Source organism: Ailuropoda melanoleuca, chromosome 14 (genome assembly GCF_002007445.2).
Source record: "Ailuropoda melanoleuca isolate Jingjing chromosome 14, ASM200744v2, whole genome shotgun sequence".
Taxonomy (NCBI): domain Eukaryota; kingdom Metazoa; phylum Chordata; class Mammalia; order Carnivora; family Ursidae; genus Ailuropoda; species Ailuropoda melanoleuca.
The window spans coordinates 73,308,900-73,380,988 of NC_048231.1; the positions used below are offsets into that span (position 1 = coordinate 73,308,900).

The following is a 72,089-nucleotide window of genomic DNA, read 5'->3' on the forward strand; positions in this document are numbered from 1 at the left end:
GTATCTACCTTGGTCAAAGAATTTGATTTAATCTTCATGTGGGAAACAAAGGCAGAAGTAAACACAGATAAAATTAAATGGCCTTATAACCTGCAGCCCATTGATAGGTACTTGAGGCAGGCAGAGTATAAAGTTCCTCTGGGAAGCTCCCAACTGTCTTAATGTTAATGCCTTGCAAGAGGTAAAAACAACCTTCAAGTTTGACAGTAGCAAGACCTCTGGTATCCTGTGAGTCTTCTTTAGCATATGAAAATCCTTTTGGAACTTCCTTTATCTTTACTTCCCCCAACCCCAAAGTATAGAATCAGTTGCTCCTCACAGCCCTGGGGCAGCAGCTCTTTCTGCCCTCTGGTCCTGTCCCTGTGTTTTAATAAAACCACTGTTTTGCACCAAAGACAGCTCAGGAATTCTTTCTTGGATGTTGGCTCCAGAGCCCGCCAACACACCAACCTCACCAAGACATTCAAAAACTATATCATTCTAAGTCTACATTTGCCCTAAAAGAATGAAGATACATTAATTAATGAAGTTTATTTTATCTATATAAGTTGACTTTTTTAAAAAAAGATATATTTATTGGGGCACCTGGGTGGCGCAGTTGTTAAGCGTCTGCCTTCAGCTCAGGGCGTGATCCCAGAGTTCTGGGATCGAGCCCCACATCAGGCTCCTCCGCTGGAAGCCTGCTTCTTCCTCTCCCACTCCCCCTGCTTGTGTTCCCTCTCTTGCTGGCTGTTTCTCTCTGTCAAATTAATAAATAAAACCTTAAAAAAAAGATATATTTATTTTGAGAGAGACAGAGTCTCAAGTACTCAGAGTCCAATGTAGGGCTTGATTTCAGGACTCTGAGATCACCACTTAAGTGGAAACCAAGAGTCGGACACAACTGGATGCTCAACCCACTGTGCCTCCCAGGCGCCCCTATAGGTTGACATTTGACAGATTAACCTTTCTTCTTGTCCTTAACCTCAGTCAAAGTTGTTGTTTTTTTGTTTTTGTTTTTGTTTTTTTTAGGTGTGTCACTGATTTTAGGATGTGAGTCAATGAGTTTAAGTGCCTTCCAGGCTCCCCTTCCAGCTCCCCCAGTGTCCTTGAGCAGGATCTTGTTAGCACCTGAAAAGTTTGGCACAGGCTCAGACAATTAGCTTTCTTTCACACCTAAATTTACCTTCACCCCATGCAAACTTGCAGCTGTTCTCTTGCACTTGTTACTCAAATGATCTCCCTGGTAAACAGTGAATCATGAGGCTGAGGCAACATAACCTTATTGGCCTCCTAGGGACTTGGTCCTATCTCCTTAAAATATTCTCTTCACTACTTTTACTTGGGGAGTCATTTTCCACAGTTAGCATTGAAAACTTTGAGCATTTTCAATAATGCTTTTCAGTGTAATAATTGTGGAAAATGAAAACTCCTTTAAATTGTTTACTTCTAAGTGTTAGATTTTCCACTGATTTTTCACTGGTAATTAGCAAGTATTTATTTCATCAAATACTTATGTATTTAATAGTCAATGTATTAAATACTATGTAAAAAATGGTATATTTTCTTATTATACGGAATAAAAAGTAATTGAAACCTTATTTTTTGCCTGTTAGATACGTAGGTATATACAAACTATGCCTATACACAATATAAATAGAACAATAGCCTTTATTGTGATGCTTGACAACTTTTATAAAGTTCTCAAGTGGATCCCAAAAGTTTTAAATTAGATAATATTTTTAAGGAATGAATCATCAACTTTGGTCAAAGAAGAAACTGAAGTAGAAAGGTCTGGGCCAGACCTTGAATATGAGGGTATTTGCTCATTCTTTTGAGGTTCTAATTCAGCATCCTTTGGTCACGTGCCTACATAACATGAGTGAAATGTAGAGAAGCGGAAGGTTGGTTTGAGTGGATTCATTGAGGTGGAAATCTAGACTGCTATAATGGTAAGAGAACTAGACATGACAGCACGCATCAACTAATAGTATGAGGAAGGCTTTCCTGCTGGTTAATGGTCAAGGGTGAGAAAGTATAAGAGTCAGAACATTTTTAAGGTATAATAATGTACAAGGAAAACCAAAATTAGAAACATTGGTTATCTAAGAATGGCATGAGGGCCCCTGAATGTCTGAGAAGGGATTCACAGGGTATAGGCCTTCCATAGGATCTGAACAAGAATAGAAAGTTACAGAATCAGTGACTGAATGCTACTCTTTCTGAGAAATCACTGCCTAAACCCTGTCAAAAGTTTTTGATTCTATCCCTGAGGGTCTTAAAGATTTGACCTAGTGTAGTGTGTCAGAGTCTATAAATGGATCCCTCTTGTGTAATTTTCTATATTAAGTGAGCAGAGTTAATCATAGCCAATTAAAAAGCTTATAGGTACCAGTGTTGAGGGTATCTAGAGTTATAAAATTTATAAAATATAGGAGTTATAAGGATATGGCCGTCTGTAGATACTGAATCTAAAAGGCAGCATTCAAAAAAGGGTGGCTGATAATACCAACTCTAGGAACAGTTGAAGATAAGCTGAAACTTTGAACTTAAGAAGGATCCAGAAGTTGTGAACACTGTGTTCAAAACTGTGTGAGTGTCATTAATTTTTAGTATCATAAAGAAATTTATGATTACTTGTGTAATATTGTCCTTCACATAAAATAAGGCATTCCCGTATCTTTTTAACACTTGTTTCATATGAGTCATTCTATAGTCACATAAATTTAAAGTAACTAATTTGCTATAGAGGTTTATAAACAATACATTTAAAAATGCATTTTATATATTCTCAGAAAAGGGTTTTTATTACCTTGTGTCAATCTTTTTCTCCTTCCTTTCTCCTTGTTCCTTCTCTTTCTTCCTCTCCCCTCCTTTTCTTTCTTTTTTCTTTCTTCCTTTCCTCTTTCCTTTCTTCTGTCCTTTCTTTCTTTTTTGTTTCTTTCTTATTTTTCTCATGTATGAAGTATAAATAACTCACGTTTTCATTTCCTTATTTTAAGGAAACACCTATCTGAAAAGCAGGTTAATATGCATGGTAGGAATTCGAAGTTTCTTTAAGACTTGTAATAAAACCAAGCTTCTTTGCAATGCTGAAAATTATATCAGCATTTCTGTGTCATCCTCAGACTCTCTTCCTACATTTATAGCTGTCCAGAGTATCTCCTGGAAGAGTATAAAGGCAAAGAGAATAAAACTCCAAGTCTGCAGAATCTAACCTTAAGTCTGATCTTTGTGTCATATCCTTTTACATTTGAGATATCATTAGGTTAATGCTTAAACAAAAAATCCTTATCATCCTCACAGTTCTGAGTTATGGTCCCTTTATTAAGCTTATTGGGGAATTTCTTCATCATAATCAACATCCTCGCTTTTCTCATCTGTGAAGACGCTGTGTAAAAAATTACCACACATTTAGGAGCTTAAAATAACACACACTTATTATCTCAGTCTTTGTGTCTCCAGAAGTCTGCCCATGGCTTAGCTGGGTCTTTTACTTTCGTTTCACAAAGTTGCAATCAAGGTGTCTTTTGGCCAGATCGCATTATCATCTGGCAGCTCAACTGGGGAAAAATCTAATTCCAAGCTCACTCTGTTGTTGGCAGAATTCATTGCCTTGTAGTTACATAGGACTGAGAACCCCATCTTCTTGCTAGCTGTCACCTGGAAGCCATCCTTGATTCCCCAGCTCCTGCCATGTGGCCTTCTCCATAGACAGTTCACAACATATCAATGTGCTTCTTTAGGCTAGTAGGGGAGCATGAGCAAGTCCACTAGCAAGGCAGAGTATATATAACATAATATAGTTATGGGAGTAAAAATTATATCCATCACCTTTGCATATTCAGCTGGTTAGAAGAAAGTCAACATGCTGCATCCACACTCAAGAAGAGAAGATTATACAAGAGCTTGCACACCAAGAGGTGGGGGTCATGGGGCCATCTTAAAGTCTGTCCACCACAGAGTGGGTATGGTTTAATACTCAGAGAGTCTTCAATCTTGGAAAACAAGCAATCAGCATGGCTTCATCCATCACAGCCCAGCTGATCATCCCATCCATTTCACAAAGATCCCCAGAGGTAAGAAATATAGTGTTATAAAATAAAGATGATATTGGAGGACAACCTGTTAGGTGACTGGTGAGTGATGAAGTTGCTGTTCATCTTGCCATTATTTGTGGTGTGAGCTTCTGATTTCTAATCCTAGCCATGATTCAGGGTCTATTAATGATGACAGGCCTAATTCCTCTTTAACTTCTTCCCAACTTTCAAAATGTAGATGATGATATACATCAATCTTAGAAGGGCAGTATGAGCTTTAGCATGTAAAGAATTCAGCCCAATTTTGTATAGAAATACTTTTGAGTAAGAATTCAGCAGAAAGCAGCATAAATCTTTAAAGAGCTCGCACAAAACAGTGTTGGGGAGGAAATAGAGTTCTAATTTAATATAGAGAAGTGAAGGCTAAGGGGTGATTTAATTGCAATCTACAAATATAGGAGAAATCTTCATAAGAAAAAAACTATTTTGCATATTCAAAGAAGCCCAAATTAGATTAAATTAAGGAAATCAGGGATTTTGTTTAGCCAACACATTTTTTTAAGGCTTTGAAGGGATTCTATAATCTTCTTCCCTAGGTGGGCTTTAAAGCTAAACTTGGCATGTGTTTCAGGATGAATTGGAAATGTCCTTGACATTTTTTTGTCTTTTCTTGGATCCTATTTATTAATATACATCACCAAAAGTGTAAACTTCCTTCTAAAATAAAGAATTAAGCAATTTTTAGTTCTTTATTCAAGAAAAAAAAGAGGTGAACTGTTCTGGATTTTGATAATATGAGCCAGTTAGTTTGAAGAGTGGCATCATACTACCCAGTGGAAATAGCTGAACATAGAAAGGTATAAAGGTACTCCTTGGTACTCAAATTAGGTACCTGAATTTTTTTTGTTTGCATCAGTGGAGCATTTGAATCTATGACTATGCTTTTATATAAAATAGATAACTGTAATGAAATGGCTTAAGTTGAGCTAAAACAATTTAGCAAACACAAATAGAAAGAAAGAAAGAGGTGGGAAAAAACAAGCAAACAGGTCATTACACCAGACTGGTTAGTAAGTGATAAGACTGCCAAATGTCAAATAATGCTTAACATCGTGGACTCTAACAAAGAAGGTCACCATGTCCAATCTCACAATATATGCATGATTCATTTCAATACTCGACAAAACTTCACCAACTTTTTTGGAATCATTTCATTGGCTAAAATCTCAACTTTTCCTCAGTTAATTTGTTTCATTGTTGCCTGCTGAGAAAGTTCTTTCTTATGTTGATCCTTATTCTTTTTCATAGCCTTACTGCTTGTTCTCTGGAGCAGTACTTAGGGACTTTATTTTTTACTTTAACATATATACCCCTTGCGTATTCGTGAAGATGGCCACAAGGATATTTCCTTGATATTCTCTGTTTTTACTCATCATTTAGAGTTCTTCAACTGCTTAATTTATTAAGCAGCCTTAAGTTCTTTCAGGAGCTTCCCCCCAGCCCCAACACCTCTATTCTAGAGAATAGATGAGATCATAATGGCCAAAATCCTTAGCTAGGTATGGATGGAGTGTTGACTTGCCTATGAATTTAACTTCAAAATCAGTTGCTTAATCAGTTCATCACAAAGACACAGACTGGCTCATAAAACAACAGATGAGTGAGCACACAATAAAATCAAAGCTGCAAACAGCCATTAAACACCAAAGATATATTGTAGAGTAGAACTTGCTTAGGTAAGAACTTCCTGCCCAGTGCCATGCCATAATGATTAATGTGTGCATATGTGAACTTTATGAAAAAGATAATGAATTGATTGTGTTCTTAAATGATGCCATTTTAGACCTGTTTGGCTTCCTCTCCTCCCTCGGGAATCAACTGACCACACTCTGTTAGTTTAAACAAATGAACATTTAATGTTGGCCATTCTGCCAACCAAGTTGGGGGAAAATGAAATCATTTATCAAGGGAAAAATAAAGAAAAATAATGAAATGGCTTCTGGGGAAAAGGTGAAGACCAGTAGTTATCAAGAAAGGGACAGTGCCACAGATGCTGATTAAAGATATAATAGAGGAAGGGCCTTAGGCTTACTTTCATACTGTGGTTTCTGCCTATTTTGGTATCAGGGAGCCAATTTTATTCATATCATAAGTCTTGTTCCTTAAAGACAACCTTCTTTGGCAACTCTGATTTTGATACTAGCTCCTGTGAACACATCATCTTCTTCTTGGTGGTAATCCAATGGATTATGAACGATAGCAAAATAAATAGGGAATCTATAAGTGGAAAATGCAATTCGAGGGCCATTTGCAATAATAGACCAAAGGCTACCTTGGTCATGTATCTAACATTTAACATCAATCCATCAATCAACTAATATTTATTGTACTTAGTACTAGTCTAATAACTGAGGGAAGTACAAGGAAAATACAAGTCATGACCTCCATCTTCAGGAGCTTTTATAAAGCTTTAAGAGAGAAAACATGTGCCTAATATATATATATGTAATTTTGTTAATATTTGCATAATTAATGTTAATATATATGTATAATACATTTAATATACACACGTTTATACATATATACACAAAATGACCTGAGTGTTATGATAATGAGAGCTATAGATTAAGAGAAAGGAGGGAGCCATCATTGTTGGATAAAGTATACTGAAAAGTGGTCTTAAGAGGCTGAGAAGGAAACCAGTCCTGTTTTTTCTGTATGATTTTATTATTTATGTTATTGTCTCTTAAACCCATCATGAATTACATATATATAATATATTCATGTATTTGTAAATATACTATACACACATAATTGATCAAGAGTAACAGATCTCTTCAGGCACAAAGTTATACTGTCAGATAGAGGCTTCCGTTCTAGCACAGTCATTGTACTCATGCTGTGAGGATGACAAGGAGGACCAGGTGAATGGAGGGGGAAGGGAATATTGAAAGATGAGTGCAACTTGAAGGACTTTTTTGGTGGCAGGTGACGATGTATCACCCTCAGCTGGTAAAAATGTTAGGTATAGAAATTCCCTTGCAAAGTTTTCTGAGGTTTATCATGTACTGAACTCTCATGTGCCAGTCACACATTTCCTGGGAATAAGGCAGCTTGGATGCCAACTCTAAAGCCAGATTTAGTTCCTCTAACTATTGGACATACCCACAGTCTTGCCTTTATGAGCTGTTGGCTATGGGAGGGAGGGAATAAGGTCTGGACTAAGCTGGGAGAAGATGTTTTGCTATTTACCATATATAGAAAGAGCAGAGGAAGCTTTCAGTATTGTTCAGAGGGAGACTTTAGTAATGCACTAGTGGGAAGGCATTAACATTAACTAAATTAGTAAAGCCAAGAGAAGCTAGAACTTGGAAAGGATAAAGGACAAAATAACAAGAGAAAACCAGCAAAACCAAGACTGAGGGTATCCAAACACATAAAATAAATCTGACTTGGTGACGCTGTTAACTCTCTGTCAAAGCTGCCCCAGATTGTTCTCCTGTGTTTCCCTTATGAGCAACCCGCTAGTTCTTACAAGGGTGTGGCACATTTTTAGAGGAGCTAAAGAAACCCAAATGAATTTTAAAGGATCTATATTTGTTTCTCCATAAGAAAAAAAAAATGTATTAACATCTGCTTGTTTATCTTTTAACAAACTAATCACTCTCATGTAAATTGAGCGTAAAGACAATACAAGAGAAAATAATATATTAAAATTATGTATTACAACTATATTTATAAGAAAATATTGAAAACATCTTTATATTCAACAAAAAGGAAAATATTTAAGAAAATGATGGTATAGGCCTATAATGCAAATCTCAAGATTAACATATTTAAAGTCCATGTTACAGTATAAAAAATATAAAAAATATTCATACCAGAATTTTTTAAAATATACACTTGTTTTCTTTCTTAGACTGTTTTTTTAAATAAATAGAGTAACACTTAATACATCATGGTTGTTATAGATTAATATTTTCCTCCCATATAAAATTTGAAATTTCTTGTTGGCAGGGATAATGTCTTACTCATTCTGTCTATCCTTCTTATGGGGCCAACTCTATGTCTGATACACTGGACTAATTTGAAGAGTTGAGAAAGCAGGAAATGAAGTTATGTTACAATAGTAGGAATCTTACTTTTACTTCTAGATTTTATTATATTTTTTATCATATTCTGCTAAAAGCTATCTGGTTATATCTCTTTACTGCTATCTTTACTTGTGTTCACAGCGGAAGTCAGAGGGATAAGTTTTTTCTAGAGATATAAATGATCCTTTATTGATTTTTGGATATGGAAATCACTCAAGGACTGATCAGTTTTCTTGCCTTGGAAGACCCATTTGGCTATTATTTTTATAGCTGTGCATCTGAGATGGAGTGTGAGAGAAGGAGAGGTGGGTGATAACCAAAGTACTAGAAAGGTTTAATGGGCAGGAGGAAAATTGAAGAAAGACGAAACTGCTTATATTTCTAATCTGAGATGGGTGCATTCGAGCAACACTTACAGACCTGGTGATCCTTCCAGGCTTTCTCGGGACCAGTTTGTCAAGCTTATCTCCAGCCCTGTTGCCCGATCCAGCTCTGTCATATCTCCCTGATCCAAGATGGCTGCTCCATAGCTACTGTGGTCTCCCAGTGGTCACTCCTCCCTTTTGAGGACTGTCTTGGCTGTCAATGCAAGACTTTTTACTTCCTCGGTTTCCACTTCTTTGTTTTTCAAATGACTAGAAAGAAATCCAGAGTTCTGTCATTTACTTTTACAGCCCAGTATGCCAGGGATATATATTACCAATACTTATTCCTCTATTCTCCAGAGAAAGAAAATGGTTGTTCCCACACAAAAGGTATAGAGGAAATTCCCACCACAGTGTACTGTCATATCAGATAATCATTTAATCACTGACTAAATCTAAGACACTGAGATCAGAGGATTCAAGAACTCTGGGAGACTTTAAAAACCTTTCCAAATTAAGCATTTATTGTTACTTCAATGCTTTCTTGCTACTTAATTTTCCTGAGTCTCATTTTAGGAGAAATTTGCTCCTTTAGCCTTGCACACTTCATCTCAATCAATACGCTATTCTCCCTAGAGGTCCCAAATTATTCTTTTCAAATGTCTTTTTTATCTACCCTTGGAAACAACACAAGCAAATGGAGTCTGACTTCCAGCTGTCAAATCAAGTGTTGAGGCAAACCCTGTGAGCGCAAATCACTCCATCTTGCCTTGTTCAATCTGGGTAATGTGGCACAGTCCCAAAACTCCCCCTACCACCAAGAGACAGAAAGGAATAAAAGGCAGACTGAATAATTTTCAGAAGTTGGAAAAATTGTTTCTTTTAATTTTACATTATTTGTTCACATAGCTAGTTCCTACATAGTGAATCCTCTCTTATGTTCCTTGGACTTCTTTGGTAAGTCCGGGTTCAGATTTGGAAATAGGATATTTTAAGTGGGCTACCTTGTTTTTGTTAAGAATTGAACTCGAACTTCCCTATAATTCCATTTCTGGGAATCCATGCCCTGGAAAATGTGGTAACACGTTTTCTGTGATTCTTTAATGGACTAAAACTTCACGGTTGAGACAGGCTAATAAATGTAAGCTATTGATCACATTGTTGACTGCTATAAAGAAAGGTCTGTTTTCAAAGCAGCATTATTTGGAAATCATCGGGATCATTATAAACGTGTTACTTATATGTTGGCTTATATGTTGCCTCTGTTCAAAACCAAATCGTTTCCTTTGGGGCCTAATTTCAAGGCAGTTTAATGAATTTTTCACACACACACATACATGAACACACAAGTGTTACTATTTTATAGTAGAACCTAATAGATCATATTTCCCTGCTTGTTTGAGGGTCCAATTTCTCCCCTTTCCTTGTAGCTTCCAGAGGATCCTATACTTTGCAAGATGCAAAACAAACAAAAGCCCTTCATTTTTGCCCGATGATAATTGTAGAGTGGCAGTGATGATGTTGTTGGAAGTTTTAAAATGAAAATACCTAACCAGATTCAGAGACATTACCCAGATACGTTTTGTGTGCTTTCCATAGTACATTCAAATTTTTTAAAACAATCTTGTAAAGCAAAGACAGCAACTTTTTATTTTCCATCCTCCACTGTCCCAAATCCTCAGACTCCATCAAAGTGCACCTTAAGCTCCACCTCCCACATTGTGTTCCCCACTGGTGCCAATCTTCCAGCTAACTCCATTTCCCCTTTGTAAACGTTCGATGTGCTGACCTATTTAAAAATATAACTCAGGTGCCTGGCGAACCATGATGCCTGCCACCTCTTCAGATAAAGAGGAGCCACTTATTAATCTGCTCTGTCTCCATCTGCCTGCTCAATTGGGATTGACTGCTTGCTGTCCAGACTGATACCAGGGAAATCTGATTGAGGACAAGAATCTCTTTGTACGTTTCCCCCACTGATATGGCACAACAGGTCTGCTGCAGCCAGGGAGTTAAGCTGATGTGACATGATGTCAGATGGCCTGCCATTGTACGTCAGAAATTAAAAAGAAAATATTCTTTCAAACTGGAATTCCTTATGTGATTTTTATTTCTTTGGGCTTTGAGCAGATTGAGTATTGAATTGCTTGACTGGAGCCCATGGATAATTTAATACCTGCAACATTCGTCCCTGGGTGAATTTCAGCCACATTTGACTTGTTCAGCATGGCATCTCAGTTCTAACCATTTCATGGAACTCTTGTAAATATTGATGGATGAAATCCCAAAGAAATACTTTTTCTAGCTCTGATTCTGAAATGCTCCGGAAGGAAAGACTTGATCTCTGTTTTCGTCCTCCCCACTCCACATCTAGTGGCATAAGAAGTAAATAAAAATTGGGGACCTTCTTTTACCCTTCTCAAGTTAGAACAGTCAATTCTTACAACTTGAAGAAAAAAAAAAGTGTTGTGATTTGATCCACCAAAGTAGGACTGAATAAAAATAGTAAGTAAGCCAGTAAGCAAGAATAGCAAACAAATAAACTCAAACTATATCAGTGAAACCAAATTTTATTGATTATTTTTGGGGAACATTTTGAGTCCCCCAGTTTGACATATTGGCTACATAAAGTTAACTATTCAGAAGAATGTAAGCATAATATATGTTTATATGGTTCTTAAGCACTAAATGGTTAGCATCTCCTGCATGTAGTACTCAGATTTTAGTATGTGGTTCTGCTTTTGTTGAAAAGATCAGGTAGAACTAGCCTTAGGTCACATCTAGAATCAAAACTGAATGGCTTATAGAATTCCTAAAAATCAAGAGAGAAAAGAGACACAGAGGTAAGAGTTAAAGACCTTACAGGAATTCACATTCAATAACAAGGAACAAAATATTATCACTTTCTTAATATTCAGCTCTTACTCTTTAGTCAAGGCTAATCATTTGTTAATTTGTGTAAGCTCCAGTGCTTAAAAATTCACAAGTGAATGAAATATGTGGCTGATCCTTATTCTTTATTATAAATTAAACAGTATGAAATGTAAATACTATTGGAGAAATAAAATCGCATTCGTTCAATGTAAATAACACTGAATAAATTAATAAATTGACTGGCTTCTCTTTGATATTCACGTGATGAGAGTGTACGTGTGTATTTATGTGTGTATGTGAACACATAAAATATTTGAAGCACTGGAGAGAAAAAGAACTTGGTTAAACAGATAAAAGAGAGTAGCTTGCTACAACAAAAGTTGTTTTGTTTTGTTTTTTAAGATTTTATTTATTTGAGAGAGTGCAAGTAGGGGGAGCAGCAGGCAGAAGGAGAGGGAGAAGCAGGCTTCCCCCTGAGCAGGGAGCCTGACATGGGACTTGATCCCAGGACCCTGAGATCATGACCTGAGCTGAAGGCGAACGCCTAACTGACTGAGCCACACAGGCACCCCCAAAAGGTTTTTTTTTTTAATCAAGAAATTCTCTTAAGAGTAAGAAGCCTATTATAGATTATTTCCTTAAGTTAACGTAGTGAAATTTCTTTGCCATAATTATTTTAGACAAAAATGTAAGAGAAAAAACAAATCCACAAAAAGATTAGTGAGAAAATAATGCTGTTTTTCTGTTTTGTTTTGTTTTGTTTTTTTTACTAAGATATAATTGACATAACATTATATTAGTTTCAGGTGTACAAATAATAATTTGATATTTGTATATATATTCGATCATTTGCAAAATGATCACCACTAAGTCCAATTAACATCCATCACCATACATAGTTACAAAATTTTTTTCTTAGGTTGAGAACTTTTAAGATCCACTCTTATAGCTACTTTCAAATATACAGGAGAGTATTATTAACTGTAGTCACCATGTTCCCCCATGACTTATTCATATTATAACTGGATATTTGTACTTTTTAACCCTCTTTACCTACTTCCCCCCACCCCCACCCTGGACAACCAGCAATCTGTATTCTACATCCATAAACTCGTTTTTTTTTTTGTTTTGTTTTGTTTTGTTTTCTTTCATTTTCATTTTGTTTTTTTTAGATTTCACATAGGAAATTATGTAGTATTTGTCTTTTTCTCTCTGACTTACTTCATACTTAGCCTGATGCCCTTGAGTTCCCTCCATGTTGTTGTAAATGGCAAGATATTTTTATGGCTGAATAATATTCCATTGTGTGTATGTAAAATTTCTTCATTCATTTAGCAGTGAAAACTCAGGGTGTTTCACTTAGCAGTGAAAACTCAGGATGTTTCTATATCTTGGTTATTGTGAACAATGCTGCAATGAACATGGGGGTGCAGATATCTTTTTGAATTAGTGTTTTCATTGTGTTCAAATAAATACCCCAGAAGCAGGATTGCTGGATCATATGGTAGTTCTATTTTTAATTTTCTATTTTTAATTTTTTTTAAGGAAACTCCCTACTGTTTTCCGTAGTGGCTGCTCCAATTTATATTCCCACCAACAGTACACAAAGCTTTCTTTTATTCTGTATCCTTGCCAACACTTGTATTTTGTCTTTTTGATAATAGCCATTTTAACAGGTATGAGATGCTATCTCATGTGGTTTTGACTTGCATTTCCCTGTTTTAATCTCACCATACTGACTGAAAATTTACTTGGGTATTGAGTTTTCCTTATCTCCATGGATCCATTTCCATTTTTCTCTAATCTAGAGTAGAAAAGAGAGTCCATTCAAATGCATATTCTTTATAGTAAGCAAGAGTTAGGTCATGCATTCTTGGACCTTCCCTGGATGAATAAGCTGAACAGAGAAAACATGGAAGAAAATTATCCTTTAGAGTGATACCTAAAGTCATGTACCCAAAGTCCATTCCAAGTATGCGGCTTTTCGTTTGGTTTTCTCTGGGACTTGTGTCAACAGAGAATCCCCAGTGAAAACCATATCATCCCCCAGCTGAGAAAAAAAAAAAATCACAAAAACAAGGACAGGGAGAAGTCACATCACTGGAATCATGGAATTCTATAAGTTCTTCAGGAAAGCAAAGAGATCTATGGCCAAGAAAGAGCATTCAGAATGTTCTAGAACAAAAGTATTCATATTACAAACCATGAAAATGCACAAAAATCTGTAGGACACAAAAAAATCTACTTGTGTTTGTAGGCTGAAGTTAAAATGTTATATGATGTTGGGGCACTTGGGTGGCTTAGTCGGTTGAGCATCCAACTCTTGATTTCAGCTCGCGTCATGATCTCAGGGTCTTGAGATCTGAGATGAAACCCCAAATGGGCTCCGCGCTTAGTGGGAAGTCTGCTCAAGATTCTCTCCCTCTCCCTCCGTCCCTCCCCACCACACACTCTCTCTATAAAAACTAAATAAATAAATCTTAAAAAGATATATGATATATTAATTATAGCACCCAAAAGTAAAAAAAAACTTCATCTGTTTCATCTTGTATGCCACACAAAATTATGCAACTTGATACTCAATAAGAATCAAAGACTGGCATGAAGGACTTGACATGGCAAGTTTCTTTTTGAAGGCAGGAACATATCAATTTAAGCCAGGTAAATGAAACATAATTTTTAAAATAGATCTAGAGAAAAGTTTATTTCCCAGACTCCCAAGAAATGGAGCCACTGAAAACAAGTAAATGTTATTTCCTAGAGAGGGAGTGGGAGAGAGAAAAATGAGAAAATAAAGGTTGTTCATTATTAATTTGCCATTTGCTTCAAGGAAAATGTTTGCAGACAAAGTTGCTTGTAGCTTAAACTGAGTTTTTTTCTCATTCATATAGTAATAGTCTTTTTTTTTTCAGATTATGTTTCCTTCTTATCAAAAAGCTTTCTTGAACCCAATCAAGGTGGCAGGCCAGAAAGTTGATAAGGAGGTCATTGTAACATCTCATGGAAGATATAAAACAATCCATTTTAAAGAATGAGGACTATTTCCCATCAACATTTGCAATATGAGTGATTATTTAGCAATTCCTCTTCCCCTTTTCCTCTATTCTTATCCCCCACATGCTCTGTAGTAGAAAACTTTGACCTTGCTAAGAGAAATAATAACATCACATATCTGCACCATCCTTGTGATTAATACCGCCCTCTGAAAGGAGCACCTCAACTGGCAAAATACAACGAAAATGCATGAACACACTGAGGAACTCTTTGCCTTGTTCACCTTCTTTCTAAATAATTCATCAGTTTAATGATAATGACATTCAAATATCATAATTACAGCCGACTCTTTAAAAAACATCAATTCCAGGGCCAAAAATGGAGTAACCAGCCCCCGCTTCTTTTCTCACCATTAGCTGTTAATGCCAAAATATGATCTTTATTCATTTCACTGACATAATATAAAACCAATGTAGATTTCCCATTTTTCATAAAATTTTCATCTGCACTATTAGTTTCACTGATAGCAGACTGCAAAATGTTGTTAAGCTACAAGATGGAAGACACTGCGAAAACCTCAGCATGTTAAGAAGCCATAAAATTTTATTCAGTTCATTTACTGCTACAGTCCAGTAACCCTATAGGAAGAGTGTGCTATTTTTATTGTGTATTTATTTAAAGGTTGAATATTTTGTTCCCCGGACCAGACATCTAACTGAGTTAATCTGGACTCCTAATACACTACATTGTATTCTTCTTTGGGGTTTATCATCTTGAAAGTGTTTTTGTGTTTTGGTTGTTGGGGAAGAGATGATAACAGAATATTGCAAACAACAGCTTAGCTGTGGATAAGGGGTCATTTGTGCTTGGAATTCAACCCACAGTGAATGGGTCTCACGTGACGCCGAGGAGGAAGATTTGTTTGTCCTCCTCTTCTTCCATCTTCCATCTTCTTTCGCCTGTCTCTTCCAAAGCAAATCTCAGGGCAGAGTGCAGTGAAGCACAATGTAATAGACCTTGTATTGGTTGGTCTGGCAGTTGGCCAGAGGTGCTTAACTGCTCACACAATCCTGCAGAAGTCAGCCGCATTTTGCATTTATTGTTTTGCTAGTATGTCTCAGCAGTTTGACATAAATAGGTAAGATCTTTTTCGAACAGTGTGATGCAAAACCTGTTAGGTCTACTCATGAAACCATAGCCATCTAAAGGTAGCTTGTCTGTTTTCATACCAGGTTATATCATATCATATCATATCACATCATATCATATCATATCATTATATGAAAGCTGCAGCATGAAGACACAGGATGCTATTCTTATCAGTTTTGCCAATATATGATGTATCTCAATATCCTGGACTTCTCTAACCACAGAGCAGTGACAGTTACACCAGTGGTAACTCCACTGTGAAAAAAAAAATCATCAAATAAAGCACAAAGGAGAGTAGAAGGGGCAGTTGTTCCTACGGGTCTCTCACTTAGGACCAGAGTGTTGGTTGCACCAGGCTTAGCAAATTCCCAGGAAACCCAAGACTGTGCATCTTCACTTAGGCCCCAGGAGTAACTGTTTCCTACTCAGTCCCAATTAAATGCCACATGGAAACTCCAGGTGCAGTAAACAGATAAACTAGCAACAAAAACTACAATGGCAAGCAGACCAGACAAATGATCTACAACACCCATAATATATTCTTGCTGTGTCTGTGACTTGTTAGGAACCTCGAAGACAAGCCTGTCCTTACTTGGTCCCCTCATCTATAATACAGGCTGATAAGAGAACCTATGCCAGTTGCAGTGTTGTCTCTTGAAAGTGCAAAATATGGGGTTGATAAAAGCAAAGTGTGCATTTTTAAAGGCACATGAGAGAGAGGTTTAAATCACCTGAGATAGTCTGTATTTATTCATTCCAAAGAGGTACAAAGGCTCTGTCTGGGTAGCGTTAAAGAGTAAAGGTTCAAAAGGAATATGTGAGAGTCCCCAGGAGACTGGAAACATAAGAATGCATTAAAATGAGATGGAGAAAGTGTCCCAAAATAGCCAAATAATGACTATTCCTAGTTCCTATCTTGTTAGCATCGATTGTGGAATATTTGAGGGCCTGGGAGAATCAATGTATATGGTAAACAATCACCTCCTAAACTGAAATGTCAGAGATACGATACAGAATAATGAATATAAAATCTAGACAAAACTAATGACCAAACAAGATAAACAAATTAAAGCAGATAAGCCCCCAAAGGTGAGTGACTCACGATTCAGTTAAGCATAATCCCAGTGAAAATCTGTCCATTTGAACAGACTTTGCTACGTGGTCTCAACACAGGCTGACAGCTGAGCCCCGCACGCCTCCCTTTAGCTTTGGAGAGATGAAATCTGGATTGTGGGTGGGAGATGCTGGAGCCAGGTATTTGGGCAGTGGTGGGAAAAGCCATTTCCAGGTTTTAAGACTTCAGGATCATCCATCTATCATTCCCAGAGACAAAAGGTTGTGTTTTTCACTTACTCTGCGCCTGAGCTTACACTTAGACTTCCCCCAAAATGATTTCCAAACAGGTTTTTTTCTTTTTCTTTACTCTTTTTTGTTTGTTGTTTTGCTTTTGGCTTCCTTTACATTTTTTTTTAAAAGGAAGCTAGCTCTCCCTTCTCTGTAACTTTGTGCACCTTGCCGTTTTTCTATTTTGAATTGATCTGTGAACCTCTTTCTGCAGCTAAATGAGTCAGCAGAGATGGGGTGTTGATGGATCTCATTGGACGTGGGTCAACATTGTTCTGAAATAAAAGGAGCCAGCATGTTTTTTTGGGTATAGTCCATTACAGAAAAAACTGGGCTTCCAGACGTCAGTCATTTAGCACCTCCTTATGTCCCCAAAGTGCGTTATTAGACAAAACTGAGATGTTGACACAGTCTGGTCTTTACAGTGTCTTCCCACCTCCCATCCCTTCCCCTGCAGGTGTCTTGGTGCCTTGTGTCCTTAACCTGTAATTTCCACTGTCCTCCTCCTCCCCACCCCATGCCTTCCTCCACTGTCATCACCACTCCTCTTGACCTTTCTCTCTTTATTCTGCTGTCTTCAAAACTGACCTGTTGAGGGTCTCATTTCATAAGAAATTTCTTTTAAATAGGTGTTGCCATAGTGGAAAAGATCTCATATTAATTGAAAACGTGTGGATAACAATGTGAAAGCATTTCTCTTCTTAAGGATATTTGCTTTAAGAAGATTCTCTCCCTTATACAGATATAGATATAAGCAAATTACAATATATATACATATATATCTTAGATTTAGATATAAACAAATTCATATCTAAGGGTGGAAATTCCAGACACAATGGTATGTAAGTGGCAGGAATGTACTGAGATCAGAGATCCTTATCTGCACACCACGTGGGGAAGTTTCTATTCTGCATACAAATAGGGCTTGCCCAATGAGATGTTCTGTGAATTTTACTCTCACTTTTTTTTAAAATAAAGGAGCCTAGGGGTTACAAAAGAGTAAGACTTTTACTTAGTAGCCTCGGCAGCAGAAAGCTTTAAACTATAGCATTTAGACAGCAAATAAAATATATCGTTTATCATATTCTAGGTTGGCATTGTTCCAGCAATTTCATAATCGGATGCGATTTTGAAATCTTTCATATTTGGTTATGAAATTGCCCCTAATAGCTAGAGAGAGAACTACCTTCTATCTTGTTATTTATGTGCATCTGCTGGGTGTCATATATATATTTGGGGGGGTGGGGAATCATCTAATTAGAAAGGGGGTGCAAATTTTGTGCCTCACTTTACTTGACGTGAACAATAACACCACCTTTGCTCTGGGAGGCCTTCAGGTCACCCTCAACTCATCAGCCATTGCTATGGATAATAGAATTCCTCCTCACAGGTCAGAGCAACCTCTGTGCAATCTCTGATAAAGTCTGGTGTACCTACATTAACACCTTGGGCCCAGTAGAAAGGTCAATACATAAACCTAAGGAGAAAGCCACCCTGCTTTCTAAGGTAGACTCTAATGGTTTGATCTTTGTTTGACTGGTTGGGAACAAGAACTTGGAGATATGGTTGAGGGTCAGATATTGCAGATTGACACCATCCTCCTGCTTGGGATCCTGTTGGATTCCTTAAGTGAATGCTTTATGACACAAACGGAACAGATTTGTTAGAATATTCGAAGTGGTTGATGGAGTGGCCTTCTGATGGAAACATTTTCCAGAAGCAAGATGGTATAAAAATAAGGGGTACCTTATCCAGGGGAGATTTATTTTCTCTCTGGGTCTCACATATTTCTGCATGTTTAATGAGCAAGCACACTGATTACCTCTGTTCTGGATTATCTTTTTGAGGATGTCTGCACAGTGAACTGTTTTGGAAGACAGAGCTGGTATCTCCCTCCAGAACAAAGAACAAGTTTCCTATTGCTTTGGAAGACAGAGATAATGTCTCCCTCACTCATGCTTCCTGCCCAGTATACTAAAGATAATGTCTCCCTCTGGGGCTAAGGGCAGACTTGCTTAATGTCCATTATAAAAGACTTGGCTTCCCTAAGCTAAGGCTTTTCCTCCAAAAATGTGACCCACTGCATGTGTAGAGGCACTTGGTCCTCTTTGCATCACCCTGTGGGAATTGAGACTTAAGGAACCATCATGAGAATTGTTGATATTTTCACTGCTGCTATTTCTGTAAGCAATAACATCTTTTGTCTCTGATGAAGGAGTGACATGTCTTCTGCCCATATCCTTAAAGGTATGGGAGGCTACCTTGTTAGCTTGCAAATCTGATAAAATCACATCTCTTTTATGGTGCTTGACAGCCCCTGATGGGATAGAACAGGACCGTCTTCTTCCTGCAAAACTGAGTCATTTTGAGGATCAATTATTAGTATTTCTTATAAGCTGTGGCTTCTATACATACAGTCAAGGGATATTCAATCTGGATACAGTTGTAGACACCATCTCTCATTCTACAAATAGGAACAATTGAGGCTATGGTGTGTTTACCTAAAATATTCATTTAGTGGCAGAATTTGAGCAGGTGTTCACTTTTTCTTATCTCCTGTTTGATACTCTTCCCAGTGTTCTTCATTAACTATAATAAAACTGAAACTCTAAAGTCTACTTTAGTCTCAAACAGGTATCTGATAATTTTTTAATGAAAAGTTTGCACTTGAGTGTAAAAACAGTGAACGAATATTGCCTATCCCATATCATGAGAAAGTAATAAGTTCTCTTACATCTTAGGTTGGCATGGGCCTTGGGCTGGATCTAGCAGCGATTTTCAGATCTTGGATGAAAACACTTTTGACAAGGCACATTTTCCTCTTGGCTAGCTGCAGCAACATTTGCAAATGCTCTGAAGTATTTGTTGGGCCTTAAATATGTCATGTGCATGGACAACAGGAATTAGCACTTTCTGTATTCATCCAAAATATAGGATTAGTTTCAGCCATCCTTTATACTCTTGGGGAAATCTTCCTTGAAGTGACAATAATTTAACTTCATTTTTCATTTTCTTTTGAGCCTCTACACTCTTATCTCTGAAAGCCAATAGCTTATTTTATGTTTTTTTCTCTTGGTTACTGTACTCTTCAGAATAGGCCATCTTATGTATGTATGTGTAAAAAACAACCTCCAGATCTCAGAGTCTTAAAACAAATTTTATTTCTTGCTCATTTTACATTTCTACCACAAAGTCTTCTGGAGGTTTTGTCCTGTTTTATCCTCACTCTGGGACCCATGCTGACTGAGCCTCCATCACCCCAAACATTGTAAATTGTCCTGCCATCAGCTCTTGAAACATTTGTCTTGAAGTCCTGGGGCCACAGCTCACATTTTACCTGCCAAAGTGTTCCACAGTCACACCAAACTCAAGAGGAAAAGGAAGCACCATACTGTCCAGTCCCAGGGAGAAACAGAACCCTGTGGCCAGCAGCCCTAATGATGACCACACTTACATGGACTTTGACACCCACGATGTTTGCTTAGGGCTTTGACCGAATGCCCTCTCTCCTTCCAGAGCTTCAAGTCCTGTGTGTGCTATTTGCATTACTTATGTTAATGACCTTTTTCCTTGCTCCAAAATGCTTCTGTGTAATTGCAGTGAAGAATTATTGTGTGATGCTGTTATGTAAGAGAAGTTTGGATAAAGATTTTTAAAACAGTGAAGTCAGAGGTGAATGGAAAGTTAGAAAGAGGACTGCAGAAAAGCCCAGGAAAAGGGTGATAGTAAAGAAGATACAGAGAAAAAAGGAATTAAAAAGAGGAAAGGGAATGAAAAGAAGGAAAAGGAAAGAAAGAGAAAAGGCTTTGAGAAGAGGAGATGTTGAAAGGAAAGAAAGCCAGTGGGAAATGAATACTGAGAGCAAAACTTGCACATTTCAACATGCTTAGAACTCCCTGGGAAAAAAAAGGTATGAAAACCTATAAGACATTATTTAAATCTTATGATGTTGTGCCCCAGGGCTGAAACCAAGTCCTGGGCTCATCATCTCCAGTTCCCTGCTGACTTAAAGAGAAAAAAATATTTTTTAAAGTGGCAATAGAACAAAAGTTCTGAATCTCAAAGCAACTAATGAAAACACACACATAAACTCTTCAGATTTCTCCTCTTCCCTAGGGCTCATTTTTTCTTAGAAGGAAAAAAATGTGAGAACCCAGCTGAGATCTGAATTTTCTCCCCAACTCTACTGAAAAAGAGGTAGAACATTGCTGGCCCCAAACTTCAAATACCAGGAGACCAAAATGACACATCAATAAGTAGAAGAATTCTTAAATATATTTTTTGGTTGCAGGGTTTTCTTTTCTATTCATCCTCTGTATCCCTCTGATAGGTAGCTTTTTGGGTGTGTGTGCCTCTGTGTGTGTGTGTGTGTGAGAGAGAGAGACAGACAGACAGACAGACAGAGAGAGACACACACAGACAGAGACAGAAATTGAGGGTATTAGAGAAGTCTGGAGCCTGCTCAGACAAACCCATGCCAAATTAGCCATAGTGGGGGTATTCACACCATGGAAATCAACAATGACACAAACACAAATCAGGATGATTGTTTGTTTTCCAGAGAGTTGGTTGCTGTATTACCAGCACATCCCTGGAAGAGATAGACTATTAGATAAAAAGAAAGGGGGGGGGGGAAGAGCATATCTGAAGAAAGAGAAAAGAGAGAGGGGAAATCTAAAAAGGAGAAAGAAAAAGGAGTGGATCTAAATTTGGAAGGAGAATTTAAAAAGTTGAGCTGTCCTAAATTTATCCCATTAAAGTCTTCCTTTTTAAAGTAAAGGGTTTTTGTTTGTTTGTTCTGAAAGTTGTATATTCTTCACTTTTTTTTTAAATCAGTAATAAGCAAGGGACCATGGAAAAAATAAAAAATGCCTTCAGGAGAAGCAGAGCCAGTCCTCTGGAAGTACAGTGAGTCTGGAAGGGTGAAAATCAGGCAGATCCTCTCTGCTCTGGATACACATTCCTGGTCTGACCAAGTTTTAAAAGCATTCCTTTTTCAACCTGAAGATAAACAGGCTGCCCACTCAGTCTGCTTTCAGAAACATTGGAGCATTAAGTTCAGTGATGTTCTTAAAGCCCCATGGAAGCTTCTATTCTTTAAGGATTTGATCTCTGTATTTAAAATGCAAAATCTCTGGTCATTAACACTTTAAACATTTACACCTAAGTTTGAATCACTAGCTGATTTTTTTTTTTTTTTTTTTAGATAGGGGAAAAAAGAGGATGGAAACATCTAAATGCCAAATCTGCTCATTTTATTTTCTTTCCCCTAAGTCATTCAGATCCCCCTCATTTTTAAATATCAAGGGATAACAAAAGGAATGGAAATACATGTAAACCCATAGAAAGCTGTTGATTTTAGTATCCAAATTACATGAGCAAAAAAGAAAGAAATTGTAGGTTCTTGGTTTGTTTCATTCTATTTTGTTTTTCTTCAAAGAGGCTGAGGAATTTTATCAAGGCAAGCATCAGGGATGGGGAGTGGGATAGCCCTCTCAAGTATTGTGCCTGTTTTCCAAAATCTCTCCTGACCTGGGCTCATTGAGGTTCCAGTCTGCAGGTAGAGACACCCCCTCCCTCTCCCCCCACCCCCCCAGTGAGGAATTAGCAAAGAAAAGAAGCCTGAAAATTCCTATGGCTGGAGCCAGAAGACTTTGAGAGTTTCCAAACGCCAAGGTTCTGTCTCCACTTTGGAAAACAAGGAGTCATATGCTCCAGGAGCCAGCTCTTGAATTGGGCTGTGTTCCCAGACTGAGAGGGGAGCACAAAAGAGGCCAGAACACTGTAGCTGACCATTTGGATTAGAACAAAAGCATCAGCACCCATGGCCATGGATTCAAAGGAGAGGATATCAAATCTTCAAACCAAAGAAAGCTCCTACCTCACGAAAGAAAGCTACACCAAATCTTATTTTCACCCTGGTATTTTGGGCTCTTGCAGGATAAGAAGTCAGAGAAACTTGTGTATTACTACCAAAAAGTCTGGAGTAAGAGCTACAGCTTTTGGTTTGCAGTGATTTAGAATCATATGAAGATCCGATTTCTTTGCTTCTAGGCTGGGCAGGTAAGCTTCAAACCAAACCAAAACAAAACAAAAAAGGATAGATTTTATATCTTCCTCTGCTAACCCATATCAATGTTGAATGACTTCTATATACTTTTTTTACCTTTTCTTTCTTGTTTTCTTTTTATTGTGGAAGCATAGTGCTCATGTTTACTTTGTTATTGTTTGGAGAGGTGCAGGGAATTCGCCATGTACATTGTTTCGTTTCGTTTTGTTTTGTTTTTTCAGTGAGTGTGTTTGGAGGAGGTGGTAACTCATACAAAGCCTGGTTTCACAGTGGACTGTAATAATACTAAACAATCGAACCTGAACCTTTGCTCCTGGCAAGCTATTTGGATTGTTTTGATGGTCTTTTGCCCATTCTGAGCTTGGCTGCTGCCCCGTACATCTCCAAGCACCCATCCCCCACCCCACCCTTGACTCCCACCCCATCCCCGCAGTCCAGCCTCCCTGTGTATCACCTCCTTCCATTTAGGTGCATGCACACGAACATGTTTTCCTCTCTCAGGCATCTACAAAGGCCTCCTTGGACCCCCATTCCACAATCCAAGCCCTTGTTCCCACCTATTCTGTCTTCTTCTGAACCCTCCTGGAGTACGTTCTCTCCTTTAACTCATTGGCCACCTATATTCTGCCTTGAGCTGCAATTTAATTCTGTCTCTATGTAGGTCTTATCATCTTATTTCCTTATTTATTTCTATTATGAGAACCTCAGTAACCATACACCACAGCTTGTGCATCTTTGGTACCTAGCATAGCACTATGTACATAGTGGGTCCGTAATGGACATTTGGTGAAAGAATGAAGGAAAGAATCAATTCATCACTCAGATAATCAAGTCTTTAACAAGTGGAGGAGGGTGACTATTTCAAAGATATAATTATTGTCTTTCACACAGTCTTTTGTGGAGAGAGTTTACCATCTCCGTGTGATTAGGGAAGTATTTCTCCCACTTGATTACTTATTTTGGGTGAATTTTACATCATTTCTTCACGTCTTCTCAGATTAGAGCAAATTCAATTGGCACCTTGATTTACACACCAATCAGGCTCTGCCTTAGTGCTGGATATTATGTATACAAAGAAAAGTGGGAAAGTCTTTGCCCTTAACAAATTCATGTTGTACTGTGGAAGATGGGAAATAAATTATTGCAGTCCTACAAAAAGACATGTAAAACGCACTGTTGGGAACAGAGAAAGGGACACTCTTCAGGGTATGCCTTACAAAGGGCAAGTGGGAGACTCTGAGAGAAAGGGTTAGTCATTTATTTTACATTCTTTCCTTAGGTGTAAATGACATAAATACATAATAAATGTATTATTTAATGAAAGAGGTCTTGACTGGTGGTTATACAATTTTAATTTTTCAAATATGTACCCAATATGTAAAAAGTGAGAGCACCCTGATTAGATTAGGAGAAAGGGACTTACTCCCCCTTCCTTCCTCTTTTTAGCCTTGACCCTGCAAAGGGATCTAGAAGAACACTTTAAAAACTATTACTCAAAGACTTGAGAGTGGACATCTAAAAATTCTATTACATCATGAAGACTGTGTTTAAAATTAGAGCATGTCCATGAAATATATCACTTGGAAAATAAAATCCTCCCCTCAGTTATTATGAGACTAAAATAACGTTTAAAAATTAATAAAATATATGGAGAAAATCCCTGTGATCATTAGGAAATAGAGGAATGAATCTCATAATCCCAAGAGGTGATATAAAGTAAAGAGTGAGTATATAATTACTTTGAATAAGATATTTGCAGATAATAACACTAAAATGGATCATCAAGGAATAGCTCCATAAGAATAGCCCTCCAAACATTGAATTTGATGCCAAGAATAACAATCATTTCTCGAAACGGGGGTATGACAGAGTCATAGTCCATGACTCAATGAACCATGTAGCCAACTTGGACACATTTTCTATGTTTCTGATTGCTCAGAAATTGAGAAATTAATATTACCTTGGGTAGAAACATGGCCACAGTTTTTTACCCCAAGCTGATACTTTCCTTCCTGCATGACGTGAATATTAAATGAAGTTGCTGTTTCCTGTTAAATGGAGTCAATCAGAAGACAGGCATGTATCAGTCACACAATAGTTTCAGTTTTTGTCCTCCCAAATCCCTCTCTGGGTCCCTTTCAAAGTTTTAGATGAAGAGTTGGATTGGGTTTGTACACAGTTTATGAGGTTCTAAAGGAATGAGAGTTGGCTGTGTTCTTTCTTCAAACTGAAATTAATGATATTCATCGGAAGGTGGTGTGTGTTTGAGATTTTGTGCCATTATCTTGTAATTAATAACTCAGGGAAAAAGGCATCAAGATGTCAGTCTGAAACTGAAAATTACTAGGAACAACTGCCTGTTTTATATTTTCCTGTTGTGTGGGGTTAAAAACAATAACAGCCTATATGGACTCTAGAGAAAAAGAAACAGAGTAACAGAGAAGACCATTGTTCTCTGTAGTACAAAGTGCCCAAAGGCTTGAGGAAGTGAAAGAAGTTGGGCTTTTTTTCTGTTTTGTTTGTTTTTGTGTTTTCCCTTTGGGCCATCTGCAAGTGAACCAGTCTAAATTGGTTTAATCAATCAATAGGAATTTGCAATTCTATACTAAGTGCAATGAGAGATAGTAAAAGACTATAAAATACAAAGAGGTATTCTGTGAAATTGAAGCATACATGAGGCAGGCTCCAACTGATCCTTTGATTCAGCTCTTAGGCATGTCCTCAAGGGCTGGGTTCCAGACATGTCACCAATTCCAATACTCCTCCAACACTAACTACCCGAGAGCAAAACTTATACCCCTGGTTAGAAATTATAATATGGATCTTTCGAATTATAGACTAAGTGATAAATGTCCACAGGTCATCTATAATAAGAAAAAAAAATCCTTTTTCAGGTAACTAGAAAAAGCTGCTCAAATGTCATGTTTCTTTGCCTTGTGTAAAATAACATCAACTCAATGGTGCAGGAGAGGAAGGTGTTTTCTCTACCTTTCTAGATTCTTTTGACTGTCCCATTAATTAAATTGACATAAGCCACATTAACAGGAGAAAAACAAATTTGATTACAAATATACAGAGTCCAATAAAAAATATAAGACCTGAAGACAAGCTGGTTCCATTGAGGCTGAGCTAAGGAATGGAATATTGGCCTAGGGCTTCAAAGGGGAAGGTGGCAATCCAATACAGGGCAAGTCGCAGGGCAGCCAGAAGAGCAGATGTTTGATAGTTAGATGTTTGCCTTGCCAGACAGATAGGTCACTTAGAGATAGCATTTATCTCTGACAATAGCTCTTATTCTGGGAAAGACCTCCACTGTAGATTCTTCAGGTAGTTAAGGGCAGGCAAAAGTCTCTCCTGAGCCCACACAGTCTTCATTGCCTTCAGCTCAAACTAACCCACATGCCAAGTCATCTTATCCCAGCAAGTATGGGAACTCCACTAGAGGCAGGACAATATCTTCCACTTTGGATTTCCCACTGTCCTAGGCACAGTGTGGTTTTGGGTTTTTTTTGTTTTGTTTTGTATTGTTTTTGTTTTTTATAAAAAGAAAGTTAATGTCTTGGAATGCCTGTGAGAGTTTTACAGAGAAAAACTGAAAGCGTGAAATAGGGTCTGGAAATCCCAATAACATATCCAACCAAGCCCACACCTATTGTGTGCTTTTATTATCAACAATTGCTTTAGATTCTGAGGCCCACTTTTATCTGAAAAAGAGGTGGTAAAAGCAGTGTTTTTATATCTCATCCAGTACATGTTTACTTGAAAAAATCTTTAAAAAATTGAACTGAAATAAAAATATACCTTTTGAAATTTTAAGACTTTTGGTAATCAGTTCGTTTCTATTTGGACTTTCAGACCAAAAATCTCTGAAGAGCTACCATAGTACAATGTGTATTGTAGACGTTGATTTTGTTAATTACTTCCTTTAGAGAAGATTTGGTTAATTTATCGTTGTTATCTTTTTATTTTATTATTCTATTATTGGCTAAATCATCAGAAAATCTGCGAGTGCACGAGAGAACTGGAGATGTATTTATTTTAATCAAAGTCTAAATAAGTTGTAAGTCTAGGAAAATAATACATACACACATGCACACACTTAAGATTTTACATAGAATTACTCATACATACAGGATGCCATATATTGTATCTTTGAGTAGTGAAAAGAGGAACCGACCTTTGGAAGTTCTATTGTCTCATTCCAGCGCTTGTACTCACTAGTCTTGTGACCTTGGACAACATCTCTCTCTGATCCTCACCGGTATGATAGGACAGATAAGAGACCATTTGGCTAGCTAACCATGCCCACATCCGTATTCAGTTTAAGTGTATATATATCTGTGTGAATCATCCTGGTTTCTGAAATCACACTTATGGAGAACAGATTTTGACTGAATATACTTTCGTTACCTGACTTTACTGCAAAATCCTAGGCTGTATCACTTCCTTCAAAACTAGAAAAATAACCTTTTTTTCCCTTTGACTCTTGGCATGACTGCTGGCGACAACCCATTGCTGAAGTGCTTGAGTAAATAGAGAATAAGAGATTTCTTAAACAAGTGAATTATTTAAAGCTGCATATGCAATGAGACTTGTTAGGCAAAATTTCTGCTCAGTAAGACCCCCCAGGCTCTTAAGAAGATATTTGATATGTAATTTCCTGAACTGCTTACTGTAGTTTTTGCATCTTATTGTTTATTTTGCACGAAATCGTATTGTCAGTAGGAAGGTTCCCAGAGAGAGTTTTGATTGAAATATGCTTGGATGAGCATTAGGCTTTATTTTTGTGTGTGTGCATGTAATAATATTAAATCTTCAAGTTATTGCAAGTTGGATATTTGCCAAGATTTGAATCAAAATGGTTCCTTTTCTTTTTGTGTGTTTTCATTATGTTTGGTTCCTATAAATAATGCACATTTTCTCCTTAGTTAAGCAAAAAAGATGTAAAAGTAAATGAAATGTATTTAATTAGTAAGCACAAGCATTTCTAACATATACCTGCTCTACATCTGAGGTAAGGAAGGGTCCTCTCATTTCCTTTGTCCCTATAGCTTCAGCCTCATTTGTCTATGGGTTTACCGTATTTCTAGGCAATGGCTCCTGGCCTCAAAGTCAACTCATTTCCAGCCAAAGGAGATCTTATACAGACCCTGTGTGTTCAAGTCAGTAGGTAAGCAGGTACCAAGCACAGGCGAGGGGTCCAGAATTGTCTTTGTCCCTATAGTGCAGCCAAAAGACATATGACCCTGCTCTTCCTGTTATAGTGAGTAGAAAAGGTTTTCACTTTATAAGACAAGTTTTCAAATACAACTGGCCGATAACAGTTGTAAAACCAAACATACAGAAGGTGAGAGATCAACTAGAGAACTTCCAAAACACACACACACACACACACACACACTCACAAACACAGAGAACGTGTTTCTAAAACATAAAACTTCATTCACAGAAAAATGAAATATTCCAAATATCCTTTTTCTGCTCCTCAACTTTTTTTTTTCTCTTTGCCTATCCTTTGATTTCCCTCCTTTTTCTCTCTGTATCTCCGTCTCTGTTTCTCTGTACTTTTCCTCTGTCGCTTTTTTCTTCACTTAGGAAATTTTTCAAAAGCCACAGTTTCTTAAGAATACAACTAGTCTGGTGCCTTTTTCTACCCAGTTTCTTGAAAAGAACTGAATTTTAGGTGATGTCCTGTGTATCCTACAAAAAGCTAATATGATAAAATACATTTCCTGGTGAGATTATGCTCCAGATGGTCTTAAACTGGCCTGAAAACTTAGAGCCCATTTTTGCAAGTGTGCAGAGAAGGTACAAGAAAGAAGGTGGAGAAAAGAAACTGTTGTCTTGTAAAGAGTTTAATTTCAAGTCAAGCTCAATTCCAGTATTTTCAGTTTCTCTGTTCCGTGGTAATCTATTTGCCTCCCTTTGATTTGGTAATACCCAGCTCATGATAAAAAGTATAGGCACTCACCTCGTCTATGGTGTGTCAGGTGTCTTAGTCTTGACCCAACCCACCTGTAGAATAGATAATACATTCTCTGGGAAAAGGAAAGATAGTGTGACCTGTTTGGGTCATGACTAAGCCACATTTAGGAACCTGCTAAAAACTCATAAATATTTTCTGAGTGATTGAGTTGTTAATTCACTAATGTCCTAATTATGAAGGTTTTTGTAATATGAGTAATGTAGGAATACATATACTAAGCCAAAGATCCTTCATCCTCTTCTATAGCATCCTAGGTAGACAATTAATTTCTAAGGAAACAAGAAACTCCCATCTCTCTGCTCTTTTTCCATAGTTTACAATACAATGGCTCTTTGCTCCTCCACCAGGAGGAGATAAAAAGTAATAACATCTTCACTTTAGCAGGGACCTCCAGCCCCTCACAGTGGCATTTCCTCTCTGGGAGTAGGTCAGTTTCCTAGATGACTTTCAGCAGGAAAGATACTTAAACAACAACCTGCTTCTGCTCTGGAAGGAGTGGAGAGTTTTAAAAATCATTTGAAGCAAAGTACACACTCAGTTTGTTGCTGGAATGAAAATACTAAGAAACAGAATGAATTGTGACCTGATTTGAATATTGGGCTGATTAGCTTTCAGGTGGGTTGTTCTTGATAAGGCTCTTCTCCATTACCCTGGTAATTGAACACCGCTCCAGTAATAAAGGCGCAAGGTTGTTGTCATCCAGCAACAAGCCAGGAAGAAATTAAGCACTTGGCAACAATGATGTACCTTGGAAAGTCCGAGTCTTCTATTTTGGGGGTCGGCCTGATTTCTCCTGGGATAAGATTCCATGGTAATTTTTTATTACGTGCTTTTCTTTCACTGTGAGTTTTAAGACTGTCTGAGTGAGCCATTCCAATGTTCTCATCTCCCGATCCCTCATTACTTAGAGCCAAAGATTTATTGTTCCCTACTTTGGAGGGTGTTGCTTGTATGCAATTATGCTGGCTTAATTGTAGTTCATTCTTCCCCATATATTGTTGTGTGACCTTGTGCTCACTTTATTGTGGGCTGTCCCTGTCAGGCCTAATCCCTGGAAAGATGTAAGTACATCAGAATTCATTACAAAAAGAAAGAAAAACACAAGTTGGGGTGGAAGAAAGCTCACAAAGGGGAGGCAGCTTAACCTGCTGCTACTGCCTTTAGAGACAGAAAAACAAAAACCCGTAATAAAATGGTCCCCAGCACAACCCTAATCCAGGTCTGCGACCCAGTCATCACCAGTGTCAAGTTCGATCATGGAAGAGACTGAAGTTAAGCTAGGACTAAGCTAGAAAAAACGGTAAAGCATGTGTCTTCCTGCAGTCTCTCATCCTTTTCTGTGCTTTTGTTTCTGGACTTCCTCTCACACCATCCATGTCTGCCCTTTGTCTCATTACACCCCACCCTCAGCCTCTGCCAGCTCCAGCACTGAGGCTTTTTTTCCAGCTATTTCTCCGTGACATCAAAATCGGATTTCAGGAAAGCGTCAGAAACGCATTCACTCTTAGGTGATTACCTGAATCTACAATGTAGGGTGGGCTCTCAGTGGAATTGCCAGGAGGGTCAGCGTTTCTTAAGCTTGAACATGAATTAGAGTCACCTAGAGGGCTTGTTGAAACTGTATTGTTGGGCTCACACGCCAGGGTTTCTCATTCAGCATTCGTGAGATGGGGACCGAGGATTTGCATTTCTACCAAATTCTGAAGTCATTCTGACACCACTGGTCTGGGGGCCACACTCTGAGAACTGCTGAACTAGTGATCTACTTGCTGTCTTCAAAGGTTAGCCTAATGCACACATGAAGCCCAGTGGGAGCACAGTGACCTCACAGCAGGCCCTCAGTCAAGCCTGGTCTTTCCTGGCTCCCTGGCTTATAATAAAGTTGTAAGCTTGCCATGCAGGAGGATGGCTCTCTGATAACCTCATTCACAACCTTGAAGTGACTTCTAATAGCTTGCTGCTCCTCCTAGAAATATCTGTGTTTCCAAAGGAAGTGACAGTGTTGGGTCTTGATATAGGAAAATAATGAATGTCTTGGGGTACGATTTAGTGACAGAAGAAGATAGGAGATATTTCTGGTCAGAGAAGACCTGACAAGTGACCTTCCTGTCCTGAGCCTGAGTTGTCACAGAGCAACATCTGGACTCTTTTACTCTCCTGTCCCATCACAGAGGAGATTAGATACACACCTCTCTGCTTCAGGAAAGGATTGGGGTCTCTCTTGGATTTTGTGCTGTTTAAAATGCTACATGATTGTCTCTCATTTAGATAGATAAATAGATAACACTTTTAAAAATATAGACTGATGTTCTGAATTTTTTACCCTTGCATAAAACTGGATTTCATGGTCTGTTTATTCTAGTGGACCTCTCTTGTAGTTTTGAAGCTTAGATTTACTCTTCTAATCTGTGTGGATGTGTTCTCCTTGAGTTTGCACGAGCAAGTTGCTGCACCGACTCCTCAAGTCTTTTGTGTGTCTCTGCTCTTATCTTCTTCCTTCCGAGTTTGTGTTTGTGCTGTTTTCCCCATCATTTCAGGTATAGTTAGCCTACATTGGTCCATTGGACTTGTCCATTTTGTTATTAAACTACTGGTGTTCCTGGACATGTAATCAAGGGGAAATTAAGGACATAGGGCATTGTGAGCTGATTTTTAGAGGACACTGAAGGCCTTGGTGTCTCCATCCTTCCAACTTATGTTTCTTAACTAATATCTAGAATTCCATGTGCCATTTATAGCTTCTATTGACGGGTAACAAGAAAGCCTAGCCGAGTGTTTGGCATGTAGAAGGTATTCAATACATGACTAAATAATGCATAAATGAATGGGTTTATTTATCCCAAGGCTTCCATTCGAAAGAAATTGCTTGGCCTTCTTAGACTGCTGGCACCTAAAGGGGGTTTCACTCACATGCCAATGTGATGAAGGCTCTAGGAGCCACTTTTTGATATGCAATGGTTCCTTGAGGGGTATCCAAGGTAGGAGGAGTGGGAAAAGATAGGGACTCGAAAGACACACTTTCAGATCTCAGAATTCACTTGCAGGCCAACATCTCCTGCAGTCCCCAGCTGTCATGATCTTGCTCTGGTTTCTGCCTCCCCTGACTTGAACCTCAAACTATGCCAGTTAGCCCCTCCAGCACTTGTTATGGTTGCTGAGTATATGATCTCCAAAACACTGATTAAATGCTAAATAGGAATTATATATGTGAAATTTCATAGCATAGCATCTGATCCATAAGGAGGCATTCAATACACACACTGTCTTCCCAGGATTGTTGCAAATCCAGTTTTTCCCTGGCTTTATGTTTGTTAATTGTCCTATTTCCAGTTTAATTTGTGGTCTACCCAGGGGAAAGTCCCAGGATTGAGCCTGAAGATGGGATTGGGGTAAGGCAGGAGGGGATAGAAGGTAGAGGCATAATGCGATGAAGACCAGCTAATTTAACCACCCAGAAGGCTACCAGACCCCACTGATGGACAAATGAAAAGCAGATGCAGATGCTATGCTAGGTTTATAAACAGGATGTGGGCTGTGGGAGCTCCTGCTTCAACTTCAGGAAGCTTCAGTGCAGAAATGATGCTTACCCTGTGTCATTCTCAAACACTAAAGAAAAGATCTTTTATGTACCTTCTGAGGTCATTCTTCTGTCTCCTTCCCACCCAATACATCATCAAATGAGCTCAAGTCCCACCCAGACTCATTACTTTAAACATCAAGCAAGTAACTCTACTCTCCCCTTTTCATCCTGCTCTAAGCTGTCTGGCCCCAATACTTCTATACCACAACCAACTTCTTCTCTCAGATGGACCACGCTCCCTTTCTCCTCTGCAGTTTACCAATAACAGCTCAGGTATTCCCCATCAGACAGCCTTTCATGATATAACATCTCCACTTCCATTTTATTGTTTTCTCCTTCATCTGTTAAAACCCTTTCCCACTGAGCATAGTATATTTTCTCACTCTCTTTATTTTCTTCCTCATTACTTTTTTATTCTCACTTTCATTCTTGCAATCATGATTCGAACAATAGCATAATCATTGTTTGAGATTTTAAAGTGTGGTTAGTGACATACCCGTTTTAAGGCAAGGACATCATATGATTTGAAGTGGCAATTAGGAGTAATCAAGAACCCCTGCCAATAGCATATAAACCCTTGAAAAGACTCCTAAGTCCCCTTCAAAAGATCTGTAAAATCATTACCTATTTTTTCATTCTCCTCTAATTAAAAAGACTTGCCTTAGTATTAGCTTAAAATATAGATAAAAAACATTTATTAGTATAAATTGTTTGAATTTTAGCTTTTTTTTTTTTTTTTGGTTCTACTGATTTACTAGCATTGTAAAGGTGTGGTATTTTATATTATATAATTTTATTTTACATTGTTTCATTTTGAACATACAGCCTAATGAGTTAACTAGGCATTGGAATACTCTCCCGGAAATCTCAATCACTATAATATTGTCCCAATGGAGGAACAGAAAAGATTTCCAAGCAACTAATCTATAAAGAAAATTGCAGAAAATAATCTATTAATAGTTGTATTCTGCTGAGCAGATAGAGCCAATTTTCGTGATATCCCTTTTGCCCTGATTTGATTGCTGAAAGATTTTTTTCTTAAAAATAAGGTTATATTTTATGGTATAGATATATTAATGATTTTGGACAAGTTGAGTATTAAAAAATACAATAAAAGCAAATAAATTATTGAACAAGAAACATCTTTGACGTCTTAGTTGCCAAAGATAAACTTACAGTTAGAATTCCTCATGTGCCTAGAAACAGGGAAGACAAATTCAGCATGAGCAATGGGTATTCAAATGTACTGAAGAAAACTGAAAACGGATTTTGAAATTTAATGGACAACATAGCTCAGAATAAATAATATGGTACTCGTGTCTCAAATGAAGTCTTCAGAATAGCTGTATAAATAACATCCACCAAACAGTTCCCTATCGTCTTGAGGTTAGATGTTCCACAAACCTTGTGGGAAAAGTAAAAACACTTCTGAGTGGAAGTTTTAAGGGCTAGTAAGCACAGTTCAACACATTCTCTTTTCCTCAGTTGAGGTGAATGGTAACATTTCTGTCTTGGCTCTGGAGAAGAGTCTCTAACTGACCTATGTTGTATATTTTATCGAATAGAAAATCAGCTTTGATTGTGGGTTTGCTTGTTATTGCAGCAGAAACTAGCATAGCTTGACTAACAAAAATGCTCATTTGAAATATAGATTTTGGGGATGCCTGGGTGGCTCATTCAGTTCAGCAGCTGCTTTCAGCTCAGGTCATGACCCTGGGGTCCTGGGATTGAGCCCCGCATCAGGCTCCCCACTCAGCAGGGAGTCTGCTTCTCCCTCTGCTTGCTACTCCCCCTGCGCATGCTCTCTCTCTCTGACAAATAAATAAATAAAATCTTAAAAAAAATAAAATAAGATACAGATTTAGGGAGGTGAATAAATAAATAAAATATGGATTTGGGGTCCTATACCCAACCTCTTGAATCAGAATGTGGAGCTGGTAAAGCCTAGAATTCTAAAATTTTTAGCAAAATCCTCAAATGTTAGCCTTCCTAAATTTTTAGAACTATTGGTGCATGGAGCTCTTAGCTTTTTAAGAAAAATCTATATAAAATATACGTCAGGTTCAAATGGTGAAAGGTCTTACATGCTAGACTCTGGACTTTGACTTCCATCTTAAGGACAGTAGAAAGACTGTATATAATTGAGTGTTCATGAGGTATGGCAGGAGAAAGTTTAAGTGTGAAAATAAAACAAAACAAAAACCATAATTTGAAGCTATTGCCAGAATTCAGGGTAGAATGTCACCGGGGCAGTTTTTCTAACTCGTTCCTTAATAATGAGGCTTTGAACACAGAAGAATAGCCTGTCATGTACACATACATGTTAGAGATAGATATGTCATGTTGGGGAGAATAGCCTACCTGGGAATTAGATTAAAAAGTTAAGGTATAAACTGAAAAACAAAATCTCATACAGTGAAATCTATTGGAAATTGCTTAAATAACCAATCCCTAAAACCCGAAATCTTGGATACTCAGAAGTATTGGATGACCCTTCATTTTTGGCTTTGTTTTTAGGCTGGAGGACTGTATTTCCTTGGGATAGTAGAAGCCATGTTACTGGGATAGATAAAGGGATAAATATATGAGAAAGAGACTGAGAGAGAGAGAGGGAGGGAGGGGGATAAAGGTATCTTGGTTTATATGTTTTTATACCTTGGGTTTTCCAAATATGTAGAGGGAAATTAAAGTATATTAATTATAAAATTAGTCATTCCACTGTATCCACAATGCACACTAAGCATAATTATGTGCAGCTTATAATAAATCTCTTCCTTCTTTCTAAACTCTCTTCTCTGAAATTCTATTCAGTTTGAGTGAAGCTAACCCACTCTCTATCTCATCCCTACTACCTCTATCACATTAACATTTGACTCGGGCTTGGCCAATTAGGGTGCTCCATTTCCTTTCCACAGTGATGGGTTCAAAATGGACGTAGAACCCACATGGGATCACCATGAGTCATGCTCCTGACTTTACTAAAGCCGTTAAGAGAGACGAATCTTCTTCACAACAGTGTTGATGACGTATTTTCCTAATGTGTTTTCTTTCTTTGCTGCATTTACATATTATATTCCCTGGAAAGGAGAGCATATGACATAGAAGAAATTCATCTCAGAAAGAAAGGGGAAGGAAAAAAGCCTTAGATTCTGGGAAGAGGACAGGAAATAAGAAGTGCATTGTCCTTGCTTTCTACCCCTCAAATGAGATTTGAAGGAGGGAGGAAATCCTTTTAAAAATATCATGAAATTTGAGGGCACAATCCAAAATAGGGAAGGCTTGCATCCTGCTTCCCATTTACAACTGATTCACACAGTGCTTAGAAGCAGCACGAGTACAATGGAAGAACATCTCGGGTACAAGGGAGCTGGCCCAGGACTGTGCATGTTCATACCCTCAGCCTATGCATAATGTAGAGTAAACCTTGGTGAATGCAACAGAAGGGAACTGGGAATTCAGAGCCAATAGCCTTGGTCATGCAGACAAGGGACATCCCTGCCAAGGCCAATGAAGATAGCATGCAAACCAGCCACCTCTATCCATCTCCATAAGGATTCGTGAGTTTGCCCTACACCCAGTCACCATTTAGGGTAAGAGAAAATAGATGGGCCAATTTCTGAGTTGAGAGAAATGTTTGAATCTCAAATTTGATTGAATGCTTTCTGAAACGTCTTGAAATACTCTAAAATAGACTGGTGTAAAGTGGCAGAGACTGTGGGGTTTTTTTTTTTACTCTTTTTTTACTTGAGTATAGTTGACACACAATGTTACATTAGTTTCAGCTGTACAACGTAGTGATTCAACAGCTCTATAAGTTATGCTGTGCTCACCACAAGTGTAGCTACTGTCTGTCACCATAAAACACTATCATAGTATTGTTGACTAGAGACTGTATTATTTTTAATGGGTGTGTGTAGGGTGGGAGAAAGTGCCACCTTCAGCATTAACAGAAACTCCAGAACAAAATGAGAGTAGTTATACGTGCAACATACTTTCATTTCTTTGCACCTCTGAGAGTATGTCATGTCTACCCTCTACAGCTATAACCTAGGATGCTGTGACTTTCTTTCTCTCATGTAGGAATATTGCCTGAGAACAAAGACCACAGAGAAGAAAAGTGATCAAGGGATGGAGAAAACAGACTGAATCCCAGTGACATCTTTACGAAACTGAGGGCACATCTGCCATTGGACTGCTCACGTTTGTGAAATAACACATTCATTGTTTCCGTCCAAGCTGGTTTGAAATATATTGCAATTTATTATAAAAGCAGTAGAACTCTCCACTAGCTGGGTTACCTCAGCCAATTACTTATCTTCTTTTTTTTTAAAGATCTTATTTATTTATTTAACAGAGACAGCCAGTGAGAGAGGAAACACAAGCAGGGGGAGTGGGAGAGGAAGAAGCAGGCCCCTAGCAGAGGAGCCTGGTGTGGGGCTCAATCCCAGAACGCTGGGGTCACGCCCTGAGCCAAAGGCAGACGCTTAAGGACTGCACCACCCAGGTGCCCCAAATTACTTATCTTCTTGAGACTCAGTTTTCTCAACTGCAGAAACACCTCCCAGTATTTTTAATGTGATAATTTAAACAAGATAATTGATGCAAATAATTTAGCATATAACCTCAATTGATTGAGTAGTTTTATCATTATTAATGATGTTCTTAGTCATTTACCAAGACATGTTTTCTAAAAGATATAACATTCCTTGCATTCTTCTGCCAAATACACATAACTTTTAGAAATATCTGTTGTTTCCTTTCTACTCTAAGTAACTATTTGGTTGATAAAGATCTGACTAAAATGCTGTTTTTTTTTTTCTTTCTATCTTTTAGGTCAATAAAACTTTCTGGTTACCATTCCTAGGTTGTTCCTCTTGGCTAAAAGACATTCTTGTTTTCTTGAGAGTTCAGTGTTTTTCCATATCACTGAAATCTGAAGTGCAGAAAAAAACAATTTAAAATCTTTTTTTTTTTTTTTTGGCTTCTCACTGCAGTAAAACATAATTTGGCTGAAATAATGAGATTCAATTGCTCATAAGTAAACTATAGCTTAAACAATGACAGTTGGGCAGTATTTGTTGTCAAGTCTCCTGTTTCAGAGGCAAGCTTTGTTATTGACTCATTTTTTATATATTTTCTACAGATTAAGAATTTGGGCAAGGGGGCCAAGAAAAAACTGCCGAAGTGCTAAACTGAATTCTTATGAAGTGCAAACTCTTGTACATTAAATTCTGATTTCCTTTTCAAGTACTTCTCAACCTTAATTTACTGACACGATCAAATATTTTTTGTATCATTTATTTTCCAGTTATACAGGTCCTAGGCTCAAACATTTTGATCGGCATAAATTCCAATTAAGTCTGATTATGTTTCTCTGGAAGAGTTAATTAAATTATTCCTTTTAGTGTTCTGGAAGGCAAATGCCAAGCCATGTGGATTGCAAATGACCTTTAGAACACTTAGAGATTTGCATGCGTGTGACATACTGGTTTACTGACATTCCCCATCCCTGCTCTCTTTGAGACATAGAAAGAGCAAGTAGGTTTCACTCAAGTGACACTTCTAAGTGAGGAGAGATTGTTTTCATCACCTCCAGTCTCCTTTTGTGAACCCATTTCTATATTTTTAAATGTCCTGATAATCTTGTCACTTGCTAGCCATTTTCTGGAGTGGTTGTGAAAGTCAGAATTGAGAATCTTTTCTGTAACATCTTTCTAGGAAAAAAAACCACTGTAAATTTGGGTAGGTAAACAGGGATTAAGAAACAAAAAGCTATTTATGGTAGATGAACGTGCGTCTGGGTCTTTGGAGTCCTTTCTTGCCTCCCTGAAAGGGCAACTAGACCTTGCTTTGGTTTCTTATTGACGTTTTTGGGCAGCCTCAGGGGTGGTGATTAGTGGGGGGGTGAGATTTTACTTTAGGAAGATACTGGCCTTCATAGGCAAAAGAACTGGACATGTCTGCAGGGAGGTGGAGAGAGTGCGGACATCCCTTTGGTACTCGACCCACTTCCACTGGCGCTGTGACCCCTGCCGTTGGTCCTTGCAGACCTCTACCAAGGCAAAGATTAACCGTCTTTTCCTCTAGTCTCTCAGAATTCAACTCTTCTCTGAGTGAAAGCTAACTAGTGTTGCCAATTAATTCCTTCTGCTAAAGTAAAATATATTTTTTTATTCAGATAATAATAGATGCTAATAATCTGTCTACTCTTCAAAGTAGAACACATTTTATCTTTCCGACATAACGTAACCCTCTTGACTATTCGGTGCAGTGATCACCCTCCCTGTCTGAGCCTCTCTAAGGCTTATTTTGTCCCATCTCGCTTAGGTGCTGCTTCGTATTATTACTCAGTATTGTTGTGAAGGAAATAGGCTACGTCGCATTTTTTTTTTTTTTTTTTTTTTACCAAATCCGGACTTACACTTTCAAATGATTATTGTCCCTTGGGCAATTATACAATTATTTTAATAATGCTGCTCTAGCTCAGAGGCTGTCTGAATTCTCCTTTTGGAATTGTCTTCAAAGCCTGTAGCACTTTTTAAAAAGATTTCGATAGTGGTAAATCTTCATCTCTTACAGATGGATTCAATTTTTGGAAATAACTAAAAGTCATTCAGAGCCAAGTTTAGTGAATAAGATGCGTGATCAAGCTGGGTAATGCAGTTTTTGGTTAAAAACAAGATCTGATTATAACCTAATGAGACATATGTACTTGTTTGTTCATATGCTGACACTCAGAGGGATTCCTAAACGGACGTCTGAATGACCTGTGGCAGTTTTCTTTAAACAGTTGGCCAGCCTTTGATGGTGACTAGATTCACATTGGAAACTCAGACACTGTAACCTAAAACCTCATTTATAGATGAAGTTACTGAGGCTGAGGAAAGTAGACTCGCTTGCCCAAATTCATAAAAGGAAGAAAAACAATGGCAATTGCAATAATCCAATAACGGAATAAGGTATCTTTGGAGGTGTGAATGATCACTCCTGAGTGTATTGATCAAATCAGAAGGATGGATTATTTATGTTGCAATACATCAGGTTTTTTATATTTTATAACTAGTGGAAATGTTAAGACTGGTTAGGATGGAATTCAAGGCACTCCCAAACTATTCTCTACATAAAATCGTGGAGGTGACATCTAGCTCCAAGAGTTGTCTTGAGTGGAGAAAAATCTCATTCAAAGTCATCAAACATCAACTTTAGAAGGAACCATGGAGATTATTTGGCTCAACTACTCACCTGGGGGTTGATCTGCTGCCGTATTGATCACATTCATATTCGTCTATTTTAAGCAGTCTAGGGATGAACAAGAGAACATATTGAGACATCCACCTGCAGCTCCATTTATTAAAATTTCCTTTCTTCCATTAAGCTCAACATTGTTCCTATTTCTGACCACTCTCTGACCACCAGATACATTCAGAATAAATCTAATCACTCTTCTATATATTTGAAGAAAATCATCAAAAACTCCCTAAATCTTCTTAAAGTTGAATTCTCTATTATCCTCAAACATCCTTCATATTAAGTAATTTCAAAACCTTATTTCCATATAAGAGACTTTTATAACTTGAAATTCTTTTAGGAATTTGATACATTAAAATTGTTATGGCATACCTTGGGGCAAAAAATAATTTCTCCATTTGTCTCAGGAAATATGCAGACTGACTGTGAAATTGGATAAGATTTTCCTTAAATGGGTATCATATCCTCTGTCAATGCAGAACATTCCAAAATGACCTAAAGAATTGGAGTCTTTTGAGAATTTTGCCTTGTCTTTCAGGGCTTTGTGTTCAGTAATATTGAAGGCCAGCCAAATCCTGACTCTGGCCTCTATTTCATAATATTTTCTTGGATTCATAGTGCCTCCTTTCCCAAACACTATGTTATTTTCAAAAGGCTTCATACTTCTGAAAATCTTTCACTTACAATTTCATTTGATTCCATTGCCTAAGAAAGTCAAGTGATATTACTTTTTTTTTTTTTTTCTTTATGGGTAAACTTAGAGTTGAGAAAGTGGAAGCCAGCTATCAGGGGTTGAATAAATTTTGTATTATTATACATGTTGTTTAGTAGACACTACTTGAAAAAAGGAAGGCAAAAGATATAGTAGGTGTAAACTGAAGAGGTTTTTATATTTTAATATTCTTGTTCTCAGAACTTTGTTTTGATACGGCATCAGGAATCTGAGAACGGGATACTGTTATGCAGAACCTGGTTTGAAAAAGCTATTCTAAAAAATGTTTGCATGTTCCAGATACTATTGCAGACCCTGAATGTGTATCAGTGAAGGAGACACACAAAACGTGCCTACTGTCCTCATGGAGCTAACATTTCTACAGGTGAAATTGTGGGATGCCTGCATGAATCAGTGATATTTACTATGATGTAAGCAAAACAGCATCATGTGCACCTTTTTATTGGGGAGCAAAGAGATTTCTCTGAAGAATGACATTTAATCTGAGACAGGAAAGATACAAAAGAGACAGCAATGTAAAGGTCTGGGAGAAGTACAGATAAATATGGAACATTTTATTTAGTTTTTTGGATTTTTTTAAATTAACACACAATATACTATTTGTTTCAGGGGTACAGGTCTGTTGTTCATCAGTCTTATATAATACCCAGTGCTCATTATAACACATACCCTCCCCAATGTCCATCACCCAGTTACTCCACATTTTAAAAATGCAAAAGGATAAAGGGAGAAGTTGTTTAACTTATTTTATTTATTGTCTTATTGCCATTCATCTACCTATTAGCTTCCTATGTACTCATTTCTAAGAACACACTGACTAGGAAGAGAAGGAAGGTTGCAACCACATCTGGTCATGCATGCTAAAATGTCATATTCAGCTATTGAAAAGTGCTTTATTTCTGATGGTACTGGTATCGTCTCTCTCAAGAGAAACAGATCCACATAATTTTTGGCTAAATTTTTTTTTCATATTCTATCTCTATTCTTGTAGAGACCCTATTTCCATGAATATCCCTGGCATTTAACAAAACCTCAAAGTATGTATTGCCCATGCTATCTCTTGACAATTCCATTATTGATGATTTCAAAAATTCTGCAATTGTGTCCTGTTATTTGGGCCTGTGATGGTTAATCGTATGTGTCAATTGGGTGATGGTGCCCAGATATCTGGTCAAATATTATTCTGAGGGCATTTTTATTATTTATTTATTTATGTATTTATTTATTGATGTAGTGTTCCATGATTCATTGTTTGCGTATAACTCCCAGTGCTCCATGCAATATGTGAGGGCATTTTTATATTAGATTTATATTTAAATCCATGGACTTAGAGTAAAGTAAATTGCCCTCCATAATGTGGTTGGGCCTCAACTAATCAGTTGAAGGCCTGCTCAACCCTGAGCAGGTGGAAATTCTGCAGCAGACGACTTTGGTACTTCATCTGCAACACTGACTCTTCCTTGTTCTACAGAAACTGCCTTTGGACTCAAACTGCAACTTTCTTGACTATTCGGCCAGACAGCCTCCTCCAGCAGATTTTAGATTCCCTGGGCCTCCACAATTACACAAGCCAATTCCTCAAAATGAGCCAATCCTATTGATTCTGTTTCTCTAGAAAACCCTGACTAATTCAGGACCATCCAAGTTGGAGCGCCCAACCCAGGTCTTCTCTCAGAAAAAGAGGCTTTTATCCTCATTTGTTCCTTCTGCTGACTCAAGGTAATCCATACTTGGACAGATTATAATAAAAGTTAACTCTTGATATGACTGTTAACATGTTACCATTTTCAATAGTATTTTTATTATGAAGTCCTTGGTGGGGAGGGCAAAGTCATACAGCAATGACAGGGCTGATGGGACCCAGGCTCCAGGGTCTGTTTTTGTTTATTTGTTAGTTTGTTTTAAATATACTTAATATTTTTATTATTATTTTTATTATTTATTTATTTGACAGAGAGAGAGACAGACAGTGAGAGAGGGCATACAAGCAAGGGGAGTGGGAGAGGAAGAAGCAGGCTCCCAGCGGAGGAGCCTGATGCGTGGCTCAATCCCAGAATGCCAGCATCACGTCCTGAGCCGAAGGCAGACACTTAATGACTGAGCCACCCAGGTGCCCCTAAATATACTTAATATTTTTAGAGCAGTTGTAGGTTCACAGCAATATTGAGCAGAAAGATACAGAGATTTCCCATATACTCCCTGCCCCGACACATGCATATGTTCTCCCATGATCAACATCTCTCGCCAGGGTGGGATATTTGTTACAGTTGATGTATTGGCACGTCACACAAAGACCATAGTTTACATTAGGGTTTATCTTGCTGTTGTACTTTGTACAGGCTTGGATAAATGTATGATGACATATATCCACCATTATAGTATCACACAGGGTAGTTTCACTGCCCTAAAATAACTCTGTGCTCTATTTATTCATTTCTACCTCTGCGACAACCTCTGTCAGACATTGATCTTCTCACTGTCTCAATGGTTTTGCCTTTCCAGGATGTCATATAGCTGGATTCACACAGTATGTAGCCTTTTCAGATCAGCTTCTTTTACTTAGCAGTATGCACTTGAGGTTTCTCTGTGCTTTTTCATGGCTGATAGCTCATTTCCTTTCAGCACCAAATAATATTCCATTGTCTGAGTGTACCACAGCTTATTTTTATTTATGCATTTGTCTTACTGAGGGACATCTTGGTAGCCTCCAAATTTTGGCTATTAGGACTAAAGGTGCTAAAAACAACCCTGTGCAGGTTTTATGTGAACATATGTTTTCAACTTTTGGAGGTAAATACTAAGGAGCACGACTGCTAGATCATATGGTAAGAGTATGCTTAGTTCTGTAAGCTGTCAGACTGGGGGCGCCTGAGTGGCTCAATTGGTTAAGCGTCTGCCTTCAGCTCAGGCCATGATCTCAGTGTCCTGGGATCAAGCCTGGAGTCGGGCTCCTTGCTGAGCGGTTAGTCTGCTTCTCCCTCTCCCTCTGCCCCTCCCACCCGCTTATGCTCCCGCGTGTGCGCGCTCTCTCTCTGTCAAATAAATAAATAAAACCTTGAAGAAGAAGAAGAAAAAGAAGATGAAGAAGAAACTGCCAAAGTGACTGTCCATTTTGCATTCCCAAAGGACAAAAAATGAGAAGTCCTGTTGCATCATATCCTTGCAGTACTTGGTGGTGTTAGTGTTCTGGATTTTGATGATTCTAATAGGTGTGTAGTGGTATCTCATTGTTGTTTTCATTTGCATTTGCCTGGTGAGAAACGATGTGGACCATCTTTTTATATGCTCAATTGCCAATTGTGTATCTTCTTTGGTAAAGTGTCTGTTAATGCCTTTGGCCCATTTTTTAAAAGGGTTGTTTGTTTTCTTATTACTAAGTTTTTAGAGTTTTTGTATATGTTACCAAATATAAATATATATTGGATAATATATTTTGCATTGGGTAATATAATAATATACGCTTACATTGGGTAATATACATATCACCCAATATACATATCAGATATGTCTTTTGCAAATATTTTAACCCAGTTGGGTGTCTTGACTTTTTGATGTTGCACAGTGTCAGTCCTTCAATTTTGTACTTGTCTTGCAATATCATGTTGGCCAAGGTCTGCTTTTAAATCATACCATATAGCCAATGCTTATCAAACTGAAGCCAGCCTGACTACAGCGTGTTTATGCAGAAAACAGAAAGGCTACTAATAAAAGTACTGCCCTTAAAATTTTAGGGCAAAGAGTTATGTTTTTAAGTGAGGTTTAATATTATTAAATCTAAGTGTATATTTAATGCCTGAGAATGCTGATCTATGTTCGTTTTCTACGTGACTGCATGGCTTAAGAGTGCGGGTTAAGAGGGTTTCTCTGTGGAAAGGGGAGGGAGGGTGAGGCCTGCTGATACCTCAGGGAGCAAAGATTCATAGAAGACGAATGACTTGTTTGAGATAGCTCAGCTAATGTGATGCCAGAGCCAAAGCTCCCGTGTTCTACTGTCCTTCCTTATTCTTTACTCCGCCATGGGAATGGGAAGCACTGGACATCCACAGAGTAGGCAATCAGTTTAAAGTATGTTTACTTAGAAGGTACAAACTTTTTATTTTAATTTTTTAAAAGATTTTATTTTTTTTTTTATTTGTCAGAGAGAGTGAGTGAGCACAAACAGGCAGAGCGGCAGACAGAGGGAGAGGGAGAAGCAGGCTTTCCATTGAGCAGAGAGCACAATGTGGGGCTCGATCCTAGGACCCTAGAATCATGACCTAAGCTGAAGGCAGACACTTAACCAACTGAGCCACCGAGGTGCCCCAGAAGGTACAAACTTTTTAAAAGACTCATACTCAAAGGGAAGAGCAGAATGCAGCCCATGCTGTTCCCAGACTAGCAGACATGTATGAGTTTTTCCTGGCATGCATCAAGAACCTTGTGACTTTGGATGGTAACAAAGCCTAAGGTTTTTTGATGTGCAGTTCCCCAGGACTGACCTCACCTACTTATAGTCACTTGTCTAATCAATCTTCACTGATCACCCGGCACTATCCATTCCCGCCACACACAAGTTTTCAAAATGGCTAAGTGGAGACAAGGCTTTAAGTGGAAACATTGCTTATGTGAATCCTATTTGTTTCCTTAAGGGTAAGTGTTGGGTGTGAGATTGCATAATGATTCAGAATCTAGCAAATGGGCTTAACTGAGCAGAGAAGGTATTTTTATCCCAAGAGAGGTAAAAATAAAGATAAAAATGCAAGCTGAACTCTGGGGAAAGCTCTCTCCAGCTACATACCAATCTGTGCTACTGAGTCACAAAAATGCAGAACGAAAAATGATTTTCCAGCCTGGCCCAATTAGTTCATGGTAGTGGTTGGTACCAGATGTGAAATACATATAATGTGCTAGTCACGGTGGTAATTTTTACATGATTATCTCATGTAGTCCTCACAAAAACCCTAGGAAATTAGAATTATCATTTTATTTGTCTTACTACCACTTCCCAGTTTCCTGCTAATTATCACTTTCCTTTGGTGGCTGATATAGATTTCTTCCTTGAACACCCAGTGTCCCCATAATGCCTGGCACATGATAGGCATTCCGAAAATATTTAACAAATAGATCAGTGCATTGCTAATCTTTGAACTTTGTGATCTCAATATATTTAGTGAATTATTAGAGGGGATGGTTAAGTACTTGGTTTGGTGGACAAAAGTATCAGAATCTCTTCAAAATTAGCCAACTGTCTCCAAATACAGGTCCACCCTATGCGTTCTATCTTTCTAGAATATTAACCTCTCATGGTTGAGACATTTAAAGATACAACTTAGGCTCCAGGGAAGGTCCAGTTCTAATGGACCCTGATATGGATGGAACGTAGGTGCTTTATACTGTTTAAAAGTAATTGACTAAATGCCTTCTCTGTGCTCTGCCTGTATTAAGTACCATAAGAATTGTCAGAGAAGAGATGGCATGAGACGGGCATTTAAAGAGTGTATAAATAATTTGGAAGATCAGGTTTGCACAATTAAAACTATGATATCAATTCTAATGTAAGAAAGTACAAAAGTGTGCCAAATGTGTTTTGTAATTAAGGGGAGTTTCTAAAATATATCAAGACTATCAATCCAAATTTTACCCATAATTCAAGACCTTGAGGCTCACCTAGTTCATCAAGACGTTTTGAACTAATGTTTTTTTTTTTTTAAAGATTTTATTTATTTATTTGACAGAGATAGAGACAGCCAGCGAGAGAGGGAACACAAGCAGGGGGAGTGGGAGAGGAAGAAGCAGGCTCATAGCGGAGGAGCCTGATGTGGGGCTCGATCCCACAACGCGGGGATCACGCCCTGAGCCGAAGGCAGACATTTAACCACTGTGCCACCCAGGCGCCCCTGAACTAATGTTTTAATAAAAGATCTTTGCACTGTAGTGTTCATCCTTGATAGTTCACCTCTAGATGAATTAGTAAAAAAATCGAATGATTAACAAAATTTAATAACATGACTTAGAGTGTTTAAAATAAAACTGAAGAGATTACCACACATCAAAAAAAAAAAAAAAGAAAGAAAATAAGCCATTGGGCCAAGGGCAAGAGTTTAACTTACCCCTGAAAATTCTTTGAAAATGAATGATGGTTCATGAAGAATCCGTGTTTAACCCATGGCATTATATGTTCCCTGGGGCACATAAATTCCTTTTTGGATACTTAATTTAATTGTGTAAATTTCTGAAATTGACCTATCTCTGGCACCTTTGGCCAACCTCTAAAATTGTGTGAAAAACTGAGCATTTGTGGTTTGGTTTCCTCCTGAAATCAAGCTCTTTGGTTAGTCTCTGAAGTCAAGGGCACCACAGAGATTTTGTGAATTCTCCTGAGCTTTTCTTTTCAAGCTGGAAATGGCAAATCATATCATATTTCATGAATGTTATGAACTAACATTTATTGAGATTCTAATGTACCTCACACTTCATAACTAAGGGATTGCAAAAAATGATATGATCGGTAAACTTTGAGAAGCTCACATCACTGGACTTTAGCCAAACAATTTACAGTATGGGGCAGTAAGTTATTATTGACAGTGGGTCATGAGAACCCAGAAGATAGAATGACTCAATGTCAGGAGAGCTATTTGAAATCTCAAAAAAATTCTAGAAGCATATTATGATGACTCTCAACCCCAGTGGTTCTCTCTAGGAGTATTTCACTGTATCCAGTGGAATAAAAGTTCTGATTTTCAGATAGTCAACACAAATATATTACATACATTACATACCCACTATGTACCAGGCACTGGGCCAGACTTCAGGGATAGAGAGTTTCAAGGCAAATGATGTCACTGCCCTCTTCAACCTACCCTATGTAAGACAGTTAAACACACATTATTTAATCAGAACTGTGGTGACTGTTTTAAAAAAGAAGTAACTGCACAAACCTGACTTAGTCCAGAACGTCAGTAAAGTCCTTTTATGAACTGGAGGAGATGATAATTGAGCTAGGTACTAAAGCTGAATAAGAATCGGTCAAAGTCAGTTGCTAAGGAAGAAAGTAAGGGAGTGGTAGTAGGAGAGCCTAGTGGAGAAAAAGAGAGAGTAAATTTGAGGGGAAAGATGATCCAATTCCTCACTAACTCTTAGCATGGATTTGTCTCTGCTGTCATTTACCCACTCACATTGTCTCTGCTCTCAGAGATGGGTCCTGGTTTAGATGAGCAAGGAAGTTACAGTGAAGCTATTTACCCACCAACCCTGCAGATGTTAAACAGAAACTGTAGGAAAGAAGTGGTACATGTTCACAAAAATAAAGAGTGAGAGACACGTGTTGGTGTCCCAAACTACCCACAGATATTTTCCCAGTAACACCAAGTGATCTCATAGAATCAATCCTAGATGCTAGGAATAGAATAGAAAGGCACCCTACAAACGATCAATTCTATTAGTTGACCAATGAAAAAAATAGGGGAGCTTAGATAACTGCCGTACACAAAACCTATTCATTCTCAAGGCAGAGCTGAAACTAGCAGCCATATTTCTTGTATTTTTCATTGCATGTACTGACTGGACAATGTAACTTTCTGAGATGATAGAAATGTTGCAGAGCTGCACTGTTCAAGGTAGTGGCCACCAGCCATAACTGGTTATTAAGTATTTAAATGACTGATTATTAAGTATTTAAATGACTGAGGACCAATTTTTAAATTTTCTTAGAACTTTAATAAATTTAAATGTAAATAGCCAAACGTGGCTTAGTGGCTATTATATTGGATACCGCTGCCCTAGAACATTCACCTTATTTAAACTAAATTTAAAATAATAGGGTTTTTTCTATTTTAGGGTAAATGAAAAAAATCAGATTCATTCACAGGACTATGTAAGACTGAAAGGAAAGAGAAACCATGCAAAGACTACTACACATGTTCATATTATTTTTAGGTCATGTCAACAGAGACCATAAAAATAGCCACTTATGGCAACTAATTTTAGCCCCATCAACAGTGAATTTCAATCACAGTATTTAATTGGCATGTGACAGACAGTATATATATTTAAACTGTTCTTTTTTTTTTAACATATGTGTGCATCTATGAAACCATCACCACCGTCAAGATAAGAAACATATGCATTACTTTCAAGTGTTCTGGTGTCTCTTTGTATTCTCTCCCATCTGCCAGTCTTCATTTCCCCTCCCCATCTTCTCAGCACCTAGATGGCCACTTCCCTGTCTCTGTTGCTATAGATTAGTTGGTTTTTCCACAATCTTACATAAACGGAACCCTACAGAAGGTTCACTTTCTTGTTTGGTTGCTTTCACTCAGAATAATTACTTTGAGATTCATCCATGTTTCCACATGTCATGATCGTTTCCCACTGTATGGATATATCACAATTTGTTTATTCATCAGCTGATGAACATTTGGGCTGTTCCTAGTTCTTGGCTACAAAAAATAAAACTGCTATGAACATTTGTGTATAGGTCTTTACACGAATGTATATATTTCCTTTTGCAATTGTATCAGTCCTTGCTTTCCATATTCTGAGACTTTTTAGTTAACTATATAAATGTTTATACTTGCTATTTCCTCCTACTTAGTTGACCCCTTTATTATTATGAAATAAGTCTCTTTATATTTGATAATGACCACCTTTAACATGGTGTATCTTTATCCGCCTTTCTACTTCTAACCTGTTTGAGTTATTAGAGTTAAAATGGGTTTTTTGTAGGTGGCATATAGTTTTGTGTAGTTTTTTATCCAACTAACAGTCTCTGACTTTTAATTGGGATGCTCAAACTATTTCTATTTATGTAATTATAGATATAATTGGGTATAACTCACTATTTTGCTATTTATTTTCATTTGGCCTATATGCTTTTTGTTCTCCTTTCCTCTTTTTCTGCTTTTGCTTGCAATAATTGAATATTTGTTTATGATTCTATTTCATCTCTTTTGTGTCTTATTAGCTATAACTCTTTGTTCTGTTACTTTGGTGGTGGTGGTGGTTTAGTTTATCTTTAGAATTGCTTACCTTAAAGTAGTCTTCCTTCTAGTGATATTATACCACATAGCATAACAATATTTCAGCTGTATAGTTCCATATCTTGCCTTATGGACTTTAAATTAGTTTTGTCATATATGTGACTTTTACATATGTTTTTATTCTATAACATATTGCTCTTATTTTTGCCTTAACACAGTCCAGCACACTTAAGGAGATTCAAGTAATAAGAAGTATTTCTATTTATCCAACTAATTATAATTTCCAATCTTCCTTATTTTTTCTTTGTGTAGAATAGATTTTTCTTCTGCTTATAGAACTACCTTTAATGTTTATTACAGTCTGGGTATGCTGTTTGATGAGTTCTTTCAGCTTTGTATAACTGCAAAAGTCTATTTCTCTTTCATTTATGAAGGATGTTTTCACTGGATAAAGATTTCTAGACTGAGGGTACTTTTTCTTTTAGTATTTTAAAGATGGTATTCTTCTGTCTTCCCTCTTGCATTTGTTGCAATAAGTTTACTGTTCTCCTATTCTAAACATTCCCTCCACCGCATTCCCCTTGTCAGCTACTTAAGATTTTCTCTTAATTAATGGTTTTGAGCAATTTGGTTATGATGTGACTTGCTAGCTTTCTTCAATTGGGGGGGAGGGGTCTGGGGTTCATTGAAATGCTTGGATTGTGAGTTTTTGGTTTTTATCAGATTTGGAAAATATATGACCATTATTTCTCCAAGTATTTGTTTCTTTCTGACTCCTTAAGGGGTTCTGATTATAGCTCACTATTCCCCAGTTTGTTTTTTCTCATGGTTCTTGTTCTCTCTCTCTCTTTCTGTTTCATTTTTTCATCTTGGAAAGTTTCTTTCCTTTTTTACTTTTATTTCTTAAGATTCCATCTGTTTATTTGACAGAGAGAGAGAGCACAAGCAGGGGGAGCAGCAGAGGAAGAAGAAGCAGCAGCACCCACAGAGCAAGGGATCCTGATGCAGGGCTCGATCCCAGGACCCCGAGATCATGAACTGAGCTGAAGGCAGATGCCTAAGTGACTGAGCCACTGAGGCATCCCTCATTTTGGAAAGTTTCTACTGTAATGACTTTAAAACTCAATTTCTTCTGCAATGTTTAGTCTGCCATTAATATAATTTAGTATATTTTTCCTTGTGGGTTTTATAATTTTCATCTCCACAAGATCCACCTAGGTTGTGTTTGTATCTTTCTTGTCTGTTTAACATGCTGCTTATTTCCTCCTGCCCCTTAAACATGTGACTGTTTTAGTGTCCTGTTTTACTGCTTCCTTCATTTGTGTAATTTCTGGGTCAGTTTCCCTTGCTTGATTTTGATCTTTGTTAAGAATTTTATTTTCTTGCCTTTTTGCATGCTTAGTAATTTTGATCATACACCAGACAGTATAGACTTCAACTTGTTAGGTGCTGAATATTTTTGTACCCCTAATTTCCTATAATGATTATTGAGTTTTATTCTGGGATACAGTTAACTCACATGGAAACATTTTGATCCTTTCAAGTCTTGCTGTAAAGATTTGTCAGGTAGGACAAAAACAACATTTGGTCTAGAGTTCATTTTTATTTGCTACCCAGGCAAAGCCCTTCTCTACCCGCTGCCTGGTGAATTGTGATGAGGAATTTCACTGGTGGGTACACAGACTATGTCCAACCCCACATGAACTCTATGTGTTGTTCCTTCTAATCCTTTGGAGTAGTTTTTTCCAGCTTTAAGGGGGTTCCTCACATTCATGAGCTGATCAGCACCCAGCTTACTACTCCAGGGGCTTCCTCTACAGAGCCCCAGGAGTTGTCTCTCCATATAGTTCTCTCCATAAAATGCTTTGCCCTGCAAACTTCAGCCACCTGTATTTCCTGGGCTTCCAGCTCATTACCTGCACTCAAGAAGTCCACTGAGCTCCCAGGGTCCCGTTGCCTGTGCTACAGCCTGGAAATTCTCTCCTGGCAGGAGGCAGGGACCGTCAGAGGGGTCAGGCCCCTTGATTCTTATATACACTCTTAACACGCTCTCCTTCATAAGTTAATGCTCAGTATCTTGAGAACCATTGCTTCATATATTCTCTCTATATTTTAAGTTGCTTCAGGTGGAAAGGTAAACCTAGTTGCTTATCACTCCATCCTACCTAGAGGGCAAAGCATGCAGATCACACCTTTTTTTTTTTTTTTTTTTTAAGATTTATTTATCTGTTTGACAGAGAGATAGCCAGTGAGAGAGGGAACACAAGCAGGGGGAGTGGGAGAGGGAGAAGCAGGCTTCCCGCTGAGCAGCAAGCCCAATGTGGGGCTTGATCCTAGAATGCTGGGATCATGACCTGAGCCAAAGGCAGACGCTTAACGACTAAGCCACCCAGGGGCCCCGAGATCACACCATTTTTTGACGTGACTTCTTGATAACCCTCACCCCACTTGGCTCACAAATAAAATCAACAGAATATCAATTTTGTTTGCTAATAAGTTGCTGTGTTTTCCATCAATTTGTTAAAATTTTGTTTGTTTGTTTGTTTGTTTTGAGTCTGCTAGACAATGAGACTGGTGTCTGTTGATAAAGAGCCTTCTTTTTTCCTCCTTTCCTTCCTTCCTTCCTTCCTTCCTTCCTTCCTTCCTTCCTTTCCTTCTTTCCATTATTAGACAAAACTGTAACATAAGGTCAATGGTAAAAAAAAAAAAATTAATGAATGACTAATGTATTATCCAACTTAAAAAATACCTTTATTGTTCTAGGAAAATGAAAAAATTGGTCAGACAAGTGAACACTTTAGAGATAAAGGAGGAATATGATATGAGGAGTTTAGACTGTAAGAGGCCTAAGGTAGTGGGAAAGATGGACACCTAAGCCCTAATGTGAACGACAGACTTCAATATTGCTAGGTACACAAAGCTTGGAACTTGACTTACATTATTAAAAAATCCATAGTACAGTGAAGTACTTTGTAAAAGGATTTACCCCCATGAATTTCACATTTCCCGAGTCACAAGTTCCTATAGTGCATAGATGGAATCCAAAAAAAGGTTTATTAAATTGGTTTTGATCTGTGTTGGGAACTCTTTTCAACCTTAAAATCTCTCCAAATAATGACTCTCCTGTTCTTTATTATAACAATGCCTTGAAAGGTAAGAAGGGAATAAGTCACTCACCCTTGGTCCTTTCTTCTTGGGAAGTCTAAAGAAGTTGCTAGTCCTTGTTCACTCTGCCTCTTGCGAAATATTACCTCAAGGCACTCCCGTTCTAACATTGCTCCCACCTTCTACCAATATTGCACATTTTGTGGTCGTCAGCATGTGCATGCAAATACAGTGGGAGGAGACGTGTGGAAATGATGCTCAGCGCCGCTCCTCTTGGCTTGCTGAATAGTTTCCCTGGGCAAGCTGAGGATCACTGCCCTCAAGGTGGTTTATTGGTCTCCCTGGACTATTGTTATTGTGTCCCCGATAGGTGTGAATTCTCTGATCAGCTGGGGAGGAAAATGGAAATCATGGCAGTTTATTGTATTCCATTCATCATGTCATGCTTGTTAGCATGCTGTTTTATAGCCACATTGCTCCACAGTAGAACCATTTTAGTGTGCAAACTCTACATTTTTACTTTAATTTGCAACAGATATGATATAAAGATAAACGAGTTTATTTTTCTCATTCACCAACAAGAATTGTCCCCAGTAGTTTACAGGTGATCAATCAAGATGGGACAGGAATCCTCCTGATGAATATTAAATATCATATTTACAAAGAGGGAAATGAACTAATGAGCAAACACTACTAACAAATGTTCAATTTCTTTCAACTTTTTTTTTCAGAGAAAGAGAGTGACAGTGGGGGGAGGGGCAGAGGGACAGGGAAAGAGAGTCTTAAGCAGGCTCCACCCCACAGAGCTCCATCTCACCACCCCAAGATCATGACCTGAGCTGAAATAAAGAGTGGGTCGCCCAACTGACTAAGCCACCCAGGCACTCCAATATCACTCACTTTCTAACTTTCAGGGTGACATGGGTGAGTAGCCATGGACAGATTCTGATGCTTCAAAGACCAATCGTTGCTTGCTTTCTTGAACAGCCAATGGGGACGGGGCTCATCACTTTTCAAAAGGTGCCATCTGTGTCATATGCCTCCTGGTCAAGGCCCAGTTGAAACCCTTCCATTCTCTTCTTAAAGGGCTGCATATTTTTGTGAATTTCAGGGAAATTGATACTGACAGATCAATCCCTTTCCCCCATTAAAAAAAAAACGAACAAAAAAGACAGCTTAGACATCTGCTATTCACCTTTGTAATTGCTTTCAAAACCATTACATCAGTCAAAAAAAGTATTTATGATCTGAAATGTGCACACCAGGCAGTATAAACTAAAAGTGAAGTAATACCCATTGCGCCTCTCATCTTAAGCAATGTAAAAGGCAAGAATAGTTACACACTTTTGGCAATGAGTAGCAATGATAACAATGTATTGAAAACATATTATTGCCAGACACTGCATTAGATATTTTAAATTTATCCTTAATCCTCATAGGGAGTTTTAGAGTATGGATAACAATCCTCACCTTAGAAATGAAGAAACTAATTAGTAGCGGTGGTTAGGTAACTTGCCCAGTCACACGGTCATTGAAGAACTGGAATACAAATTCCCTCTGTCTATTGCTCACATATAAATTCCACCTCACCACAGTAACTCTTTGTATTAGTTTCCTAGGGTTGCTGTAACAAGGTGCCACAGCTTGGCAGCTTAAAAAACAGAAATTTATTTTCCCACATTTCTGGAGGTTAGAAGTCTGAAAACATGGTGTCATCAGGGTTGGTTCCCACTGGAGGGGCTGAGGGAGAATCTTTTTCCTGCTCCTTTCCTTGCTTCTGCTGGTCGCTGGTAATCCTTGGTGTCTCTTGTCTTCTGGATGTCTAACTCCAATCTCTGCCTCTGTCTTCATACAACATTCTCCTTTATTTGCGTCTGTGTCTGTTCTCCTCTTATAAAGCAACCAGTCATCTTGGAGTAGGGCTCATTGTAATGCAGTCTGACCTCATCTTAACTTGATTACATCTGCAAAGACCTTCTTTCCAAACATAGTCATGTTCACAGGTACCGGGGGTTAGGATTACAATATACCTCGGGGGGGGGGAACAAAATTAAACCCATAACATTCTTCAAATATGTTTTATGTTGCATTCTTCAAATTTATGGTTAAACTGAAAAAATGTAAGAACTCTTTGAAACCCCAAATCTCACATGTAATCAGTGCTCAATAAATTTGTGATGAATATCATTACTTCCATTAACACAACAAATTCATGCACTAGAATCTGAAATTAGCCCTAACATATCTTCTAAATCTATGACTGTGAAAGGAGATCAAAGGTTTTCCATTGAGGAAAAAATTTAGCTTTATGCCTATGATTCAGTCCCATCACATTGCTCTAATTATTCAAAAATAAACAAACAATTTCAGACTAGACTCTGCCCACATGAAATATTATAAAGACACACTCAAGAGATAGGTACACATATAATTATATTATCACAAGACTGACAAATACTATAAAGAAGAAATACATTGCACTGGTTACAATGAATAAGGGTGCCAGGGTACAAACTTTTATCTAATTGAAGAATAAATTTGAAGGGAAAAAAGAATGAACTTTGGCATGAGAGAATATAGTAACTTAAATATACACAGGAATTTGAAAATAATCTCTATAGAATACCTCAGCAAAGTTTATTAGTACAATTAAATGTATCTCCTGACATATTTTTGATGATTTCTAACAAACTGAACCATTACAACTTCACAAAAGCCTCATATTGTTGATTTCTTGTGCAATTAAATATCTACCCAAAGGGTTGTTTTGGTTTTGTTTTCCTTCTACAGATTGATTGTGGCTTTAAATAAAATGTGATAGCAATGCAGATGTAAGCTCATGTTGGATTTTTGACATCCTGAAATATAGCAAAGCAAAGAAAAAGGGCAGAAAATAGGGGGCAAACATGGCATTTACTGTTAAGTAGGAAGGACTCTGGATTAAAATATGCAGCAATGCCAAAGGCATTTTGATCTTATTCTGTGAGCCTAAAAATGAGTGTGGTTGAAACAGATTATCACTAAAGACTCTTTCAGCTTAAATATTGCATGACTAAAGTTTAATTATTCTAATTAAAGGACATACTATTTGTTTATTTATTTATTTGTTTATTCATTTATTAATTATTGAGAAAGAGACCAAAGGAGAGTGGAGGGAGTGAGCAGTTCGAACATGGAAGGTCCTCAAATTTAAAGAGAAAGGTTGGGACTCATCAGCTGCAGCCAGGAGAACGCAGAGCGATTAGGGGCGTCCTTACAGTCAGGGTCCAAAAAAGGCAGGCTCTACCTCAGGTACCACAGAAAAAACTTGTTTGTTGTGGTTGTGATTTTGTTTTAAGCACACTACACAGCAGATGTTCCATTACACTGCTCTGTCAGAATGTCTAAATAAAGAGAATGGATTCTGCTCTTTCCCTTGCTATCTCAATTTCAGAAGTCTTAATTAGGACATTGGAGTAGAAGTCTATTTTCTGTGTTTGAGATGGAATTATCATGAAACCATTCCCAGAGGTCCTCATACTCAACTCAGCTGCTAAGGAATACTCACGCCCAATACACACTTTGTTGCAACATGAAAGGCATCACCTCATCCCCTGGCAAAGGAGGTGTCAAAGCCATGAGGTTTCATCTAAATAGTTTGTCATGTTCCTGAAAGTCCATGTGTATTATCACTGATTTTGTATCCACAAAAATGAGAAACATGATAGGAAGAGTTTTTCCTTCAATGTGTTAGTCTGCCAGCAATTGGCTTACATTACATTAACTTTTAAAAAAATTATTAACATATAATGTATTATTTGTTTCAGGGGTACAGGTCTGTGATTCATCACATTGCATTCACTTCCTAGAACTAAAATGAAATACAATGAACGATTCCAATCCTAGATATGTTTAATTCAAAGACTATGTTCACATCTCATTAGGTGGTGACTTTTGTGAATGGCTCAGAGTATCAAATAAGTAGGAAATGGGGAATTTGTTTCAAAGTAACTTAGCCACTCCAAGTCTGTGCTTTCCCATTCATAATATGGGGAGATTCAAATGATAATACAGTGAATTCTGTTTCAGGGATAGAGCTATTCAATTAGGTTTGCTCTATTAGATTATTCTAATTATCCCATGTTCTAACAAATAGTACCATAAATGTGGAGTGTTTCAACAATTGTTCTTTTTTTAAAATTTTTTTTATTTTTAAATATTTTATTTATTTACCTGACAGAGAGAGAGAGCACAAGCAGGGGGAGCAGCTGGTAGAGGCAGAGGGAGAAGCAGTCTCCCTGCTGAACAGGGAGCTCCATGCAGTGTTCGATCCCAGGACCCTGAGATCATGACCTGAGCTGAAGACAGAGGCTTAACTGACTGAGTCACCCAGGTGCCCCTCAACCATTGTTCTTATACTATGGAGGTAATGGAGTTAATATGATTATAATCATTACTGTACCATAGTTTTCCAGCAATTCTTCTTTATTGTTTATACTGCTCAAATTTATTTTCTGCCAGGCCTGACTGGATGATACAAGTCTGACTGATTATTTTTTTAGAGGACATAGCCTTGAATGTATAGACTCAGGAAAGGAGTTACTAGTTTTGTAATCTCTACGAGGAGTCACACCCCTGCACACTGCTACCTAGTCTTGTCAAATTCTAAATACATATTCATGTTTGGGAATCAGGAAGAGTAGGAGCGCCTGGGTGGCTCCGTCAGTTAAGCGTCTAACTGTTGATTTCGGCTCAGATCGTGATCTCAGGGTCCTGAGATGAAGCCCCAGGGTAGGCTCTGCTCTGGGCAGGGTGAAGCTGCTTAAGATCTTTTCTCCTTCTGCCTCGGCCTTTCCACCCCACCCCATGCAGGCGTGTACTCCTGTGCACGCTCTCGGTCTCTTACTCTCTCTCTCAAAAAAAAAAAAAAAAAAGAATCAGGAAAACTAAATCAAAATTCCCAAGAATCCTCAAGAATTCTTGAAGTCATAAGATACTCTATATTTTTATAACTATTTACATATTTAATAATTATAGTGAGCCACAATAATAATAAGCAAGGAATCATTTTTCTATGACAGAGTTACATAAAACTTTAGAGAATTTTCCTCTAAAAAAGGGAAAAGATACAATAATCAGTGCCTACTTTATTATTATGAACCAATATATAGTGAAAAAGTATATATTTTAGTAACATAAAATGTTATCTACCTGACATTGTCATTTGATAATAGGAATAAATAAAAGAAACAATGATTTACACCAAGTGTAGGTAAAATAAAGTAATTCAAAACATTGAAAGACATACCACAAAAATTTAGAAGCTATTCTTAAAATTGTGAAAACGTGTAAAATTCCCTGCTCCGTATTCTTGGTCTTTGCATGTGATAAATGTTGCAGATGTGGAAAATCCCTTCTTTTATCGTTAACACTATCGTTGAACTATTGAGAGTGAATTCAAAAGCGTCTTCATATTGTTTCATATAAACTCTGTATTAACTTCCTATTGCTACTGTAACAAATTACCACAAAATTATTGGCTTAAGACAACACAAGTTTATTATCTTACAATTTGTGGATCAAAAGTGTCACTGGGGTAAAAAGGCATCAGGAGGGCTGCATTCTTCCTGGAAGCTCCAGGAGAACATCCTTTCCTTAGCCTTTCCCAGCATCGAGAATCCACCTGCTTTCTTTGGCTAGTGGTCCCTTTCATCATCTTCAAAGTGAGCAATGAAGCATTTTCAAATCTTTTCCTCTCTGACCTTCTGCCTCCCTCTTCCACTGTTTGAAGACTCCTGTTATTAAATGGACCCACTTTTATAATTCAAGTTAATCTCCCCTTCTCAAGATCTTTAACTTAATCGTACTCGCTAAATCCAGTTTGCCATATAAGGCAACATATTCCCAGGTTGTACTGCTAGGAAGCAAGCATCTTTGGGTGCCATTATGTTGCCTACTACAAAGCTCATTTCCTTATTTAATGATAAAAGCATTGGGTTTGCTTTACAAAGAACTGTAGCTTATTGCAAATATTCAAATACTAGCTAACATCATTGGGCAGTATTTAATAACATAACATATGGATCTCCTACCATCATTAAGAACACCACACCAACTCACCTGTCAACATTGCCAATTTAAGGATTTATTTTGCTTCCTAAATTTATTTCTTGGAACATCAGTTATAGGATTTGTATAATACACAGAATGCATGTAAACTTATTAATGTGTGTTTTATTTACAAGAATGACTCATCGTTTACAGCAGACGGGCCACAAACACATACTTATAAGATAGTGTCAGCTACAAGAAAGAAGATGGATTATATTGTGACCACTTCTCTCCTATGTGCTCCTGTCCTGACTCCCAGAGATGGCAACATTATTCTTCTCCTGCAAGTCTCTGTTTCTTGCTCTTGTTTTGAATTGATATTAATTAGCAGATTCCTTTGAATTAGTGAGGTCTCAATGCTGACTGTTAAATTTTAAATCTCACAAAATTGTAGTACTTTTTCCTTTTTTCCCAACTTTTTTTTTTTAAGATTTTATTTATTTATTTGAGAGGTAGAGTAAGGGAGAGATGAGCGGGGGGGAGGGGCAGAGGGAGAGAGAGAAGCAGACTCCCCACTGAGGGGGAGCCCCATGCAGGGCTTGATCTCAGGACCTCGGCCGGCCGGGGGCAGATGCTCAACCAACTGAACCGCCCAGGCGCCCCTATTTTCCCAATTTCTTAACTGATTTTTCTCCAAATACAAGTCAGATAAATGTTCTGAGAAGTGCCAGGCTGGAATTCCTGCACAGAAACACTGATTACCAGAGCAGCCAAATCCCGTGGTTGACTGCGTTGTATGGAAGATCCTTAGACTTATGGCCCACGGTAAATCGTTAATTCCTTTGTGAGAGTATCTTCCTTCATTTGAGCTAAATATTCGGATATCCCTCCTCTGTTAAATTTCCAGGACCATGGCGATACTATTAGTAGAGGTGTTTCGAGTCAGCTAGAAATGGGTTCATATCACCTCCCAGCCGAGTAACGGAAAGAGTTGGGTTTTTTCAGTATCTCCCGAAACATGTAACAATTCAGCACAACGTAGTGTAATAATGAAGAGCAGAGGCACTGGGGCTAGTTCGCTGTGGTGCAGCTCTCTGCTTCACCCCAAATTACTTGTGCAATCTTGGGACAGTTCATCACTTCCCTGTACCTTAGTTTCCCCATCTGTAAAAAGAGGGCAATACTATCATTTGCTTTCCAGAGATTTTATTTTTCAGACCTATTTTATAAGTAATGAAATAGAATAGCTCTATTTGGCTCCCTTCTCTGAGGTAAGCACCATCTTAAAACTGTTATGTAATGTTCCTAAACATTTTCTTTATATGTTTACTCTGTGTGTGTAGCCACAAAAGACATGTTTGGTATCTTTTAAAATATGACACAAATATTATTTTGTTTCAGTTGCCATTCTCTAGCTTGATTTTATTTTCTTTTTATATTTGATAAAAGTAGATCCCATGTACTCTTTTAAATTACTGTATAGTATTTTGTTATTGGATACAGGACAACTCTCACATTACCCTTAGTGTACATGTGCAAATGTTTCTCTAAAAGACTAAAAATGAGTTTTCTCATTGTCAACTATATGAAATTCTACATTTACCATGTATTAGCAAATTGCTTATGGCTTTTCATTTACATGTATTCTCACCAATGTTTGATATTCACTGTTTTGTTTTTCCAGCCTGTTGGATGTGTTGTGGCAGCTCACTGCTATCTAAATCTCCATGACCCTATCACTGGCAGGGGTAAGCAACTTTTCATAGGCTTATCGATGTTTCAAGTTTCCACATTAGGGATTATTTATATACCCAGGCCATTTTTCTGCTGTTTTTCTTCTTAATTCTACAGAAGAATTCTTTTTTAAGTAGGGATGCCCTGAAGTTTAACTTTGGCTTCAGTATTCAGAAAAAAATATGATACTTAGTTTCAGCCTCAGCCTTTGAGAAACAAAGTAGCCAAATACCTTCTTTCGGCACCTTGGTCCGTGGCAGTGTGTCACACAGAATTCCATCAGCTCTAATTCGCACAGTGATATCAAGGATATGAACAAGTTGTGGCCCTTGAGTAGATTGTTAACATCTGAATGTTCATTAATATCTATTTTCAAATTTAAGCAAGCATTCTAGATATAACTTGGAATGAACACCTCTATGGACTAGGCATCTTTAGGCAGTTGAAATATAAGCAGAGTTATTTATTACAATAATAAAATTCTTGAAATAATTAGTGTTGATTTTGAAGGCTGTTAATTTGGTATACAAAAATTATTAAGAACTTTCAAATAGTTAAACAATTTTAGCAGTTATTATGAATAAGAGAGAGTGCATTAGATAGATAACATTAACAAGAGGATAATATCCGTTTTGAGCCAGCAAATGTTTATAAAAATTTAAATGCTAATAAAAAGGCAGGATAATAGAAATTAGATTATATCACAATGCTAATCTTTGGAAGCATTAAGAGCTATATTTAATTTTTAGTTATTTAATTCAGCTTAGGCCAAGAGTCTTTCAAGAAAAAAGTCCTATTTGAGAAGACTTTATATCTTGTAAGGATGAATTAAAAGCAGATTTTCAACTCTGCCACCTCTAAATGTCACAAGGAGAAAAAACTGCAAAATCATTTGCAACAATATCCAGGCTAAATCATTTTTTATCTCGACACAGTGAAGAATATAAAGAGAAGAAGAAAGAGTGGAGGGGGAATAAAAAAGCTCAAACAAATTTTCTCACTCACCGAACTTCAAAATAGCATTCTTTAAAAGTACACATTAACAAGACAATTCCTTATCCACCTTTGAGTCTATGGAGGCCAAAATTTGAAGCATCACTGAAATAATTTTGAGAGACAATTTTCAATATCTGAAATTGAGAGATTTTTGAGATGTGCCCAAGCTTGAAAGAAAAAAGTCCTTCTAGAAATGCTAGTGGTTTTTAGCCCGATTTACATTCTTCTGTGTGTAAATACATTACTGGTGCCATCATATGTCCACTGCCAGTAAACTCCACCTTGAGTGCATCACTGTACCTGGAGAAGCTGTTAGTAGCCAATAGTACAGAGAAGTGATGGCTTCTGCACCATGATGTCAAAGTTGATCATTCAAATTCTCAGTGAGTAAATTGCCACACTCATTTATTTTTGCCAAGAACTCAAATTTAATCACACACCTACGAAATTGAGTCTAGGATATTTGCATTCAAAGTGGGCCAAATATTTGTTTTTCAGCCACAGTGTGTGTTTAGTAAACTTCCACCCAATAGATATTACTCTATTGTTTATTTGGTTTTCAAATTTCTTTTCCCAGTCTGTTAGCTTACTTTAGGATTTGTCTAGGGCATCTTTGGGGTGAACTTCAGCACTTTAATGATGCAATTCCATTATCTTCTGTCACTGTTATAGCTACAGAGACTTTGGCTATGGGTATAATTTTAATTCCATTGTACATAATTCAGAATCAGTTCAAAATCAGGTCTCACTTTGGTAGCTTCAGGTTCCTGTACCCTGCGGGTGTCGTGGTAGTAATGAAGGTTGGTCATCTTGTTTCTTGTCTCTTTCTTGGTATTCATACAGAAGGCTGACATTGTCTTACTATTTCTGGGATTCCTCGTGCTTCTCTTTTGTTACTATGTAATTCCATTTCGCTGACCCTTGTGCACACTGTGATAGGAAGACCGCCACAATCTGCAATGCTCTGGGTACCAATGCTGTCCATTGCAAAAATGAAAAAAAAGGGGCATGGCCTTCCATACCATGTAGCCTATATAAGGAGGAATATAAGAAATAGTCACAAATCAACGTGTTTTCATTCAAGTAAATGTAGATATATGTAATTACGATACTTTTTCTATGTCTGTAAATACAGAATCTGATTCCTAACAGATTGGGAAAATTAGCCATTTTTGCTATTTGGTCTGGTTCATAAATACCTGCATTTGAAAGGTTTTAACAAGTCCTCTGAAAATTTGAGATTTTGCAGTTGCTGGAATCTAGTCTCAGACTGTCCCTCTGTCGGTACCTCCCAGGCCACTCTCCCTGTGAAATCACCAAGGTTGGCTTAAGGCAGCTTATTCTAGGGCAATCACCCTTTGATACACACTCTCAAGGAGCAAACTTTGGGCTGTTTACAGCACTCCATTGCCCTTGGGGGGCAGATTTACCCTCACAGAGTTTCCACAGCAGCCAGAGAGTAGGGGATAACGCTTTAAAAATGTTCTACGAAAATAACAGAACTTCTTGTGTCTGACCAATTTCTCAATTACTATAGTGGTATCAGCAGATCTGTGTCCTCATGAGGAATGTTAGGGCTCTGGAAAGTCTGTACCTCCTCTGGGAGGATGTGCCTCCTTTGAGTTGCTGTCCCCATATCCTTTAACTTGGCCTATTGCTATCTTTCCATCAGTTATGCCAGTGTCCCATTTCAACAATCACAAAATACCCTAGCTAAATGTAAGTTACCTAATATGGTACCCAGAAGATAATAGGCTCCAGTAAGTACAATGGAAATAAATATTTAATTACATTAAACATAATCAGAATCTTCATGATTATTAGATATGGAAAGAAACTTGAACATGATGTAATAAAGTTTTAGCTGGACAGTGGGGTCATTTACTTGAAGACTCTTCTTCCCAAGGCAGCATGTTCTCATTTTGCACAGCTTTTACTGTTAGTAATTCTCATTATTATTTAGCCAAAATCTACCTCCTTACCATTCTGCCACCACATCCTAATTTGCCCTATATATGTTTTCAGAGCAAGTCCAACACTTTCCCCTACGTCTCTATATATTCCCTAGGGATATCTAGGAAGTATCCCTAGATACTTTCTTCAAGTGTCTAAGTATAATCATCTTTATCTCTTCTTTCTTTCTTTTGTTCTTTTGTCATATGTCATTACAGGACTTATTCCCCTTATCTTTTAAATTTTATGTGGCCCCTTTCAGAGTACACCCTAATCCCCTAATCCTTTTCATAATATGTGTTATTGAGAAGCTGACAGCATCCCTCTTCTGGTCTGCCTGCATGAGGACTAGGGGATCACCTTCTCCCTTGTTCTTTCCAAACACTGTGCATCCTGGAATCAGTCTCAGTTTGCATGGACCCCTTATCCACTATAATTTGCCTGTTGATCACTAATATCAAGCTTTTCCTTTCACCTGGCATTCTGACCATGCCTGTATTTTCTGCTCCCCATACTGTATACCAGTCCTCAGTTTGCATAGCAATGTGTGAGATCCCTGAGGAGAGAGACAGCTCTTTTTTTTTTTTTTCAGCTTAATGTGAGACACCTCTGAGGTCATCATAAATGCCTAATGAGTACATAAGAATAAATGAATAAATGAAAGATCTATTTCCTTGTTATACAGAGATAGTTTTTAGTATATTACTCCTATTCTATACATGCAACTCCATTTTCACTCCTACGTATAGAATTTTATCATTTTATTATTTTTTTAATGGACTAAAGTGCACAGAATTGAGTTAGTCATGCTTGTTAGTTCCTGGCATACTATTGGCATTGGCCAAGGTCAGACTTTTCAAGGTTCCTATTAAATTTTAGCATGATGTCTTGCACCCATTACTCCTGCCTATTGTAATTTGTATTTTCTGTGTTTAGCTATCACAAACAGCTTTGTATCACTTGCAATTTTGTTAAGCAGAGTAAGAGGATTAAGATACAAGAAACAACTACAAAGAATAGATGATATATTAAGTGCTGAATTGTAAGCTACAGACTTTAAATGCTCTAAGAATTTGCCAGAGAGGTAGAGCTCAGGCATGTGAACTAGATATGAAAAGAGTAAAATTGCTGAGATGTGAGCTGACTCAAGGCTGGGTGGAATTTGGATAAGTGGAAAAGACAGGAACCTGTGAGCAAAGGGAAAATAACAGCTCCGTATGTTTGCCAGATGAAGTGGGGTAGGATATATAAACGGAGGTGGTAGGATATTCATTTACAGATCTTGAATCAGGATTCTTGTTCCTTCTTACCCTGTCTCTATGAAGGCAGATAAGTAAGGAGTATTGCCCAGATAGATTTTGCATTTTCTCAAGGTGTTCCTATAGACATTGCATTAGAATTTTTGGATTTGTATTAGAAAGAATACAAAGAGAAAAAAAGAGAGGGCAGGTGGCATGTGGAGGAGTAGTAATGATCTGTGTCTCTTGTTGCTGTTTGCCCTCCTTCTTCCATTCCAGGCAGATCCAGCCTTTAGGAAGGACCCCATTTCCACTTTTTATCCTAATTCATATGCACCCTCCCAAAGGCCTGAGGACTTTTCTGCTTGCTGCCAATGGAAAAGTCACACAGATGGCTACGGTATCTGGAAACTTGGAATCCCATATTTGGCTGAGGGTGTGGAGACCTCATCATTTCATATTAGATCTTTCCTGATCAACCACTGTGATGCTGTTGAGCCTCTTTGATGTGGATTACATCAGCTCTATTCTATCTAATGTTATGAATTGTCTAAGTTAACATGGCTTGGTTCTTCACTTCACACTGATTGATAAAACATAGAGAACCAGATTTGTTCCTGTTTACTGCAAATATTTTATTATCATATAATCCACGTTTTAGTTTCACTACCTGCATTTCCTTGACCTCACTCTTGTTTTACTTGTATCCCATTATTATTATTACATCATGGAACAATCCCCCAGCGTGACTCCACATCCTGGACATCCTGAGAGCCACTGATATAAATAACTTTGTATAAAATATGGGCATCCATCTAAACATAGTATTTGACATGTGGCTACAATAAATAAGAATTGACTAATCAAGCTACAGAAGTTAAATGCTCTGTTTTTTTTATTGCATTGTATTTGTGTTGTGTTACACTGCGTGAAAAATGTGCAAATAATAGATTAACAAAATTACTGAAGAACTTCCACGTGGCTTTGTGTATACAGATGGAAATATTTTCAAGTACTAAAATAATAAAAATAAGAAAGGACTTGGCATGTATATGTTCTTTTCAGCTTACCCTACTTCCTTGACTGTAATCGAAACCAAGATTCTGGAGTTGAGTTTGTGAATTATGTAATGGCAACATAATCAAAACCCACATGGTTTCGGAAGTGTATGAGTGTCATCCAGATTCCTGATTCTTTCAGGGCACGGCTGGAGACATTCAGTAACAAAAGAACCCCGTGAGAGCTGGTTTTCTTTCATCAAAAATTTCCATGCAGATTTTAGATACACAGTCTATCTAGTCAAATGCATGATAAAGACAGAAATGGACTTTTAAAGGATGTTCTGTTGAGCATAAAATAAAACATAATGATAAAACACTCCTAATGTCTATATATTACCTTGACATCTGAAGTAGCTGTTCAACATTCGAGACTATTCAAAATACCACTCAGTAGTTTGATTGTTTCCAAGTAGTGCAAATTCTGAATTTCCAGTATAGAATTATAGTAAAAAAAAAAAAAATACTTAAGGCTGTGTTTTCTGGCTTCCATGAAGCTGGAGTGAAAATATTTTTAGGCTCAGCACCAATCATATGCTTCTTTACAAAACGGATTTATAATTAAATTATGTAAGGAAAGTCAGTGTACAGAGAACCCATTTTGCTAGGGCACATCAAAGCAGAGTTGATGGGAAAGAAGTGGCATTGACTCTGGCTTCCTGATTCAGTAACAATCTGCCCTTGGCAGAGGTAAAGTGCCTCCAGTGTGATTCTGGGAGGTCAACATAGAGTATTTCTTTCTACTGAAACTAGAGGAAGATCACAGCAAGAACCCCACCCATTACAAGAGTCTACAATGGATCTATCACACATTAATTTATCTGAAACAATCTTAAATATGTGCCTGTTTTACCTACTTGGGAATTTAATTTATTATGTTCCCCACTAGAAAGGTAAATATATGACTGTTTTTTCTCCATAATGCCATCGGAATTTAATGAGACATACAGAATAATTTACACATTTAGACCCATAAAATATGGGCTAAATTAAAGAACTTAAAGAAAAGCATTGGAGAGTGTTTTCATTATAAATATACTTTGCTTCTATTACCCTATAACTACAACCCAATCTTTACATTTAAAAATTTTAAATATCACCATTCTCTTCAAGCAGTAATTATTACATGCACAAGTGGACACAGTTATATGAGGTAATTAGACTATACTAAAGTAATCTATACATTAATCAATAATCATTTATGGAGCACTATTGTGCAGCAATCTCGGTTAGGTACCAGTAGTCCAATACATCACCCCTTTACATTCCAACTGGAATATTCAATATAAATAAAACCATAGTTGTGGCAACACCATTACTAAAAGGAGAAGCAGTTGACCGTCCTAAAGAGAAGAAGAAGGTTCTATGCATGGCTCCATCACTTATAAATTTCATGCTTTGGGGATAGTATTCTGAATCTCAACCTTGACATTTTTGAACCAAGAAAGATATGAGACAATATTTGAAATACCACTGTATGTTCTAAAATGGCTTTTCCTCAAATCACTCACCTGCAGATACTTTAAACTGCAGTTCTAGCCCAATCCATTTTTCGAGCCAACCTTGGACCCCCAAATTGAGATCGTTGTATTATCACCATGAAGACACCGTGGGGAGCATGATGGTCCGCAGCTGCCAATGGCCCAGTACTTGGTGTATGGGGAGTGAACCTCAGACACCTGTTTGTTTACCAAGCCACAGCCTTCACCTAGATACCATTGCATGCACTTTGGACTCCTATTCAGAATTGCATTACCATCCCCTGGGGGTTGGACCCATCACCTCTATTCCTAGCCCTGGATATGACCCTCTGCCAAAAGACCATCTGGAGCCGCAGTGCTGCCATCCACCTGACTGCCATTATGGTCTCGGCCTGGAACCTCCCACTCTGTGCCTCAGCAGGCAGGGCCGGCCACCCTCAGATACGGATATTGGCCCACATCAAGCCTGAGACAATGACACATTTTGGAGCATCGCAATGGACGCTGCTAGCTCCTCAGGAGCTAATCCGTGAAAATGCTAATATTTATTAAGGATGGACTCTGTGCCAAGCACTGCTCTAAATACTTTGTGTACCTTATCCCACTTAATTTTATAATAACCCATGAGTTAGATACTATAATCATTACCATTTTAATACATAAGTAAATCTGACCAAGCATGCTTAGATAATTTACCCAAAAAAGTCACGAGCCAGGTTTTGGGCCTAAATAACAAGCTCTCAATGTCTAGGCCATGCCGATTCGTGCATCTCCTGACCTGTGTGGTTCTGGCTTCAACCTCACTCTTCCCCGTGAGCTGGTGCCTGAGATTTTAGAATTCCATGCATGCTATGAAAGATATTTGTTACTGTTATAATAGAATTAAACAAGGTGACAACGTGTGTATAACACAAACAATATTTTTAAAAGTTTAAACCACTTATTAAAAACAAAACACACTTCAGTCCTGTATGTTGTTCAGATAACTAAGATTTACGCCTTTAAGTATCAAAATATTTTGAACTATTTTGGTTTGAAGTTCTCTAAAATAATTCACAACCTTCCCAAAGCAAAAAAATGGAATGATGAACACAAGGCAGTATTTTCTGACTTCCGAGAAAATGATTTAAATAGGTCTTGAGTGAAGGGACCTTGCAAGGGCAGGAGATTTTAGGTATTTACAATGTGTTGGTTATTAGAGGTTGTCCTGACTGGTGTCCTGATTCTCGGTTTTATTCTAGAGACTGAGGTGTCACATTAAGCAGGCGAAACATCAGTAGCTACGCCAGTACAAAGTGAGTAGCTTGAGGGGAATGTTCTATGTGTTTGGATGGGGCACAGTGTGTCTTTACTCTCTCTTCCTTTCCTCTCCATCTACTGATCCCTCCCTCCTAACCTACTTACACATATAGCCTTCTTGTGCAGGAGAAAGAATCTGATACGCATTAACAAATTAATCTTTAAGGGCCCCAAATAACTATATTCTAGTAAACATTTTAAGGGGAAGATATGAAGAATCAGAGAGGGGCATGTTCTCCTTTCATTGTGGGTTTTTTTCCTATAGTTTTCTTCCCCTTTGCTTTTATCTCATGGTATCAGCGAGCGACAGTGAATCCCATGGTATCTCCTAGTTAGGCTACCCTTACCCTTTTGGTATCAAATGGAACAAAGGAATGGGGGTTTCTTTGGACTGGGGCATTCAGTAACCCCCGAGGCCTACATTTAGTTTAGTTAAGAAGCAAATGATGTCCTCGAGGGCCTACCTGGTGCAAGAGGATAAAAGTTTAACTTGAGTTTGGAGGCTAATATCCCAGCCAGTAATAATATATGATCGCCTTAAGTGTTCTTTTTTACACATCTTTTCTAATATATAAAGATGGATTGCGGAAGGAGATAGACAGCATAGGATTCAAATTCTTGTCATCTTTCCACTTTGTAAAATAATAGATATCAAAAAATATTGTATTTAAGACACGCCAGTGCCAAAGGCATCGTACAGGCTCATGCTGCAACCGGATGATCCCTGGAATCTTGATGGATTTTAAAAAATTCAAAGACCCAGCAGGCACGTGCCATGAACTTGATAGGCATGTCGGAACATGAATGTGAGCCACAAGATGATTCTACTCAGGAAAGTTCAAATTGAGTACAAGAAACATTAGCTAATAGAAAACCAAGTTTTAGGGGCGCCTGGGTGGCACAGCGGTTAAGCGTCTGCCTTCGGCTCAGGGCGTGATCCCGGCGTTCTGGGATCGAGCCCCACATCAGGCTCCTCTGCTATGAGCCTGCTTCTTCCTCTCCCACTCCCCCTGCTTGTGTTCCCTCTCTCACTGGCTGTTTCTATCTCTGTCAAATAAATAAATAAATAAAATCTTTAAAAAAAAAAGAAAACCAAGTTTATGATCCAAACTAATAAAACAAGAAGAAGCAAAAAAGAGGAACAAGAGACAGAGAGTTGGTATGGATCTTGACTGTCAGACGGGGAGTTTGGGTGGTATCTGACAGCATGAAGACCCAGCTATGTTAGGGCTCAGAAGCAAAAAAATTGATAATTTCCAAGCAGACTCAATTTCTGAATCTCATACTGCCATGGAGATTGCAGACTACCTCCTTGCTACCCCAGCACCTCCCACATTATCTTAAATCGTGTCTTTACTTCTCTGTCTGCTTATTTAGACATCCCTGGGTGAGAAATGTGTCTATGTGTCTTCACTTTCTGTATGTCCAGCTCTATCCTTCTGCCTGGAATAGGGTAGATACTCAATGAGTCATTGAATGGAAAACATACTGAGGTCCAAACATCATTGATTCCTTGCAGGCCAGTGGGAATTTGCCCCTTTTTAATTTCTCCCAGAACACAAGTTGCCCTGGGATCTGGGGCAGGATTAAAACTACAGGCTGGGATAATGATCCCCACGGTAAAGTCTCGGAGTTTCAGATAAACACACCCTCTCTCCAGGGAGAATGTATATCATGAAGACACACAAGAAACAGTGAGAAAACACCTATACTCTAGAATGGAATGCAGTCTGGATTTCTAAAAGACAGAATTTAATACTAAGCCCTCAACAATATTTGCTACATGAATAAATGACCCCGTCCAAAGGGTTTAGTCACTGAAATGCTCAGAGGAGACATCAGCAGGCCCCTGAAGGACAGGCAAGATTTGAGGAGATGGGGCGGACGCTGTGAGGGAATGCTAGACAGGATCAGAGCCAAACTTAGTGATTCAGCATGGTACAGCATTTACTGTCAACGTCCTCCATGCCAAGAGCCATATTACCATATGGGCAAATTCAGTTCTGATAACTTTTCCCAAAACTTCTCTATTCCCTTGTATTGATGTTTTATGCCACCTCTGTCCTCTAGGTACTGTGGAATGCCTTAAAAATAGGACTGTCTTATTAAAAGCCTGCTTCAGACTTTGGGGCTTTTATAACCTTGGATGGGGATCTAAATAAGACATAAACTAATCATAAAGAAATATGACTTCTTTTCTCCCATTTTTTTAACCAAGAAAATATTATTGTTATTGTTGCTCTTTGACAAACAGGGAGATTAAACTTGCTCCTGATAAGGAATCTGGAAGTAAATCTTCTGTGGCAGGCAATAAAGAAGAGGGTTTCCGGACACACCTCACTCAAACCTTTGCTTTCAGCATTTCCCCCAAAACAGAACATTCTCCATTGCGCCATAAGTTGTCAGTAATTCAGCAGAGCTGAACAAGACTGCTGTCTGTCCCTTGTACTGTGGTACTTTGTAACATAGTTCCTAAGTTCTTATAACAGGATAGAACCAGAACCTGACCAGCTCCAAACAACATGGGTCCTAAGAAAACACCTAGAGATAACTTGCATAAGGTTTTGAACAACAAAAATCTTTTAATTCATTATGTTGCTTTTCACAATGCCTTGGTATGACAAGTGGAATGAAGAATCTGTTTTTAAAAAGAGAGACCGTTTTAATCTCCTGATCTAGGCACCCTTTACTACAAATTTTCTTAACACATTTGCCTCTGAGAAGTTTGCAAACAAAGACAAAGACAGACAAAGAACATATGCTAAATTGATCATTTTTGTGTCTGAATATTCACTATTTGAGAGACAGGAAACTGTTCAATCTGATCTGGGGTATGATTATACTGTAGTCCAAATTGAAGTGTCTGTGGAAATGGATTGGGCGAGCTTCTCGGTTGTCAGTCATATCACTTATGCGGTGCACAGTGAGATGAGGGCACTCATGGGAAACAGTCGAAGTGGTTCTGCGCTACACCTAGACAGATGGGTGTTTCTCTCGTGTGAGGAGGAGGCCCTCACTGCCTCAGCAACCGCTGCAGACAGACAGGAGGAAGAGCCGGGAGGGAGAGCCCTATCCAGCACTGCCCCCGCCACCCCACGCCGGCTTAGGGAGAGCTCCAGGTGCGGTCCGGGAGCTCAGATTTCCGGACCAACTGTTCTTCTCCAAGCCAGTCGGCAAACACATATTTTCAAGAACTAGGTTGGGGAGGGGGAGGCTTTCTATGTGACACTGCGATACGGTGAGAGAGAGAGGATGTAAACAGGTAAACATGGAAAGAGTGAAAGATTCCAGGAGCACTTTCAGCCAAAGAAAGAAAAGCAAAGTAAATATTTGCTGCACCGGAGTGCTGTGCAGAAGAGGGGCAATTCTGGTGAGAAAGAAGTTTCTGGAATTAATCCTCTTCACTTACCAAGAACAATTTAAATCATACCTATCAGTTTTAGCAAGGGATGTAAGGACATATCTAGGTTTGCTCTCAGGGCAGTGGATGCAAGACTCCCTCCTCTTTGCTTCTCCCTTCCCACCTGTTTCAGTCAGATTTCTCCAGAAAAAAACAAAAACAAAAATGGAAACAATGAGGGTGAAGGAGAGAGAGAGAGAGAGAAAAGAATGAACTCATGCTATTATGGGGACTGGCAAACTTGAAGTCTGTAGGGCAGACCAACAGGCTGGAAACTCAACAGCATTTCTATTTTATACTCTTAAGGCAGAATTCCTTCCTTTCTGGGAAACCTCAGTGTTTCACTGTTAAGGCATCCAACTGATTGGATGAGGCCCACACA

The 72,089-nt window shown here is 38.0% G+C and overlaps 2 long non-coding RNA genes across 3 annotated transcripts in view; both read left to right on the forward strand.

The window, feature by feature from the left end:
• The first annotated feature begins 22,628 nt into the window (after window positions 1-22,628).
• On the forward strand, window positions 22,629-50,382 carry LOC109489657. Of its 2 annotated transcripts, none has more exons than XR_002142702.2 (5): window positions 22,629-22,902; window positions 36,556-36,714; window positions 40,736-40,866; window positions 41,928-42,175; window positions 50,344-50,382. It is a non-coding gene; the product is annotated as an uncharacterized LOC109489657 (long non-coding RNA). The 2 variants fall into 2 exon arrangements; XR_002142703.2 differs by having other exon boundaries at window positions 42,072-42,175.
• A 9,845-nt stretch (window positions 50,383-60,227) lies between these two features.
• LOC109489658 overlaps window positions 60,228-72,089 on the forward strand; it is a 17,871-nt gene continuing 6,009 nt past the window's right edge. Inside the window, exons 1-2 of the long non-coding RNA XR_002142704.2 lie at window positions 60,228-60,296; window positions 68,250-68,303. This is a non-coding gene — a long non-coding RNA (uncharacterized LOC109489658). The remainder of the gene's footprint in view (window positions 60,297-68,249; window positions 68,304-72,089) is intronic.